At 39.8% G+C, this 72089-nt stretch overlaps 1 protein-coding gene, 1 long non-coding RNA gene and 2 other non-coding genes across 14 annotated transcripts; 1 reads left to right on the forward strand and 3 right to left on the reverse strand.

The window, feature by feature from the left end:
• Positions 1–16174: 16174 nt before the first annotated feature.
• LOC142165286 (small nucleolar RNA Z105) lies at positions 16175–16247 on the reverse strand. The gene has a single exon (XR_012696141.1). It is a non-coding gene; the product is annotated as a small nucleolar RNA Z105 (small nucleolar RNA).
• Positions 16248–16338: 91 nt separating this feature from the next.
• On the reverse strand, positions 16339–16437 carry LOC142165303 (small nucleolar RNA Z161/Z228). The gene has a single exon (XR_012696147.1). It is a non-coding gene; the product is annotated as a small nucleolar RNA Z161/Z228 (small nucleolar RNA).
• A 9266-nt stretch (positions 16438–25703) lies between these two features.
• LOC142162488 (uncharacterized) lies at positions 25704–30371 on the reverse strand. Its single transcript, XM_075218835.1, has 8 exons — positions 29874–30371; positions 29691–29780; positions 29228–29588; positions 29040–29140; positions 28782–28882; positions 26965–27965; positions 26710–26801; positions 25704–26615 (listed from the first exon to the last, which is right to left on the reverse strand). Exons 1-8 carry the CDS (start codon positions 30369–30371, stop codon positions 25704–25706), a joined length of 3156 nt encoding a protein of 1051 aa, XP_075074936.1.
• A 3905-nt stretch (positions 30372–34276) lies between these two features.
• Positions 34277–38350, forward strand: LOC107768144 (uncharacterized). Of its 11 annotated transcripts, none has more exons than XR_012707749.1 (6): positions 34277–34323; positions 35284–35892; positions 36001–36226; positions 36486–36560; positions 36638–36870; positions 38009–38350. It is a non-coding gene; the product is annotated as an uncharacterized LOC107768144 (long non-coding RNA). The 11 variants fall into 11 exon arrangements; XR_012707750.1 differs by having other exon boundaries at positions 35284–35617; positions 35812–35892; positions 36638–38350; XR_012707748.1 differs by having other exon boundaries at positions 35284–36226; positions 36638–37522; positions 37890–38350.
• Positions 38351–72089: the final 33739 nt, after the last annotated feature.

A 72089-nucleotide genomic window follows, 5' to 3' on the forward strand; every position in this document is an offset into this window, starting at 1 on the left:
CGCTGATGTTTGGTCACGACCCTAGTTCACCAACCGTGAACATGTCATGACGGCACCTAGTCTTCGTGACCAGGTAAGCCTAACACTTGCGAAAATATAATAATTGCAGAAAAATGGAATACCATATCTAAATAAATAAATAAAAAAGGAAATTGTACCGAATGCCGCTCGGCATGTACAACTCAATATCCCAAGACTAAAACAATCCCAAACCCGGAAACTCACGAGAAACACAGGCTACAGAAATGTATAGTGAGGCTCCAAACTCCAGAATATCTAACAAACGGAAGGAAAAGAGAACTAAGTAATAAAGATAGAATAAAGAGGGAGACTCGTCGGTCTGCGGACGCAGCAGATCTACCTCGAAGTATCTGTAGTCCTCCTGCCTCACTGATAGAGTTCCTGAGTAGAGGTACCTGGATCTGCACATGAAAAACATGCGCAGAAGAGGCGTGAGTACACCACAGCGATACTCAGTAAGTGACAAGCCTAACCTCGGTTGGATAGTGACGAGGAAGGTCAGGGCCCTACCGAGGTTATATAAAATATAAAGATAGAAGGATAAGATAAGCAGTGCAATTGAGAACCTATAGTAAGAATCTATGCAGGGTAATAAGAGTACAATAATGGAAACAATGATGAAAGCAAACCATAAGGAAAGTAATCGGGGATCTCTAAGTATCCCGAGGATCTCTTAGTATCCTCCACATGTACTAGGGATCTCTTGATATCCCGAGGATCTCTTGGTATCCTCAATATAAGCAAAGGATCTCTTGGTATCCCGAGGATCTCTTGGTATCCTCAATATGTACTACGGATCTCTTGGTATCCCGATGATCTCTCGGTATCCTCAATATATGTGCGGGGGATCTCCCGGGAATCTAACCCGTAGTCCCAAGGTAAATGTGCAGGGAGAATCTCCCGGGAATCTAACCCGTAGTCCCAAAGTAAATGTGCAGGGGGAATCTCCCGGGAATCTAACCCGTAGTTCCAAAGTAAATGTGCAGGGGGAAACACCCGGGAATCTAAGCCGTAGTCCCAATTTACAACACAGAGCAGCAACACAAGAATATTAAATTAAACGCCAATTTTGTACCAAGTAATCATTTACTTCTAGCCTAACATGCTTCACGTAATGCAATTCAGCCAATTTAAGCAAATAGGCCATTAAGTCAACTAAACATGCCTTTCTAGACTAGCAACATGCTAAATTCACAAGTAGAATAAAACAAGGAAAGAACTCAATTGAAATACTTAAGGAAAAACCGGATTTTCAACAATTAGCTCAAGTACGCGCTCGTCACCTCACGTACAGGGCATTTCAATTATCAAATATAGCACATTCTAAGGGGAAAGGTCCCCCACACAAGGTTAGACAAGCCACTTACCTCGAACCGGTTCAAAATCAACTAGAAACCACGCTTTTGCCCTCGAATTCACCACCCAACCGCTCAAATCTAGTCACAAATTACTTGAATGCATTAATAATTACTATTGGAACTAACCCCAATGCATAAAAATAGTTTTTACAAGGTTTTTCCCAAAAAGGTCAAAAATACCCCCGGACCCACGTGGTCGAAACTCGAGGTTCGGGCCAATACCCGGTTACCCATTCTCCCATGAATGCAAATATATGTTTTATTTTGAAATCGGACCCCAAATTGAGGTCCAACTTCTCAATTTGTAGAAAACCTAGGTTCTACCCAAAATACCCAATTTCCCCATGAAAATCTTTGAGGGAAATCATGTTAAAAGATGTTAAGAAGTGAAGAAATTAAGTTAGAAATCACTTACCAATGGTTTTGGAGAAGAAAAGTTGTTTGGAAAATCGCCTCTTAGGTTTTGGTTTTTTGAAAAGTGGGAAAATGACTGAAATTCCCGAATTTCTATACTTTTGCTTGGAGCTGGCGCGGACCGCGCAGAAATGTACTGCGGCCGCGCCGAGGGAGGGAAGAAGTGGGCTTTCTTTGAACCCACCCAGCGCGGACCGCGCGGAAATGACCGCGGCCGCACTGGGGCCTGCAACATCTGAACCTGCATTTTTTTAAGTCTAAGACCTCCCGGGCCCCACTCAAAACTCACCCGAGCTCTCGGGGCTCCAAACCAAACATTCATGTGATCTCGAAAACACTTTACATACTTACTCGCGTGATCAAATCACCAAAATAACATCATATACATAGGATCAAGCCTCAAAACTCATGATTTTCTTTCAACTTTCATAAAACTCAAACTCACCATTTTAAGTCCGAAACACGTCATATGACGTCTGTTTTTAGCCAAACTTTACAGATAGTGCTTAAAACATATTTAAGACTTGTACCGGGCGTCGGAACCAAAATACGAGCCCGATACCACAGTTTTCTGATCAATTTTCTTCTTCATTTTCCTTAATAAATTCCAAGAAACAATTTCACACAAAAATTCATTTCTCGGGCTTGGGACCTCGGAATTTGATTCCGGGCACACGCCCAAGTCCCATATTTTTTTACGGACCCTCCGGGACCGTCGAATTACAGATTCGGGTCTGTTTACCCAAAGTGTTGACCGAAGTCAATATTATGCATATTAATATCAAAATTCATCAAATTTCTCACATAATTCGCATATTTCAACATAAAAGCTTTTCGGCTACGTGCCCAGACTACGCACACAAATCGAGGCAACTAAAGCGAGGTTTTCAAGCCCTCGGAAGCACAGAACAAGGAAGAATTACGGTGATGACCCTTTGGGTCGTCACATTCTCCACCTCTAAAACAACCGTTCGTCCTCGAACGGACAAAAGAAAGAAGTGCCTGAGTCGGGAAATAAATGAGGATAATGGCTCCGCATATCGGACTCGGACTCCCAGGTCGATGCCTCAGGAGGCTGACCTCTCCACTGAACACGCACCGAAGGAAAACTCTTCGACCTCAACTGTCGAACCTGCCGGTCTAGAATAGCCACCGGCTCCTCCTCATATGACAGATCCTTGTCCAATTGGACAGTGCTGAAATCTAACACGTGCGATGGATCTCCGCGATACTTCCGGAGCATAGATACATGAAACACGGGATGCACAGCTGCCAAGCTAGGCGGCAAAACAAGTCTATAGGCCACCTCTCCTACACGCTCAAGGATCTCAAATGGGCCAATGAACCTGGGGCTAAGCTTGCCCTTCTTCCCAAATCGCATCACGCCCTTCATAGGCGATACACAGAGCAATAATCGTTCACCAACCATGAAAGCAATATCTCGGACCTTGCGGTATGCATAACTCTTCTGCCTAGACTGAGTTGTCTGAAGTCTATCCTGAATGATCTTGACCTTATCCAAGGCCTCCTGAACTAGGTCTGTACCCAATAACCGAGCCTCTCCCGGCTCAAACCATCCGACTGGGGACCGACACCGCCTACCATACAACGCCTCATACGGAGCCATCCGAATGCTGGACTGGTAGCTGTTGTTGTAGGCAAACTCTACTAAAGGCAAGAACTGATCCCACGAGCCTCCGAAATCAATGACACAGGCTCTGAGCATATCCTCTAATATCTGAATAGTCCTCTCGGACTGACCGTCCGTCTGGGGATGAAATGTTGTACTCAACTGAACCTGGGTGCCCAACTCTCGCTGAACCGCTCTCCAGAAATGTGAGGTAAATTGCGGACCTCGGTCCGAGATGATAGACATAGGCACCCCATGAAGGCGAACGATCTCCCTAGTATAAATCTCAACTAATCTCTCGGACGAACAGGTGGTGGCAACCGAAACAAAATGCGCTGACTTGGTCAGCCTATCTACAATAACCCAAACCGCATCAAACTTCTTCCGAGTTATCGGAAGTCCAGTAACAAAATCCATAGTAATCCTCTCCCACTTCCACTCGGGAAGATCAATCCTCTGAAATAAACCATCGGGCCTCTGATGCTCGTACTTAACCTGCTGACAGTTCAAACAACAATCCACATATGCAATAATGTCTTTCTTCATCCGCCTCCACCAATAGTTCTGCCTCAAATCCTGATACATCTTCGCGGCACCCGGGTGAATAGAATACCGCGAACTATGAGCCTCCTCCAATATCAACTCCCGAATACTATCAACATTGGGTACACAGACCCGACCCTGCATCCTCAATACCCCATCATCACCAATAGTCACATCTCTGGCATCACCGTGCTGAACCTTATCCTTGAGGACAAGCAAATGAGGGTCATCATACTGTCACTCTCTGATACGATCAAACAAGGAAGACCGAGAAACCACACAAGCTAGGACTCGACTGGGCTTTGAAAGGTCCAATCTCACAAACTGGCTAGCTAAGGCCTGAACATCCATTGCCATAGGCCTCTCTGATGCTGGTAGATATGCCAAACTCCCCAAGCTCTCCACCCGGCGACTCAAAGCATCGGCCACCACATTGGCCTTGCCCGGGTGATACAAGATAGTGATGTCATAGTCCTTCAGCAACTCTAACCACCTCCTCTGGCGCAAATTTAGATCCTTTTGCTTGAACAAGTGCTGCAAGCTCCGATGGTCAGTATAAATCTCACAAGGCACACCGTATAAGTAATGGCACCAAATCTTTAGGGCGTGAACAATGGCAGCTAACTCAATGTCGTGAACACGGTAGTTCTTCTCATGTATCTTCAACTGTCTGGACGCGTAGGCAATCACCCTACCATCCTGCATCAACACCGATCCGAGGCCAACCCTCGAGGCATCACAATAGACTGTATAAGACCCCGAACCTGTAGGCAGTATCAAAATTGGGGTTGTGGTCAAGGCTGTCTTGAGCTTCTGAAAGCTCACCTCACACTCCTCCGTCCACTGAAATGGAGCACCCTTCTGGGTCAACCTGGTCATAGGGGCTGCAATCGATGAAAACCCCTCCACAAAATGACGGTAGTAGCCAGCCAAACTAAGGAAACTGCGGACCTCGGTAGCTGAGGATAGTCTGGGCCAACTCTGCACGGCCTCTACCTTCTTTGGATCCAGCTGAATACCTTCACTCGATATCACGTGGCCTAAGAATGCCACTGAATCCAACCAAAACTCACATTTCGAGAACTTAGCATATAACTTCTTCTCTCTCAGAGTCTGAAGCACAGGTCCCAGGTGCTGCTCATGATCTTCCTGACTCCGGGAATACACCAGAATATAATCAATAAAGACAATTACGAACGAGTCAAGATATTGCCGGAACACACTGTGCATCAAATGCATAAAGGCTGCTGGGGCATTGGTCAGCCCAAATGACATAACAAGTAACTCGTAATGGCCATACCGAGTCCTGAAAGCAGTCTTCAGAATATCTGGTTCTCGAATCTTCAACTGATGGTAACTTGAGCGCAAATCAATCTTAGAAAACACCCGTGCGCCCTGAAGCTGGTCAAACAGATCATCGATACGAGGCAAAGGATAATGGTTCTTAACTGTAACTTTATTCAACTAGAGATAATCAATACACATACGCATAGAACCATCTTTGTTCTTTACAAACAAGACATGAGCACCCCAAGGCGATACACTGGGCCGAATAAAACCCTTATCAAGCAATTCTTGCAATTGATCCTTCAACTCCTTCAACTCAGGAGGAGCCATATGATATGGGGGAATAGAAATGGGCTGAGTGCCCGACAACAGATCAATGCCAAAATCAATATCTCTATCAGGCGGCATGCCTGGAAGATCAGCTGGAAACACATTGGGAAAATCCCGTACTACTGGAACTGAATCAATGGAAGGAGTATCAATACTGACGTCTCTCACATAAGCTAAATACGTGGCACACCCCTTTCCAACCATACGCTGAGCTTTAAGAAAAGAGATAACTCTACTGGGAATGTGATCTAAAGTACCACTCCACTCAACACGCGGAATACCTGGCATAGCCAGCGTCACGGTCATGGCGTGACAATCAAGAGTAGCATAATGGGGAGACAACTAGTCCATGCCCAGAATAATATCAAAATCAACCATGTTGAGCAACAATAGGTCTGCTCTGGTCACAAAACCACAAATAGTTACCAAACACGACCGATAAACGCGGTCCAAAACAAGAGAATCTCCCACAGGAGTAGAAACATAAATAGGAGAACTCAACGAATCTCGGGCTACACCCAAATACGGAGCAAAATAAGAAGACACATAAGAATAAGTGGAGCCTGGATCGAATAGAACCGATGCATCTCTGTGACAAACCAGTATAATACCTGTGATGACGGAATTGGAGGCAACAACCTCGGTACAAGTAGGAATGGCATAATATCTGGCCTGGCCTCCCCCTCTAGGGCGACCTATACCTCCCCGACCTCCACCTCTAGCTGGCTGAGTAGGTGGGGTAGCAACTGGAGCTATAACCATAGCCTGAGAACTCTGCGGGACACGTTGTGGCTGAGAAGTCTGTGGAGGTGTACCCCTCCCAAGTCTAGGGCACTCCCTCACCAAGTGGCGTGTGTCACTACACTCGAAACAAGCTCTGGGAGGACGTGGTGGCTGTGACTGGCTAGGGCCAGGTCTGCTAGACTGACCTCTGAAAGCACCCTGCGCAGGAGGCGCGCTAGAAACCGGAGGTGCATAATATGGCTCCTGAGATCTGGGAGGAGTTGGAGCATTGCTGGCTGCTGGAAGAGCTGAATGAACGGGGCGACTCATATAGCCCCTACCATGACGACCTGCAACTGGGGTACGGGCACCTGAATAATGGCCCGACTCACGAGATCTCTTGGCCTCCCTCTCCTCGCTCTCCCTAGCATGCATACCCTCAATCCTCCTAGCAATGCTCACCACCTGCTGATAAGAAATGTCCATCTCCAACTCACGATCCATGCTAGATATGATGGGAGGAATAAGCCCCTCAATAAACCGGCAAACCCTCTCGCGGACAGTAGCCACCAAGGCTGGTGCATGCCTAGCCAATCTGGTGTAATAGATAGCATACTCTGAAACAGTCATAGCTCCCTAGTGCAAATTCTCAAACTCTACGCGCCATGCGTCCCTGAGGCTCTGAGGAACGAATTCTCTCAAGAACATATCTGAGAACTGGGTCCAAGTCAGTGAAGCAGCCTCGTCTGGACTGTCTAACTCATAGGTGTGCCACCACTCATAGGCGGCTCCCCGAAGTTGGAAAGCAGTGAAGGAAACCCCGCTCGATCCGATAATACCCATAGTGCAAAGAATACGGTGGCAATTCTCCAGAAATCCCAAAGCATCATCTGTCGCTAGTCCACTAAAAACCAGAGGATCATACTTCTTGAACCTCTCGAGTCTCCGCTGCTCATCCTCAGAAGCAGCTGCCCCATCCTCGGGCTGAACTGGTACTGCACTCTGTACAGGAATGATCTCTGGGACCTGCTCAACTTGCACCAGCTGCTCAGGAGTGCGGGCGGCGGGAGTCTGTGCCCCTCCCCCAGCCTGGGATGTGGCTGCAGCAAGGGGAAGCAACCCTGCCTGAGCCAGCGTGGTGTACATACTCATAAACTATGCCAATGTCTCCTGAATTGCTAGAGTAGTAGTGGTTGTAGGCGTGTTGGGTGCCTGAACTCCGACTGGATCTACTGGCGATACCTCACCAGCAGCTCGCGTAGGTGCTCTGGCCGCACCCCGTACGCGTCCACGACCTCTGCCCCGACCCCTGCCTCTGACGGCTGCAGGAGGGGTGCGGATGCCTGATCATCCCGAGTAGCACATGTCCTCACCATCTGTGAGAGAATAGAAGATAGAAGTTTAGAATTGATGTCAAAAATTTCGCACGACAAGGAGATCAATGAAGTGAAGAATTTTTCCTAAACAGTTACATAGCCTCTCGTAGATAAGTACAGACGTCTCTGTACCGATCAGCGAGACTCTAATAAACCGGCCTGTGTTCCGTGACTCCTATGAACCTAGAGCTCTCATACCAACTTGTCACGACCCTAGTTCACCAACCGTGAATATGTCATGACGGCACCTAGTCTCCGTGACCAGGTAAGCCTAACACTTGCGGAAACATAATAATTGTAGAAAAATGGAATACCATATCTAAATAAATAAATAAAAAAAGGAAATTGTACCGAATGCCGCTCGGCATGTACAACTCAATATCCCAAGACTAAAACAATCCCAAAACCCGAAAACTCACGGGAAACACAGGCTACAGAAATGTATAGTAAGGCTCCAAACTCCAGAATATCTAACAAACGGAAGGAAAAGAGAACTAAGTACTAAAGATAGAATAAAGAGGGAGACTCGTCGGTCTGCGGACGCAACAGATCTACCTCGAAGTCTCTGTAGTCCTCCTGCCTCACTGATAGAGTGCCTGAGTAGAGGTACCTGGATCTGCACATGAAAAACATGCGCAGAAGAGGCGTGAGTACACCACAGCGATACTCAGTAAGTGTCAAGCCTAACCTCGGTTGGGTAGTGACGAGGAAGGTCAGGTCCCTACCGAGATTATATAAAATATAAAGATAGAAGGATAAGATAAGCAGTGCAATTGAGAACCTACAGTAAGAATCTATGCAGGGTAATAAGAGTACAATAATGGAAACAATGATGAAAGCAAACCATAAGGAAAATAATCGGGGATCTCTAAGTATTCCGAGGATCTCTTAGTATCCTCCATATGTACTAGGGATCTCTTGGTATCCCGAGGATCTCTTGGTATCCTCAATATAAGCCAGGGATCTCTTGGTATCCCGAGGATCTCTTGGTATCCTCAATATGTACTAGGAATCTCTTGGTATCCCGAGGATCTCTCGGTATCCTCAATATATGTGGGGCGATCTCCCGAGAATCTAACCCGTAGTCCCAAGGTAAATGTGCAGGGTGAATCTCCCGGGAATCTAACCCGTAATCCCAAAGTAAATGTGCAGGGGAATCTCCCGGGAATCTAACTCGTAGTCCCAAAGTAAATGTGCAGGGGGAAATTCCCAGGAATCTAACCCATAGTCCCAATTTAAAACACAGAGCAGCAACACAAGAATATTAAATTAAACGCTAATTTCGTACCAAGTAAACATTTACTTCTAGCCTAACATGCTTCACGTAATGCAATTGAGGCAATTTAAGCAAATAGGCCATTAAGTCAACTAAACATGCCTTTCTAGACTAGCAACATGCTAAATTCACAAGTAGAATAAAACAAGGAAAGAACTCAATTGAAATACTTAAGGAAAAACCGGATTTTTCAACAATTAGCTCAAGTACGTGCTCGTCACCTCACGTACATGGCATTTCAATTATCAAATATAGCACATCCTAAGGGAAAAGGTCCCCCACACAAGGTTAGACAGGTCACTTACCTCGAATGCTCCAAACTCAACTCATGCTTCTAGAATAGCTTTACCCCTCGAATTCACCACCCAACCGCTCGAATCTAGTCACAAATTACTTGAATGCATTAATAATTACTATTGGAACTAACCCCAATGCATAAAAATAGTTTTTACAAGGTTTTTCCTAAAACGGTCAAAAATACGCCGGACCCACGTGGTCGAAACTCGAGGTTCGGCCAAATCCCGGTTACCCATTCTCCCACGAATCCAAATATATGTTTTATTTTGAAATCGGACTCCAAATTGAGGTCCAGCTTCTCAATTTGTAGAAAACCTAGGTTCTACCCAAAACACCCAATTTCCCAATGAAAATCTTTGATTTGAAGTGGAAATCATGTTAAAAGATGTTAAGAAGTAAAGAAATTAAGTTAGAAATCACTTACCAATGGTTTTGGAGAAGAAAAGTTGTTTGAAAAATCGCCTCTTAGGTTTTGGTTTTTTGAAAAGTGGGAAAATGACTGAAAATTCCGAATATATATACTTTTGCTGACGGCTGGCGCGGACCGCGGAGAAATGTACCGCGGCCGCACCGAGGGAGGGAAGAAGTGGGCTTTCTCTGAACCCACCCAGCACGGACCGCACTGATTTAGTGCGCGGCCGCGTTGGTCGACCCTCTGAACCCAACCACGCGGACCGCACCGAAAAGCACCGCGACCACGTGGCTGCCAGCGCGGACCGCACGGAAATGACCACGGCCGCACTGGGGCCTGCAACATCTGAACCTGCATTTTTTAAGTCTAAGACCTCCCGGGCCCCACTCAAAACTCACCCGAGCCCTCGGGGCTCCAAACCAAACATTCATGTGATCACGAAAACACTTTACAAACTTACTCGTGCCATCAAATCGCCAAAATAACATCATATACATAGGATCAAGCCTCAAAACTCATGATTTTCTTTCAACTTTCACAAAACTCAAACTCCCCATTTTAAGTTCGAAACACGTCATATGACGTCCGTTTTTAGCCAAACTTTACAGATAGTGCTTAAAACATATTTAAGACTCGTACCGGGCGTCGGAACCAAAATACGAGCCCGATACCACAGTTTTCTGATCAATTTTCTTCTTCATTTTCCTTAATAAATTTCAGGAAACAATTTCACACAAAATTTCAGAGGCTTGGAACCTCGGAATTTGATTCCGGGCACACGCCCAAGTCCCATATTTTTCTACGGACCCTCCGGGACCGTCGAATCACAGATTCGGGTCCGTTTACCCAAAGTGTTGACCGAAGTCAATATTATGCATATTAATATCAAAATTCATCAAATTTGTCACATAATTCGCATATTTTAACATAAAAGCTTTTTGGCTACGCGCCCGGACTGCGCACGCAAATCGAGGCAACTAAAAGCGAGGTTTTCAAGGCCTCAGAAGAACAGAACACGGAAGAATTACGGTTATGACCCTTTGGGTCGTCACATGTTTGGGGACTTAGCTTCGCCGATTCAGGTAACAAATAGTCCACTCAGTTCTGTGAATGCATTGCCAATTAGCTTCCCATATGAGAATAAGCCGCAAAGCACTGTTCCATTGATGAGTGTGACTGTTCCACCTCAGCTCCCTGCTTCTCTCCTATACCCGAGCTTAACGACTTAGGGAGGTTACCCTACTCCAATTCAAACACTACCTAACCAACCACTATCCAATTGGTATGAACCTTAGGAGCTTTGGTCATTCAAACTTCCAGTTCCCCACTGCATAAAACAGTACAACACAGATACATCCTTATAATCCTATACCATTTAATCACAATTTCAGCATTAGTCATAATACCCCACTTCAAAACCTTCAAGCTCAAATTCCTAGAGTCAACTTTGATCAATCACAACCTGTACTAATTAGGTACTATCAATACCATCCTAATCAGTTCCAAGGAAATTACCCTGAATCTCAAACCCCTTATAATTTGTATGCTCACCACACCCAATTTCCTTTAGCCTATAATATTCCAAACACCCACATTCCACCACCTCTCTACCATCACACACCTTATTTACAAACTACCAGGCTATATCAACCAACACCTATAACTCATCAGAACCAAACATACCCAAATAATCATCATGTACCATTGCCAAATATACCATTCACCAAATATACCAAAGTAGAGTTCCCAAAGTTTAATGGGGAGGACTTAAGAATATGGCTATATAAGGTGGAGTAGTTTTTCTCAGAGGAAGAGGTCACTATTCAACAAAGGATGAAGCTAATTTCTCTACATTTTGAAGGAGATGCACTTCAATGGCACCTAGGGTATATGAGGAGTAGAGGGTCATTGCCTCTTCCATCTTGGGAAGAATACATATGGGCTCTATGTGATACTTTTGGGGCAGAGTATTCTGACCCTATGACAGAGTTAGTAAATGTGAAGTATACTGGGACAGTAAAGGAGTATCAGAAGGCCTTCATTAGTGTGATGACAAGGCTCAATCTCTCAGTGGAGCATGCTATTAGCATATTCCTAAATAACCTCAAGCCTGAGCTTAGCAGTGCAGTGAGAGTGGGGAACCCAACCACCTTGCCCCAGGATTACTACCTAGCCAGACTGCAGGAGTTTAACTTTGCTGACCTAAGCAAAGCCATCAAAGCTACTGGTCCAGGAATCACTTAGAATAGGGAATAATGGGGTAAAACCCTAATACCATGCACAAAGGAGGAGTCAGCAACTTCATAAAACCTCCTATTATAAGGATGGACAACAATAGAAGGAGAAGATTGACTCCAGCAGAGATAGATAAAAAGAGAGCCAATGGAATCTGTTTTTTCTGTGATGAAAAGTTTGTTCCGAGACATAGGTGTAAGGCTAAGAGACAGTTGTTTTCATTAGAATTGGAGGAGAAAGAAGAACATGAGATTGAAGAAGAAGAGGGTGATGAAGTAATGGAAGGGGAAGAGGAAGAACTACTAAAGGAGACTGTGGAGAACTGTGCCATTTCATTACAAGCTTTAAATGGAATCCATGGGGTATAAAACTTTGAGACTCAAAGGTTTCACTGAAAAGAAGCCTTTAGAAGTCTTTATTGACTGTGGATCAACCCACAAATTTATTAATGAAGAAACAGCTAAGAGATTGGGTTGTGTGATCAGTAAAACTAAGTCACAACTAGTCCAAGTAGCAGACGGTAAAGAAATACCAACTGATAGAATGTGTAAAGGGTTCAAGTGGTTCATGCAAGGAGCCATGTTTCAGGACGACTTCCTGATATTTCCTATAGGGAAAAGTGATGTGGTGCTGGGAATTCAGTGGTTATGTCTATTAGAGGATATTAGATTTAACTTCAAGAAATTGATTATGGAGTTTGAATATCAAGGAAAACTGTTGACTTTACAAGGCATTCAACCAAAGTTCAAAACAGTTGATGCTAAATCCTTGAGTAAGATGACAGTGGAAACATCACAGTTCTTTATGGTCAAGGTGATATGTGTAGAAGCTGAACCGATAGAAACACCTGAACATGAGCAGAGGTGTGACTCTGCCCCAGTTGTAGGGTTGTTGGAAGAATATGAGAAGATCTTTGGTGAACCAAAGCAATTACCTTCCTCTAGAGGTGTCTTTGATCACCACATCCATGTGATAGAAGGAAGCATTTCAGTGAACTCCAGACCGTATAGGTACTCACCAGTTCAAAAAGATGTCATTGAAAAGCTGGTTCAAAAAATGACGAATCAGGGACTAATTCAATACAGTTCGAGCCCCTATGCCTCTCCAGTGGTATTAGTTAGGAAGAAGGATGATTCATGGAGGTTGTGTGTGGATTATAGATCCTTGAACAAAGTAACAGTAAAAGATAAATTTCTCATTTCTGTGATAGAAGAGTTACTTGATGAGTTGGGTGGGTCTCAAGTCTATTCCAAAATAGACTTGAGAGCTGGATATCATCAGATAAGAATGGCTCCTGCAGACATACCCAATACTGCCTTCAAGACACACCCTATGCATTATGAGTACCTAGTTATGCCATTTGGCTTAACTAATGCACCCTCCAATTTTCAAGGATTAATGAACCACATATTCCAAGAGCATCTCAAAAGGTTCATTCTAGTGTTTTATGATGACATTTTGGTGTATAGCAAAATATTAGAAGATCATGTGCACTATTTGAGAACTACATTTGACCTACTAGTGCAAAAGTGGCCTAAACCTACTTCTGTGAAGCACTTGATGGGATTTCTAGGCTTGGTGGGATACTATTGAAGATTTATTAAGGGGTATGATGTGCTGAGCAAACCCCTCACTGATTTGCTAAAAAAATATGGTTTCATGTGGAATGAAAAAGCAAGAAAATCTTTTGACAGACTCAAAGAGGCACTAACTTCAGCACCAGTGCTGATCCTTCCAGACTTCTCCTTACCCTTTGTAGTGGAGACTGATGCCTGCAACCTGGGCATAGGTGTTGTTATAATGCAGAAGGGGCAGCCCATAGCATTCCTTAGCAAGGGTCTCTCAACACAACACCAATCTTTATCAATTTATGACAAGGAACTACTAGCATTGGTCATGGATGTGGGCAAATGGTCTCAATATTAACTGGCAGGACATTTATTGTTAAAACAGACCAGAAGGCCCTCAAATTCTTACTTGAACAGATGTTACACACTGGACCCCAACTTAAATGGATCACAAAGTTTATGCAATATGACTTCAACGTTGAATATGAAAAGGGAAAGGAAAACAAGGTTGTTGATGCCTTATCTAGATTACCCTTAGTGGAGTTGGCTGCTATGAACTTATCCACAGTTAAGACGGACCTGCTTAAGCTGATTATGCAAAGTTAGGATTTGGACCCTGAACTACAAGAAATGATCAGAACTCTAGAAGCAAAGGAGATGGAGATTAAGTGCTACACTTATGTACATGAGCAATTGAGAAGGCAAGGGAAACTGGTGATAAGGCCTGATATGCAATTAAGGAAAGACATCATGCAACGCTGGCATGATTCTCCAATTGGATTCAGGGATTGATCACACTTAAGGGAAGATGGCTGCCCTATTCTACTGGAAGGGTTTGAAAGATGATGTTCAACAATATGTCAAAGATTGTGATATCTGCCAGAGACACAAATATGATAACTTACCATACCCAGGCCTTTTGCAGCCTGTAAGAATACCAGTTGTAGCTTGGGGAAGTATAAGCATGGACTTCATAGAAAGTTTACCAAAGTCAAAAGGGAAAACTGTAATTTGGGTTGTGGTAGATAGGCTAAGTATGCTCATTTTGTAGGTCTATCCCATCCATATTCAGATATAGTGAGTGACAAGGATCCAATTTTCACTAGTAAGGTATGATAAGAGATATTTTCTATGTTGGAAGTGACTCTTAACACTTCAACTGCCTATCACCCCCAAACAGATGGGCAGATAGAAGTGATTAATAGGTGTTTGGAGACTAAAGATGTTTTTGCTCAGACTCTCAGACTGATTGGTTCCTCTACTTGGCTACGGCAAAATATGGTCAACCACCACCCATTCACTTACCATATGTAATAGGAGATTCATCCATTGAAGAAGTTGACAGAAGCTTACTCGAGAATTCAAGTTCCAGCTACTGAGGTATCACAATGCAAGGGCACAATAGAGGATGGTGGAACATACCAATAAGCATAGATCAAATAGAGTCGTTGATCATGAAGGTGACTAGGTCTACTTGAAGGTCCAACCATACAAGCAAGTGACCATGTTAGGTCATCATTTCACCAAACTTTCAACCAAATACTATAGACTATACCAGATTCTACAGAAGATAGGTTATGTAGCATACAAACTATCCTTACCTACTCAGCTCTTACTACACCCCACATTCCATGTATCACAGCTTAAACCTTGTCACAAGTTACCCAAAGTCATCTCTCTCCCACCTGTGATTGAACTTTCCAACCCTTATTGCCTTCAACCATTCAAGATTCTTGATAGATCAAGCTAATTGGGAAGAATATAAGCCTTTGAAGATCAGATTTCCTTCTTTTCTTCCTTGAGGACTAGGAAGAACTTAATAGGGGAGGATTGATGTGAATTGAAGCTTAAGAGGAATTGCTGGCAGTTATATTAGTTATTATTAATGAATAAGTATTTAATATAAGGGTTTTGTAGTTAGGCCCCTTTAGAGTTGATATATACACTTGACTATTTGCCAATACCCCTAAATTATCTTATTTTGTCTACACATGAGTTAAGTGGTATACATAGGTCTTGTAAAGATCATTCCAGATTATGAATGAAAAGTCCTTTTCTTTTGCCCTAGATTAGCTCTTAGGGTTAAGTGGTATACATAGGTCATGTAAAGAACATTCCAGATTATGAATGAAAAATCCTTTTCTTTTGCCCTAAATTAGCTCTTAGCATTAGCTTCTATTTTCTCTCCAACTCTCAGCTTTTGCATCAGACCTATTTTCTCTCTAACTCTCGGCTTGCATCAGACCTGTATATTTAAATTGCTAGAATCAAAGTGTTCTCTTTCTAGACATTCAGGCAGGTACATTACTAAACCCGCAAGTGACTCCTCAGACCCGAGTACTATTACTCCCTAAGAAGATTTCAAGTGACTTCTCCCCATACAGATTAAAGCACCAATTGAAAAACTCAAAGAAGGAGCGAAAAGACTTGGAATATGAATTATAAATACTTGATAATCACTCAAAATGAGAAGCATCAATTGAAATATGCATACAAAACATCAGATTTATCAACGTGATGACACGAAATTTCTTACCAAATCAATCAAATCTAAACAATATGTTTCCTTCATATCTAGATCTGTTTTTTTGTAAATGCGCCAAAAAAATAATATAGACATTCATGTTTCACCATTCCAAAAAGAAAAAGGGATTTTTTATAAATTCGAGAGCTTAAAGGGGTCAAAGTAAATAAGAGCAAGCATTCAGAATGAGTAGGAGGTTAGTTATTCCTTTCATGAAATAAATCGGATAATTATAACATCATCATCATCATCATGCTTGCTCCATCAAACCAAAATAATTGAATATCTTTAAAAACTGAATCACCAACTGGTTAAATAAAAAATTTTTCACAAGTAAGAAGAAGAACCAATCAGAAAGTTTGGATCTTTACATCAATTTCGGCACCAAAAGGTGCCTCAGACGACCGTCGTGAGAATTAATCCAAAAAATCATCATTCGGCTTAACAGATTTACCAAGAATACGCTTAACATAAGAAAAACACCTAAATGAAAGTATTGAAGACGTAATGAAACTTTAGAACAGCAAAAATCTAAACTAATTTCCTTTAGAATAAGATTTTAGGGTTTAAGAGAGCCACGAAAGAAACAGAGCATTGGAACATATTTATAAGGGTAGGAACGTCGTGTCAATAGGGTTTAACCTCGATAACGCATGTCTCCTATTGGGCTTTGACCGGTGGTTCTTTATGGATCATGATATAGTAGTCCATGAAGCCCAAAAGACCGAGCCCACCTGCACCTAGGGCGTACAAACCGAACTGAAAAATCACACCAAATCAAAAAGTCAAATTAAACAAATTAAAAAGGAAAACTACCAACTATGTTTAATTTTAAGTAGCTCAAAAATTGACCAATTCATAATGTATTACTAATTTTAGCCAAGTATTACTAATATTAGCCAATTAGCTATTTGTATTACAAAAAGATCAAATTTTTTGTTTCTTTTGAGTTGGTATTATTATAATAGATTGGGTACATCTTAAGGATTTTGAATCTCAGTTTTGGGATGATTTGGTGGAGTTTTGAGGTGGTGTGATTTGAAAATTCAAAGTAGAAGATGAACATGAAAAATGATATGTGTATCACATAAGTATCATATTTGTATCAAATGTGTATCACATGTATACTGCGTGATACATGTGCCGCATAAGAATTTTTGAACTCAATTTTAACTACGAATTTCAATACTAAATCAGTCCAAATTACCTCCAATCTTCCTGAAATTTTGTATATTGACTCATCTATATATTTTCAATGAATCTCAACCATACTCATTGAAAAAAGTCATTTTCTCTTAGATTTTCAGAATCTTGTATATATATATATATATATTTATTGTATTTCGTCACCTTATTTGCTACCTTATCCATGAAATTTTCTTTTTGTCTTGCATTTAATAGTGCTAATCACCCTTAATAAATAGAAGGAGATCTTTGTGCGTGATTCTTGGAGAGAAAGAACCTTATTTTTTGAGTTTTAATTTTTATATGTCTTTGGCTAGTTTTAGTAAGTATATAATTAATGGTTAGAGGTTGATGAGTTGGGACTTTTTGGAATATTTATATAAGATTCCCATTAAAAGCTCTGATTAGATTTGGTTTGGTATTGAGTAAAGAAAATCGAATCCCCTTATGTGTTTAATTTGATTTGGTTTGGCATGGAAGGACAAATGGAAATCCACTTTCTCTTCGAAGCAAAAATACTTAAAAGTAACTTATCATTCATTTAACTCACTCCTGGTACCAAAGCTTAGCCTAACTTACTGTTAAATAATGTAATTGAAAATATTTGATGTTGAATTTTATCGAGTATCTCCTGTAACATGTCTGCTGACAGATGCTTATATTGATACTACAACAATATACACAAATCACATTAATAAGTAGAATAAGGTCGATCTTTAATTTAAGGGTAAAAAGATTTAACATAAAACATAGCTTATTGCAGCACTAAACGATTTTAGTTTCTCTAAACTATTTTCTGTCTTGCTATTCTCTTTAACTGAGTTTCTCTTAATATCAATGCACCAATTTGGACATATTCTACATATATTGCAAACACTTATAATGAACTATTGATAAACCCTATTCGTATAACTATCTTTTTCTGTCCACTCTATACACACTACTGTCGTTTCACTGTTACAAATAGAAAATTCTTAGAGACCATAAAAAAGAAACACAGTTGCCAAAACTTCTTAAATGACAATATCATTGTAGTTTGCTAGTAAAGAATAGTAGTATAGTTTTTACTATAGCAAAAGTTACTACTAGGAATACTAATGAAATGTATGCAAATAGTATTTTTGGTATAAATATGTGAATTCAAATATAGACTTGATAGACAATTGTTGGCTGTAAATAACTTCCTATCTTCTCACTTAAAAACAAAAGCATAAATTTATGTTGCTTTGAAGTTTAGTGTGCAATAGCATGACACTGAAAAATTTTCCTCATTTTTTGTATTTATTTTACAGAATCTAGGTAAGTAAATAAATTTAATTAGTGGAACTCTACTAAAAGAGTTAAGGGTAATATTTTTATTTTACATATGGTAATTCAACTGTAACTTTATTGCACCAAAAGTTGCTAAACTACTTTTTATAGCGAAAAAAAAATTACTCAACTTATTTGATGTTGTAAACATCCAACCGGTAGTTATGAGTTTTAGCGTTCCATTAGGTGGTTTGAGACTTTGAGTAGGTTCTTATTATGTATTATGACTTGTGTGTATGGTTGGTTTCAATTCTCGATCGGTTCAGGACTAATTTGGAAGAATGATTCTCGTTTTAGAAGCTTTAAGTTGGAAGAGTTGACCAATGTTTGACTTTTAGGTAAACGGACTCGGAATCGAGTTTTAATTACTCCAATAAGTTTGTATGGTGATTTTGGACATGTCCACAAAGTGTGGTTAAATTCCGATGAGTTTTGGATAAGTATGGATTGTATGGTGATTGTTTTCGATTTCAACGTCGATTTGAGCATAAAGATTACCATATTGAGCAACCAACTTTTGATTCGTGTTTCGACTAAACTATTATCTGTATCGTAACTTTGGAACCATAGCAACTGAAATCATCAAGTTTCAACATCGTATGAAGAATTTATGGTCATTTTACTAAAAACTGGGTTGCCAGATTTTACAGATTAATTACGAAATTACCATTAAATTCGTATTTAAAAATCTGCACTATTTTTCAAATATTGAAACCAACATTTTATTTTTATTATAAGGTCAAATGGAATGATTCAAAAGCCTAACTTGACTGGAATTTCACGCGAAATCCATTGGAGGCATCAAAAGCGAGTTTCGTGATCGTTTGATACAAGAAACGAGAAAAAAAAGCTAGGCATTTTGGCTATTGACGTTGTTGGAATTTTCTCATCTTGAAAGTTTAGGATTAGGAGAATTCAAGGATGTGCTTCAAATTTTTTCCATGGGGTAATGTCTAAACCATAACCTAAGTATTTTCCTTTGATTTGTTCCCTTGGTTTAAGCTTTAATCCATGATTTTAATTGAAAGACCTTTTAATTTCTTAAATCAAGACTTATGGTTATGTCCTAAATTTTAAAAATTGAAAATGAGTTATAGGAGTTTATTTCTCGATTACTTTTAGGATTTTTTTCTCCTATATTAGGAGAACAACATACTCGAATTTGGCGAGTTTTAGAGGAGTATTTCGGGGGATATGGGACCTAACTAGTGTGGATTGCACCCTTGGGTTATGAACACCCAAGAGCGATGTTTTAGCGAATTGGTTGATCTATCGGACCCCGATTGAGTTGGTTTTTATTCGTATGAGCTTGTATTGGTTCGGGCTTCGCTCGGATAAGCTTGGATTCGGAATCCAAGGCGAGCCTGGTATTGACTTCTGTTAACTTTTTTTGTTGACTTTAGACTTTTGATTAAAGATTCGATCTTTATCGATTGGGTTTGTTTTCTTTGGCATAATTTGATGTTCTTGAGTTTTTTTTTGGCTAGTTTCGAGTAGTTCGGAGGTCAGTACGCGCGGGATGGTGTTTCTAGAGTATTGTTTAGCTTACTCGATATTGGATTCGGCTTGTTCGAGGTAAGTAACACTTCTAAACTTGGTGCTTTGGGTACGAATCCCTGAATATATGTGTTATGTGTTTGGTGTTGAGGTGACTCACTTGCTAGGTGACGGGCTTGTGGGCGTGCACCGTAAGAATTATGACTCGGTTGATTCTATGGTACTGTGTAGTTATCAAATCTTGTTTCTATCTATGAAATATCTACGTGCTAAAGTAATTGAGTTGTGATCCATGTTAGAAACCATGTTTAGGCTATATGTTTATTCTGTTGGGATCCACTAAGGTCATTTCTACTGTTGAGTTATTTGGTTAAATTGTAATTACATATTGAGTTATATTCATTCATTTGCATATCATATCTCAGTCTCTGTTATCATTTATTGTTTCATCATGTATCATTGTTTGGGTTGATTGACATGAGATTTGTGAGCCCGGGAAACTGGAGAGATTAATGATTGAGTTGAGGCCGAGGGCATGATTGTGAGTGATATTTATGGGATCGGGCTGCACGCCGCAAACAGAATTTATTGATTCATGATGGGATCGGGCTGCACGCCGCAGTAGGTTTTATTGATTCATGACTGGATTGAGCTGCACGCCGCAACAAGTCATGTTGGCTTATTAGCGCTTGGGCAGGATCCGCCCCTCCGGAGTCTGACATACTAGCAGTGAGTGCAGGTACCGAGTGTCGAGTGCCAAGTGATTGAGTGTGCCGAGTGATTGAGTGTGAGATAGTGAGATTGAGTACTCTGAGAGTGTGACTACATGAGCTCATCATTGTGATGCATTACATTTGACATGCATACTTGGCATGTAGGCATATAGATGTACTTCCTCATGCTACACGATTTTGTGACACTCATGACTTTACGTGCACATTGACATGTAGGCATAGATCTATATGTACTTTCATCATGCTATCTAAGAATGAAATATCTTATCTGTTGTCAAAAGTTTTTTTTTTTTTGGGGAAAAATCACAGTTTTTTGATTTACTCATATTTTGATGATTTTCGGTGAAATATTTGGATTTTTATATTACACCTGAAAAGCATGCCTATTTTCCGTAATAGTAAATGAGCTGAGCATTATATCTTTGAGTTATTGCTTGTACTGCTTTTATCATATTATTACGAGTTGTTCTTGGCTATTAGTGTTGGACTCTGACCGTTGTCTAACCTCGTCACTGCTTTCAACCTAAGGTCAAGTTTGTTACTTATTGAGTACATAGGGTCGGTTGTACTCATACTACAGTTTTGCACCTTGCATGCAGATTTTGGAGCTAATGTTGTTGTGTATGGCGGGAGATGACATTGAAGATGTACCTGCGTTCCGGTTATTGTTGCCTCTTGTTTTTGGTACCTTTAGATTTATAAATCTATTTATGTACGTTTCAGACAGATGATATATTTATTTCATACCAGCTTTATAAACTCTAAGTCTTAGAAGCTCATGATTTGTACTACCAGTCCTTGAGGAGTTATATAAAATTCAGTTATTTTATTTTTGACTCTTATCATTACCATTATCTTGTGGTTTATTGTTAATTGGCTTATCTAGCAAGTTGGATTAGTTGTCATCACGAATAGTTGAATTTTGGGCCGTGACAGATGTAATATTATGCTCCGTTAGATGTTTCATTCTTGAAAAAGGGGAAGTGTATTTATCTTCGGGGGGTTATCCTTCAGGTCTTAACATTTAATTTTTACTGATTACAATATTTTATCGGAGCCATTTGAAATTATGAGAAACAGAGTTATTCAATTAATTATTATGTGAGCTCATAAATAAAGATCTTCCTTCCATGAGTTTTAGCTGTTGACTATGAAATTTTTATATATAATAATAAGGGTGTGAGAGTTAAATATTCGCAATTTATTTATCTATCTCGAATTTAATTAAGATATGCGAATATTTTCGTATTGTCTATTCAGTTTTCCAATTGATTTCTAATAATAATGAGTTTTTTTTCATGATGAATGACAACTGTGAATGCTAATATTATACCAGTACTAAGTTTAACAGGGTCCTCAATCCAAAAAGATAATTAGATTTCATTTTGATCAACTTCTGTAGCGTCAATTAGGAGTGGCAATTTGAGCCTAAATTCATCCGATCCGTCCAACCCGTTCAGAGATTAATGGGTTGAACTACAAATATTTTAGCTCACGAGTCTATTTGGGCTGAGCCCAAGTTAACCCATTATTTTTTATAGCTCATTCTGACCCATAAAGTAGCCCAAATACAACACATTAAGCTCATCCAAAACATAGGGATCTCAACTCAACTTATCTAGAAATTTACTTAGTTGCCCCATCATTAGTTTTTGGGTGCGAAAAAATAGAAAACAGAAAATTAAAAATACAAAAAAAGTTTAAAAAAAATGCGCTGGGGTGGAGTGGGGTAGGTGGTGCAGAAAAATGAAAAAATAGAAAATTGAAGTTGGAGGGGTTGGGGTTAGATGTGAGAGTAGGTAGAGCTTTTGGAAAATGTTTTCCTAACTTTTTCTTTTAATTTCAGAAAAATGTAATATCTAGGAAAACATTTTCCAAACTATTTTACCTTTTATGCATAGGTGTATAAAAGGTAAAAGGTTTTGTTTAGGCAACATAAACATGATTTTAAAACATGTGTCAAGTTTGACGGGTTGGACTATGACCCATTGTTTAACCCATTTTAACTCAAGTACACTTTAAGCTAGGTTGAGAAATGACTCATTTATTGACCTAACCCATCTTGACTCGACCAAATTCAGCCCAACGAAAAAAAGATTCTTTCTTTTCGAAATTCTTTTTCACATTTTTTTAATTAGTGTTTGGACAGAGATTTTTTGATTTTCACTTAAAGATGAATTTTAGAATTTTTTGAAAATTTGAAAAGCTCCAAAAAATTATTTTTTAAAATTTTCACTTCAGATCACACAAAAATTTAAAAACAACCCAAAATTATATTCATGTCCAAATACCGCTCTAATTTTCAAAAATTATTTTCACTTAATTTTTTTTTGGAAATTTTACCTCTTATGGCAAAGTTATACGCCCTATTTATTATAAATCAAAATCATTTTAAAATATTATTTTCTACAGCTACCTTTTATATTTTATAGTAAAATAAGTATTTATGGTATATATTACCATTGAGGCATGAAATAAGGCATGTGATACGCTATTTATGTTTTTCCTCTCTCTTAGACAGCTGGACATACCTATTTTTAAGGTGATTGATGTTACTGTATTTATGAATACATGGCGCGAATACATGTGAATACATGCGCATACAGCTGGACTGCCCTGATTTTAAGCGCCTTTTATTGCTGAATTCATGAATACAATAGTACAAATACATGTGAATACATGCGCGTATAGCTGGACTGCCCCGATTTTAGGCGCTTTTTGCTGCTGTATTCATGAATACAGCGGTGCGAATACATGCGCATATAGTTGAACTGCCCTGATTTTAGACACTTTTTGTTGTTGTATTCATGAATACATAGCGCGAATATATATGAATACATGAGCGTACAGTTAGATTACCCTACTTTTTAGGCGTTTTTTGCTTATGTATTCATGGATACAACAATGCGAGTACAACGAATACACTACCTTAATAAGTGAACAATAGTTATAAGAAGTAATTATGAATATGATAGCTATAGAAAGTTAATAACCACTAAACAATGTTGATTTCTAGATATTCCTCCATTTTTTTCCAGCTAAATTTTACAATTCTTATGTCGAAAGGCCGACTAAGTAGTGTATTACTTTTTTCAAAGCTTAGAGTTGATTGCGGTCCAACAGTTTGAGGAACATTCTACACACGACTGCGAAAGCCTAGATATTTCCATGCCTTCCAAAAGAACTCGTGAAACTTCTGGAACATTCAATTTAGTTTCTCTATCAAACACATAAATAGCAGAAAACCTCACCGCTTCTCTCATTGTAAAGCACTCTAATGTCTTTAGCTATCGAACGAATATCAACAAATGGAAAGCCCATTCTACGGAAGCTATTGGTCCCAGCCGACTCGCCCTCGCTATTCCTCAAACATGAGAGGAATACCCGTGCGGCCGATACACCAAAATGCTATCGGTATTAAGCCGGTTGTTGAGATTCCGGTCCACTTCGTCGGTTCGGATCCAGAGCGGTCCGTTTCCTCATTGAAGACTCAGAAACCTAAGCCGAATCAGTCCGTATTCGCCATAAGGATTCAGAAGGTTTTCAGAGGGTTTTTAGTGAGAAAAAACGTGAAGAAAATTATATCAATACGAAAAGAGGTGGACGAAATTGAGCGCAAGATTTTGTGCGGCGAAATGGCGGAGTTGATTCGGAGAGACGAAAGGGAGAGGTTGCGGGTGAATGAGACGCTGATGTCTCTGCTTTTGAAATTGGATTCCGTTCGTGGAGTTGATTCCGGTGTTAGGGACTGCAGAAAGTCTGTGATTAAAAAGGTAATCTCTTTGCAAGAGAAAATTGACTTTATTGTTTCCGCAGGTAATCAAATTGCAGTCGAAGAGGAGAATAAATACAGCGATTCCGATGAAGTCCCTAGACTGGTCAATCAGACAGAAGACATCCCCCATTCCACAGGAAATCAGGACAAAAATGAAAAATCGACATGTCAGAGTGAAGTTTCTGATCTATTGGAGCAGAGTGTGGAAGCAGAAAATCAAGCAGCATTGAATTGTGCGAAGAAAGAAGAGAAAACACAAGTAGAGGGCGAATGCGATGCAGCGCCGGCATCAATTGAGAAGCCTGATGAGTTGCCGGAGGTAAGTGTGGAGAGAGGCGAAGTAGGAGATGTGATTGAAGGGATTGATGAGGAGGAGAATAAAGCAGGTTTACATGGGGAAAATGAGAGTAGAAAAAACAGAGAGTTGATGGAGAAAATGGTGGAAGAAAACGAGAAGATGATGAGAATGATGAATGAGCTGTGCCAAAGAAACGAAATGCAAACGCAGATGCTGAATTCGCTGGCGCAGAGGGTGGCGCAATTAGAGAAAGCTTTCCTATGTGATAAGTTGAAGGCAAAGACAAAGAAAAAGAGGCATACTTCTTAAAACCTGCTCTGGCAGAAGCCGAGCAATCTTGTTTGAGAGTGTTTCTAATGACTTTGTATTTCTAATGAGCAATTCGTTGATTTTGTCTTTTTCTTTTTGTCTTCTTCTAATATTCTGCTCTTTCGTATCTACCTATCTCTGTAGTGCGATGTGTTTCTTGCTGAAATAGAGAAATTGATAGATTGACAAATTCTTTGGTTGGGTTCTTCTTCACTACCGACAACTCTGAGTATCAGAATTTAAGAAAATTCCCTTTTTCATTTCATCATTGGAATTTGTATAGCGTTCCTTTTATATACAAATATGTGTAGAAAAAAATAAAAGGTAAAATATAGTTATGTATTTTCACTTGTCTTATTCTAAAAGGTTATGTCCTAATCACCTTTTGTCCTGTGTAAAAATGTCATATATGTATAATACTAGATAATGTTGAGTAAACTTGCTTTATTCTCCTCCTCATCAATCCCTTCAATTTAGTATTGAGTAAAGTTGTCAAGAATCTTGTATTGAAGTGGGACGAATAATCTTCTTGCATTAGGCAGCCCATTCTTCCTTCTACATTGCGCCTGAATATCAAACTTTGTATATTGGCCCATTAATTTATTTGACCCGGCAGAATTTATCATAAAACACTTGGGTCTTGTACTGTACTTTCATTTGTTTCTTCGTCTTCAATTTCTCTTTGTCTAGAGTAGGGTTTTCGATTCCAACAACCTCCCTCAAGTTGGAAGGGGGAGAAACCACTCTCAACTTGCTAATGATTGAGTGATGAGTCGATCCATGCGGAGATTTTGTGAAAACATCGACAAGTTGAGACTGAGAAGGAACGAAATTGAGGGAGATGAGGCCAGCCTGAAATTGCTGGCGAACAAAATGAGAGTCGAGCTCGACATGTTTTGTGCGTTCGTGAAAGACGAGATTTCTGGCGATATGGATCGCAGCTTGGCTGTCTGAATGAATAGCAACTGGAAGAGATGGACCAACGGAAAGATCCTTGAGAAGACGAACAAGCCAAGTGACTTCGGAAACCACATGTCTCATGGAACGGTATTCTGCCTCAGCAGAAGAAAGGGAAATGAGGGGTTGTTTCTTAGATTTCCACGAAATTGGGGATCCCCCAAGGCTAACAAAATATCCGCTTGCCGATCGCCTTGTGTTGGGACAAGAAGCCCAATCAGAATCACAAAAAGTTAGAAGCTTGAATGATGGTTCTGCATTAAAAAGAAGCCCAAGACCAGGATTTGATAGGAGATATCGAAGGCAGTGCATAGCAGCATCGAAATGAGATTGTCGTGGAGTTTGCATAAATTGACTAAGTCGTTGTACATCAAAAGAGATATCTGATCGGGTGTTAGTTAAAAAATTTAACTTTCCAACGAGTTGTCGATAAATAGTGGGATCAGGAAGGAGAGCACCAGAAGCTGCTTGTAATTTGAAATAGGGATCCAGCGGAGAAGAAGCAGGCCTCAAATCAAGAAAATCAAACTCTGTCAAGAGGTCCAAGGTAAATTTCTGTTGACAAAGAATTATACCTTGTTTTTCTCTAATAATTTCCATTCCAAAAAAAATGTGCATCACCTAGGTCTTTTATTTTGAATTTTGTAACCAAAAAATGCTTCTGAACACTCAATTCATTAGGGTCATCCCGTGTTAGAAGAATATCATCAACATATACTGCAACTAAGGTGACTTTCGAATCTGCCATTTTTGAAAAATAAAGAATAGTCGTTGAGGGAATTAGTGTATCCTTTAAAATTGAGAGTTGCTGCAAGTTTGGCATACCATTGCCGGGAAGCCTGTTTCAATCCATATAGAGATATTCTTAACCTGCACACAAGGTTAGAACTAGGACTAGACATACCGGCTGGAAGTTTCATATAAACTTTCTCTTGTAAATCACCGTGAAGGAAAACATTATTTACATCTAATTGAAATAAAGGCCATCCCTTTTTAACTGCAATAGCCATGAGAAATCTGACTGTAGTCATCTTAACTACAGGGGAAAAAGTCTCTGTAAAATCAATTCCCTCTCTTTGTATGTCACCCCTTATCACTAGTCTAGCTTTGAATCTCTCGACACTTCCATCAGACTTATATTTTACCTTATAAACCCATTTGGAAGGCAAAGCCTTCATTCCCTTTGGTAACTCCACAAGCTTCCAGGTTTTGTTAGCCTCTAAGGCTTCAAATTCTTTAGCCATTGCTTCATGCCATGCAGGATGTAAAACTGCCTGGGAATAAGTTATAGGTTCTGAAATATGGGAGACTGATTTTAAAAGATGTTGATTTGTGGAAGATAGTGCTGAAAAAGACCAAACACAAGGTTCTAGAGATGCTGCAAAACAACTAGAGGTTATGTTAGTCAAATAAACTGAATTGCACCCATAATCTGCCAAATAAGTTGGTGTTTTATGTTCTCTAAGTGATTTTCTGACTGCTGGATGATTTGACAATGAACAAGGAATGGGAGACAGTGTAGAGTATCTTGCTGAAGAAGAATCTGGAATAAATGTGTGTTTAGAAAGGGAAGAAGAAATGGTAGATGTAGGGCAAGTAGTAGGTGAACCAAGACTACTAGATGAATGTAAAACAGGTGACTGACCGTGTGAAGAAGAACTAGTAGAGTAGATTAAATTATCTGTAGGATTGGAGGAAAAAGAAGGTAAAGCAGACATTTGATCAGGAACTGGAAAAGTTGTCTGAATAAGTGAGGATTTTGAGAAAGGAAAAACACTTTCATAAAATTTGACATCCCTTGAAACAAAGAACTTCATAGAAGATAGATCTAAAAGCTTGTAACCCTTCTTTCCAAAGGGATATCCCATAAAAATGCATTTTACAGCTCTTGGACGAAATTTGGATCTGTGTGAAGACAAAATGGAAGCATAACAAAGGCAATCAAAAGATCTTAAAAATTCTAATGAAGGTTTATTTCCAAAAAAAAGTTCAAAAGACGATTTAGAATTCAAAACTTTGGATGGAAATCTATTTATAAGAAAAGTGGTAGTGAGCAAACACTCACCCTAATAGGTGATAGGAACACGTGACTGAAAAAGTAAAGCTCTACTTGTTTTCAATAAGTGTTTTTGTTTGCACTCTACAACACCATTTTGTTGGGGTGTGGCAATGCAAGTGGTTTGATGTAAAATCCCTTTGGAAGAAAAATATTCTGATGTAGAGTTACTTCTACCTAACTCCATGGCATTGTCTGATCTCACAATTTTTACTTTTCTGTTGAATTGTCTCTCAATCATGGAAAGAAAAGATTTCAAAACTGAAAAGGCATTACTTTTTGTTTTAAGTAGGTAAGTCCAGGTCCCTCTACTAAAATCATCAACTATGGTAAGAAAATATTTGTAACCATCATGAGTTGGAACCTTATAATGTCCCCATGTATCAATGTGAATAAGATAAAAAATGGAAGTAGTAGAAATAGTACTAGAATGAAATGACAATTTGGTCTGCCTTGCTTTAGATCACACATCACATGGTAGATCAAATTTGGCTAAGGAATGAGACTGAAACTTAGATAAATGTTGCATACTAGAAAGTGGTATATGCCCCAAACATTTGTGCCATAGGCTTACATTGCTAAGTAATTGAACTGAATATGAAATTAAACTAGAAACATTCTTTTGATTAAAACTATTACAAGCTGAGACAAAATAATAAACAGACCGGTGATTAATCTTGAAACTAATAGAGACAGACTTTGGATTGAGTAGATAAAGACCTTCAAGAATTTCACTAATTACCATTGGCCTCTTCATTGAAGGGCCCTGCAAAATAGCACCAAAAGAAGTGAATAACAGGAGACAATTTAGGTGTTTTGTGAGTTTATGAACAGAGATTAAATTGAAATTGAAATCAGGCACATAAAGAACAATTTTTAATATTTAAATCTGGCAGAATGTGTACACTTCCTATTTGACTAACCTTTACTTTATGAGAATTTGGAAGTTTAACATATAATGGAAAATGTAGGATAGTAACATTGATTAGAGCTGAGAAATTAGAGGTCATATGTTCAGAAGCCCCTGAATCAATGATCCAGCTCTTAGGATGAATGAAAGAGAAACAAGAGAGTGCATAAAGTGAAGGGTTTGAAGAGGGCAGTAGTATACCTGCACAATTAGCAGAAGCAATAGCCTCAGTCATTTGCTTACCTTGTTGTCCAACTTTTACCTGTTGGAGCAAATGATTGAGCTGAGAAAATTGTTCCTGTGTTATGGTATTTCCTGCTGAATTTCCCTCTCCCCCATGGACTGTTTGAACTGCACTTCCTTCTCCAATTGCAGCATTAGTATGAGCAACTCCCTGATATTTTTTAGACTTAGTGAATTTAAAATCTGGGGGGAAGCCAACAATTCTGTAGCACTTATCAATTGTATGTCCTGATTTTTTGCAATAGTTGCAAAACATATTAGACTTCATTGCATTGAGAGTTCCTTTGAATTTTCCTTCTCTATTTTTCTGACTGTGAAACTGCTATTGTGATGCCATAAAAACAGATTCTGCAGGATGTACTCCAACATGGATCTCCCTTTATTTTTCATCTTGAATCAAAAGGGAGTAGGCCTGATTCACAGTTGGAAGGGGAGATAACATCAGAATGCTGCTTCTTACTGCACCATATGTCTCATTGAGCCCCATCAAGAATTGGATAAGCCTACCATCCTAAAGAGATTTCAAAGTTTTTGCCTTACCACCACAAATGCAATCACAAAAGTAGTGTACACAGGTATTGATTGTGTCCAGCTCATCCCAGACCTTTTTCATCTTTGTGTAGTAGCTAGCTATATCAGAACTTCCTTGAATCATCTCACTTAACTCTTTCTGCAGCTGATACAATTGTGCACCATTACATTGACCAAACTTTGCTTCCAGCTCAGTCCAGATATCCTTAGCAGTCTTTGAGTATAACACAATGTCTGCTATGTCTTTTGAAAGAGATTTAAGGAGCCAGGAAATGACCATGTCATTACACTTGTTCCATGACTTGAAAGAAGGAGAGTTTGAATTTGGTTCTTTGATGCTTCCATAAATGAAACCTATTTTGTTTTTAGCTGAAAGAGCAATCACTATGGCTCTTCTCCAATCTCCATAGCTTTTTTCATAAAAAATGGAGTTCACAAGAACCATTCCAGGAGAATTTAAGGGATGAAGGTAAAAAGGATGTGAAGAATCAGTGAGAACTGTGTTACCAGTTCGAGTAGAAGTGTTTCCTTTGTCAACAGTAGTGCTTCCATCATCTGATGAAGGTGCCATTGGATGTAGCTCAAAGAAAACAGTGAAGAAAGAAAGATTGAAGAAGAAGAAAATTTGAAAGAGAAGAAAATTCAATAAGTTGTTCCTTGCTCTGATACCGTATCAGAATTTAAGAAAATTCCCTTTTTCATTTCATCATTAGAATCTGTACAGTGTTCCTTTTATATACAAGTATGTGTAGAAAAGAATATAAGTTTAAATACAGCTATGTATTGATACTTGTCTTATTTTAAGAGGCTATGTCCTAACCACCTTTTGTCTTATGTAAAAATGTCAATATGTTTAATACTAAATAATATCTACAGCTGGATTATTGAACATTCTGGAAGGATTGAGTAAAGTTCCAGGTATGTCAAGAATCCTATATTGAAGTGGGTCGAATAATTTTCTTGTATTAGGCAGCCCATTCTTCTTTCTACATTGGGCCTGAATATCAAACTTTGTATATTGGCCCATTAATTTATTTGACCCGGCAGAATTTATCATAAAACACTTGGGTCTTGTACTCTTCGATATATCCAATACACTCTATACTAGGGGTGTTAAACGGGCCGGGTCAACCCAGTTCTGGACCGACCCAGCCTGGTTAAAATCGAAACCGGCCCGGACCGGTTAAAGAGGGATGGGTTGGGCTGGGTTAGGGGGGACAGGCGGGTTGGTCCGTTTACCATTAAAATATCGATTACCCAGACCGGTCCAACCCGTTAGGTGAACAGTACCCGTAAACTGGTTAACCGGCCCGGTTTAACGGTAAAAAAAAATTAATTTTTTTTTAATTTGGGCCAGATCTGACCGTTGGCAACGGTCCATTTCAAAAAATGGCCGTTGCCCAACGGGTGAATTGCACAAATAGCCCAATTTTGGGTTTTTAAAAAAAAAATTAACCCCCCTTTCAAAATTTATAAATACCCCTCCCTCTTCTTCATTTTTTCACTCAATTCTCAATCTCAATTCTCATATTCTCTCATTCTTCAATCTTCATTCTTCACCTATTAAAGTGCAATCAACTATTTGGCTATTTTTATTGGAATTTAATTTATCGTAGTACTTATTTTTTGAAGTTTGAACAATTGAACTTCAAAATTGGAAGAATTGACGTTTCTTCGTGGTAACATTTGAGTTGCGGAATCATCAAGTGCTCAATTTATTGCCGAATTCGGTGCACTCCCTCCAACTCTTTCTCTTATTTACTATTTTACTTGCATATTTATTTGTTTTGTTGCTAGTAGTTAAATTTTTACAATATGTTTAATGCTGCAAAAAGAGTTTGTAACAAAGTTACTAATCGGGGAAATAAAAAAAGAGGTAGTACTTCAGGTTCAGCATCTGGTAGTAATTTAAATACCTCTCCAGATATTCCTGAAACATTACCTGATAATAATATAGACTATGAACAATTGCAGGAAGATTTTGGTATAGATGATAATGAATTAGAAATGGAAGATGAGATACCACTTACACCTAGTAGTGTTGGAGCTGCTAGCAGGGGTGGTGGTCGTGTTGCTAGTAGTAGATCACCTGTGGCCCCGACTAGTAATCGTAGAAAAAGAAGTAAGGTTTGGAAATTCTTTGAGGAAATAGAAGGTACTGATAGAGTTAAATGTAAACTTTGTAATGATACTTTTAAACATAAGACTGGGGGTCAATTAGGGGGGACTAGGACACTTAGTAGACATGAGAATTGAGCATCCTATAGAATGGGGATCTGTTGGAGATGGAAATCAATCAACTCTAAACCCTACTACTGGTGGTATTGTGAAATATGATAAAATGAAGGATCGTGAGGAGTTAGCAAAAATGATTACTTTGGGTTGTCTACCTTTTTCTTTTGCTTCTTCATCATATCTTATTATGTATATTCAAAGGATTTACAATCCTTTATTTAAAGGTATCCCTAGAAGTACTTGTAGAGCTGATATCTTTAGACTTCATGGACATATCAAACATACATACGTTATTTGTTTAGCCACATTCCTTGTAGAGTTTCTCTAACTTCTGATATTGGCCATGCTGTTAATGGAAATAATTATTTGACAATTACATGTCATTGGATAGATGATAGTACTTGTATGCAAAAACGTATTATCGCTTTTAGATATGATGAAGACCAGAGTCATACTGCTACGTTTATAAGTAGTACTATTTGTAAAGTTGTTGAATTTTATAATCTCAAGCAAAAAGTATTGTGTATGTGTTTTGATAATGCTTCTAACAATAATGCCGCAATTTCAATATTAAAACTGCATTTGCCACCACCTCTTGATGAAATTTTTCATGTTAGGTGTGCATGTCATGCTTATAATTTAATTGTTAAAAGTGACCTTGATTTATTTTCAACTGAGATTACTCATGTTAGAAAAGCAGTTGGTGTTATTCAAGGAAATAATAGACAATCTAGAATAAAGGAATTTAAGAATAAGTGTGTCCAGTATAACCTTAAACCCAGATTCATGCCAGACGAAATTGTTACTAGATGGAATTATACATATATATTTTTAAAATGTTGCTACAAATATAGATTCCCAATAACTGAAGTTGCTAATGCGCATTGTACTAATCCAAACCGTATGTTAACAACTACTACTTGGGAGATCATTAATGATGTTGTTAAATTTTTACATAAATTTTATACAGCTACTGTTGAGTTTTCTGGAGCATATTACCCTACTGTTACTATGGCTTTAGTACATATAACTGAAATTTCTTTTCTACTCTTTGAATTTAAGAAGAAAGAAAAATATAGGGATGTTGTTGAAAAAATGCAAGCAAAATTCAAAAAATATTTCTTTCCAATTCCTCCGATTTACTTAATTGGTTCCGTTTTAAATCCTTCTATTAAGATGTCTGATTGTCACCAATTAATGAATGCTTTATATACTTATATGGAGATTGGACCAACTGAAACCCCAGATTTATATACTTGTATGAACAAACTAAATGAATATTTACAACAATTATACAATTATTATGCAAATGTAATTGATGATGCTGCTCTTAATGTAAGCAATGTTAATCCCACTATGCATTGTACCACTTCTGCTACTGTGGATGATGAAGAAGGCCTTGATAGTTTTAATATTTTTTCTACATTTTCTAACACTCAAACCAGTAGCAGGAACATTGATGAACTTCAATTCTACTTGCAAAAGCAAAAAGAGCCTCGCACAAAGGAATTTTCACCGTTGGGATGGTGGCATGAGAATGGAAAGCAATTTCCTGTTCTTTTCGCTATGGCTCGGGACGTGCTGAATGTGCCAATTTCAACTGTTGCATCAGAGAGTGCATTTAGCCAAGCAAGACAACAACTTGGAGACACCCGTCACTCATTGGGAAGCATTGCTTTGGAAGTTTTAGTATGTTTCAGAGATTGGATTAGATCGGAACGAAGAAATCAAGGACGTGAAGATGTTGATAGCCAAGAAGACGAGGAACTTGGAGATATATTAACACATGGTAACCCATCCGAATTTAACACTCCAGAAGAAGGTCACTCAGTTCATATTGATTATGAAGAACTTACTAAGGCAATGCAAAACCTTTGAATTTATTCTTTTTTGGTTAATTTACTTGTTAAATGTAAACCTTTCAATTTGAAAGTTTGAAATAAATGTAGCACTTGAAATTTATAAGTGCAATTTTTTTCCATCTTACTTGTATTCTTTATATTAATATACCTTACAATAGTTGTACAAAATACAAAAAAAATTTAAAAAATACACTAAACCCGGCCCGGCCCCCTCAACCCGTAACCCGTACGGTTCAATTTTTACCCGAATAAACTCGAACCCGTTAAGAATCAACCCGGCCCGGCCCGTAACTCGTACGGGTCAAAAAAAAAAAGCGACCCGGCCCGGCCCACCCGTTTAACACCTATACTCTATACTTTCATCTGTTTCTTCGTCTTCAGTTCCTCTTTGTCTAGAGTAGGCTTTTCGATTCCAACAGTGAACTGGTTAGTTTGCACTATGCATTGGCCTTTCTGTTTGTTTTATTTTGTTTTTTCGGTTATTTATTCAGGAAAGGTCTAAATTTGTAATCTAAATTGCTGTTATTTGCTTTCTCCGGTAATAGTTTGGTTGACTTTACTTGCTCTGTGATTAAGAGTGGAAACTCCAAAAGTTACATTTCCCCCATAGTTTAGTTTTGTTTCATCAAGTTTATCGATTAAAATGAGTGATTCTTATACCATATTCGCTTCCAATCTGCGAGCTCGATGGAACGGTGTTTTCTTCAATTTTGTCACTTCTTATATGCTGCAATTTATGCATGTAGTTGTGTATTCCTGTTTTTATTTGGGGTTTTTAGTTCCATGCCTTTCAACTACGATTTACCTGATTATTTTGCAGAAAGTGAAAGATCAGGACATCAGGTATCTACTTGTTTGATTTGAAAAAAGGGCGTTTATAGGCAAACATGCTGCATTTACGTGTTCGTTCTGTTATGCCGTTGACCACTCAATTGTATTTAATCTTTATACTCCCGTAAAACTCCATCTTGCCATGAGTTTCTCCTCCGCGCAATAAATGAGTAAGTTTTTCTATAGAGTGGGGGCAATTGCCATCCAACCAGTTGTTGATTAGACAATTTTGATTCTCTTGGAATTCTTCAGAATAGACACTTTGCATGACGATGAATTTAAGTGTGGCTATACATGATGTAATTACTGGCTTTATTTTGCCGAGGCAAACTGTGTATGTAGCATAGGATATGTTTGAGAATCTGATAAGTCACTAAAAGTTACAATCCATCTTTTAACCATGTATCTGATACATGGACCAATAGTGCCTCTGTAGCTTGTAATTTGTATCTTTGTTTTGGTTATGTTTTTGTCCCACGGTGATTTGAGTTCTTGAACTTAAATTTGTATTTAGCTTCATCAAGTGTTTTCTGTTCACTGAATTAATTATTGCAGGTCATTAAAATAACTGATTTGCTTTATCGAGAGCAAAGAGTTCAAACTCCGTGAAAGTGCCAATTCGTCCATCCACACTAGCCAACTAGCCAACCAGCCAACCACGATATCCATTCGACATATAATATTGTTTATGATGAAATTATCCAAAGACGTCCATGTAAGTCTTTCACTATCTCCAATTTGGATGAATTTCTGCTCTATTTCGTCCTTTTACTCATGTTTATTTTGCTTAATCTCTTACAAATATTCACATTTGTTTCTTTTTTGTCAAATTGTCAACGAGGTTGAGAATGGACTTTTACTTACCTCAATTTCGGAAAGAAGTTCAGTAGTAAGGGGTTTCCATCATATTACTATATCTTAATGCTTATATGATCTTATTCGATATCATAGATTTGACCATCTACTTATTCTTCCACTTCCTTTTACATTGCTATCTCAATGTATTTAATAATCAGTTGCTCAATTCTTTAACTTTGTGTAAAAGTTATTTGTCTTGATTACTTGCGAACAACATGATTGCAGAGAAATAGAACACCCAGCCAACCATACAACTGGTGCCAGTAAGAACTTCTTAAATGACTGAATGAGTATTTTTGAAATACAGTTATTACTTCATCCTTTTTTCTTGAATTTTTTTGAACTGACAGTTTTACCATATTGGATAATAGAAAATTAAATACCATCCAACATGTGATGGCTTGTTGCCTGTAGGTCGTGATGTGCCTTGAGATATGGGGTCTCTCAGAAAAAAGGACATTATCTCTATTTGTCTCTCTTACTCGAACTAGCCACCCCTTGGGAACCGTCTCCCCTTTTACCCTGCAATGAAGGGCGGAGTCATGACACCAAAGTGCTCCTTCTACGGACATCAATATCTTTTTCTCTTTCTCTTTGTCTTCCTTGAACGGTCCTTTGCTGGGAGATGCCTTTATACAAGGCAAGAACTTCTGATACTTCTGAAACATTTTGTTTTTCCCTGTTTTCTAGATTTCTAAGCTTCTGTTACTGTCTACACTTTAGAGTAGATGTCAATTTTAATGCAAGATAGTGCCGACTCTGTATTACATGTTATCAAGGTAGTGCACACACTATGTTCCATAGAGGTCAAGTTTTTAAAAGGTCATAGGTTTTAGGTTGCTAGATGAAATATTGAAACACGTTTGAGGAGCTGATAATGTATTTGCCCTAAAAAACAGGGGATTACAAGTATATCCTAGATTGCATATGCTGGTAACACTGTTGGAAGTATTTTCCTGCCAACTTTTGTAATTGTGAGTTCAAAATTTGATATATGCTCATAGTTTACTAATTTACCACATATATTCATGCTCTATGTTGAAATTACTAGGTGTAGGGACTAGGGCGCATATGGCTCGACGGTGCAGTCTTATGGAAAATTGAAAGGACCGCCTGAAGATTAGCTTCAAAGCTTGAACTTTCAATATAGTCAAAAGAAATGCGGATGGCCTCATTCCAGAATCTGCATTGACTGTTTTGAATTGAAGGGACTTTGCCTACTAACTAGGAGCTTCAGTCACATGAAGAAGTGTTAGTTCTTTGATATTAGTTGACTTGAAAAAGGTATTGCAGATCTGATGCTCCTGTTGATATTTTTTCCCCTGCTCTGTGGAACTTGAATTTCATGCGTCTTTGTTTCTGCATTTGAACAGCTTAGGCAATAGACAATTGTTATCTCATGGTTGATTTTCTACTATTGTTGTAGAAGGTTGTAAAGTTTTTATAATTAAGTGATTTTTAGCTAGCCGGTAGATTTACATTGGTCCCATTTTCAACATCGAAAATGGTAGAAACTAATCTAAAATTTTGGTGTTAGGCGATGCCCATGTTCTGAAGAAATCTTTAACCGGAGTAAAAGAAGGGGTATATTGCACATAGTTGTTGAACTAAGTGATCTTGAGAATGAAGTTATAGTGATAGGATAAAAAGATGTGGATGAAAATATTCTACTACAGATTATAGGTAGACCAAGAAGAACCAGAAGTGTCAAAGTCCACTGGGTTACCTATAAACTCAACCATACAAAATGCTTCTTTATTATGTGAGGTTAAGAAACAACACTGGAAGACTGGTAGCATAGGAAAGACAACAAAAGAACAAGAGATATGGTAGAAGAAAATGGGAGATATAGTTCAATCCCAAGAAGAAACTATTCTAGCTGCTCATTTTTCTGAGTTATTAAGACGAGTCTACACATAAGACTATGGTAGTCAAGGTATTTAGTGGCTTATTCTGATATTGAATTCACTTTGTAGAGTTTTTCATTATACTTGGAGCATTTTTTGCTTAATTTCTACCCCAATAAATTTTAAACTTTAAAAAGGACTTTCATATTACCTATTGTTTAAGGTATTGATAATATTTTTTATTGTGCCTTACCTCTTCAGATTTTATTAACATTGAGATACAGTTTTCGCTTGTGCATTTCAACATTAGTCACATCAAAGTACTAGATACACCACAGCTTATTTTAACATTAACTTATCTTAATTACATGAAGCCCAATCTGTTGGGGTTGTTGGTAAGTTGTTGAACATTTCTACGTGAGATTTTGTTGTATATTCAAACTGGGACTTTGTCAGGATAAAAGGAATCAGTTGGGGGTGGGCATAATCATTTATGTGGAGGCTCGTCACTTATTTGCCTCTTGATATTCTTAAATTTATCATCTCTTATTTGGGCTGCCTTCACGACTAACAAGGATTTGAGAGGTATAAAGAAGCAATTTGGGTGATGATCAAGGTCTTCTTGCTGCTGAAATTCAGTCTCCACTTCACCTCGGCAAAGGATGATAGCAATATTGAGTCAAACCTTGTGTTGTGTTGAAGGACGAGCACTGAAAGAAGAAAATATTATTGGAGTACCAGTAGTTGTATATACAGTTAAAATAATTGTGATTTTTTGGTTGATACATAGTTTCTGTTATATAATATTATATGTTTACACTTTGGTTAAGATTTCTGAATAATTTGGGAGCAACAGTTACATAAAACAAAGATATTGGAATGTAAAGCTTATTAGTTAGTACCGTGGAGCTTTTCATTATGTTGGACTTTAGCCTTGTGATTCTTTGCTTTAGCCTTCAGATGACTATTCATTTCTTCCCTTGGGCAACACTAGGCGTAGTATCCTATTTTGAGCGAATTTCTGTCAGAAAAATAATTTAATCCAATAAAAAACTTTAAAAGGTTATTTAATATTGTTTACCCTAAAGGATAATAATTGAATTTATACGTGGTTTTGAGGATATGTGGATTGATACAGTAGAAATAATCGAGAATGTTAGATAAACGAGTTAAATATGGAATGAATAACCAAACCAATTATGATGTTACGCCCGGGCTTGGATTTGGGCTGAATAGTAATTTTATTCTTGATCGGACCCTTGATTCGGAGCCAAATATATATGAAGAACAACAATAAAATAAGAATATTTCAATAGCTAGAAAGCAGAAAAAACAAATTTGTATTGCCATGGTTTGCGTGTTACAATGTGGGTTATCAAAGAAAAAACTTCCCTTTTATATAGTAGGAGAGTTTCACCGCTAGTACAAGTCTAAAAAGGGGTAAAAATCCTCTTCTCTCGTTAATTATTGATCCGTAATCGCCATCGAGCGAGATCCGCGCCGTGATATCCGGCTAGTTCTAGATGTCACGGCCCTCTATCTGTCGCCTACAATCGTTCATTTGCTTCCCCGAAGTCTCAGAACTCATCCCAGGTTCGGGGTGCGTCGTTTTATCAAGTCCGATGGCGAGCACTCCGTTCGGGCCTCTGTACAAGAAGTTCTCAGCTTCGATTTCGATCCCATGTATTCATACTCTTGCTTCGTTTGACCCGCCGGAAAATCGGGGTATGTGTTAGCCCCGGTTTCACAAATATACAGATAGTCCCCTCGTTTCCAAAGAGTAGGTTTTCCGAAATGATAGATGAACCACGGTTCTTTCCTTCGTACGTTACAACCGAAATGACGGATAAGCTGAAACGTCCCATCAGTCGCGTCGTTCTGACTTCGGACAAGTGTCGATCATCGCCTGGTTGCCTTCGAATGTGAAACGTCGTGTATTGATTACATTTTCCCTATAAAAGCTTCGGCCTTTTATACTTCTTTCACTTTCTGATCCTAGCTTTTACCTTCGAATTTTCTAGCGGCTTTCAACTTTTTCAAATCTTCATTTCTTCATCTCTAATCTTCAAGTCTTCATATTTTTTCTTAGATTTCTAACTCAGATCTTCATCCCACTTTCAAACCTTCATACTCTTTTCTTCAAACCTTCATACTTGTTTCATAAAACCTTCATACTCTTCCTTCAAATCTTCATAGCTTCCCAAATCATGGTGGCTAAAACTTTCAAATCAGTTCCTCAACAGGCTGCCCCTTCATCTTCCCACCCGGCCGCAGATGCCAAAGTGGCTGCTCCCGAGGTGGCCCTAGAGCCCCCCATGAAAAGCTTTATACCGGGGGCTGTTCAATTAAGGATGACTTCAAGGTCGAGAAGTTCTCTAGCCAACACGACTGGGGTGAAGGAGCATCGAGATACATATGCTCTGTCACTGAAGAAACCTTACCCATAGTCCGAGCGGATTGTAAGTAGGAGGGTAAAGAAATGGTTGTCCCTGGGCCCGACAATGATATAACCACTCACGTGAAGGGGTATCTGAGTGTTTACACTTACCCTTTTACGCTTGCACATGTGGATCCCGTAGTTTTTGCTTTTTGCAAGAGATACGGGGTGTGTCTCGGGAAAATCCACGCATCCTTCTGGAGGATCGTGATCCTCTTGCGCCACTTCGTAAACAACACTGAGTCTCGCTAGTTCACCCTCGACCACCTACTCTGTTTATATAGTCCCCGAATCTTTTGAGGGGAACTGACCAAGCTCGTCCGCTGAGCATACAAGGCTCCTTTCTTGAGCATTGATGAGGATTGAGACCGAGGTTGGCAGGGGCAGTTTGTTCAGGTGAAGACCGAAGACCTGATTCCCCTTGAGTTTCTACCATTCCCTGAGGAGTGGAACGCATCACGTAAGTACTGTCGTTCTTGGGCAGTCCTCCCTTCTATTTCTTTTCTCATCGCTTGTGTTTGTGGTCGTGCAGCCGTTGCCCGAATTCCAAATGCAATCCCCCGATTCAAGGAGTGGATCGAGGGGATTTGTAAGCAGATGCCTTACCTTGAGCGCACATGGAGCAATCTCTCAAAGGGCAGATAGGAGGCCCGTTGTCATGGTGAGGTTCCTTCCCGAAATTGTTATCATCACGCTTTTAACTTATATAGTGTTAACTTCTCCCTTTTTCTTGCATGTCTACCTAAGACCACTGAACTTAGGCTGTTCGATGAGGATGAAGATCCGTCTGTTCACTGAGCCCTCCGTCTAGGGACAGCCCGGAGCTGCCGCAAAGGAGGAGAAGAAGAAAAAGAGAAAGTCCTCGGGTTCTCCGAACCCAAGGGAAAGAGGAAGAAAAGGGCGGCCACTCGGGCCCGGAAGCCCAAGAAGAATAACAAGTCCAGAGCACCGAACCCTGACTATCTCTATCGGCTCAGGACTGAGTCGGAAGAACACGACATCTTCATCTCCCACAGATCAACCCCCACATGGGAGTAGGCGACGACCAATAAAAGGGTCCACGAGGTCAATTCTCTTTAGGTTCGGGAACCTAAAGGGGAGATGGAGGTTGTGACCTCTCAGGAAGCCACTCCCGCTCCTAAGGAGGCGTCTAGTGTCATAGAAATCATAGAAATGCCCTCCTATACCGAGTCCATGCTCGAGGAGACCTAAGTGGGCAAAGAACAAGTGAAGGAGTGCGGGGTTCAGATGACCCCTAAACTCCCTTTTCAATGGTATGGACATGTCAACATTGGAGGACTTTTCTGGGCTGGGTGACCTGGAGATCCCGAAGAAGGATGTGCCCTTGGGAGCTGGCGGGCCGAATTCGACCTAAAACTAGTAAAGCAGTTTCTCGCACCGAGCATGGACCTCGGCCGCAAGAGAACAGTCATTCTTACAGTCCCGAAGTATGCTCGGGTCTTATCCGCTCCGGTGGGCGTATCCAGCTACCTTCGATGCCTGGTGACCGAGGAGGACCAGGAAAAGATGAACTAGGGCGCATCAAGTCTTTTTAATGAGGCGCAACAGGCGCTGAACCGGGTAAGACATCAACACTATTACACCACCTTGTGAATTCCGCTTAAGTTTTGATGTCTCTTACTGTTTTCGTTGTTTTATAGGCCTCAGTACTTCACCATGAGAGCTTCCTCCGGTACCGCTTGGAAATCAACCAGCTCGATTTCGAGCTCAAACAGCAGGTCTGGAAGAAGGACATGTACAGGCTTCTCAGTGAGTGACAGGACGGGGCTTTCAAAGGCCTCCAGGCCGAGCTAGAAAAGGCTTAGAAGGAAGTTTAGACTCTGAAGCGGGAACATGTCAACCTGGTTGAAAAGGTAAAGGTCTTTGAAGCTAAAAACGAGGAGCTAGTCGTGGTGACTAACAACACAACCTCGCTGGTCCAACAGAAAATCAACCTGATCTACCAGCTCTGAGCCGATATGAACGAGGTCAAGGCCATGGCCGAAGGGTGGAAAGGAAGAATGGACATGCTGGCTTCAGAGAAGGAAACCGCGAAGGTGGAGCTGGCATCTGTTGAGAACCAACTTCAGGCGGTGAAGGACAAAACTGACAAATGGTCTCAGTTGAATGATGGTCTCCGAGTACAGTTGAGCTCGGCCGTCGCAGAGCGGGATTCCCTCGGTAGACGATATGAGGCACTGAAGTCCAAATTGGACATAACCTCCGCTGATGCCAAAGAAATGGTGTCCCAATACAAGGCCAATGTGGAGGTAGTCGAGACCCGCCTAAAGACAAAGGCTGAATATGTGAAGCGGCTGTCCCGAAGAGAGACCGTTGAAGAGATCCACACCCGAGGTTTCGACCCGTCTGGCGAGATCGAGGAAGCCAAATAGCTCAAGGCCGAGGAAAAGGAGCTCTATCCGAAGGCTCCGATGGTTCCGAGCGATCCGAGGGCTCCGATGGTTCTGGCGATGAGTCAGGCCCCGGTGAAGGCCAGGCGTAGATGCCTTAGTACTTTTTTAGTTTTTCCCTTATGTATATTTTTTTCTATTTATTTTGAGGCCATTTTTATTGGGCCTTTGTAAATATATTTCAGAATATATATGAAATTTCCCCTTTTTGGCAATATCGTGTCTTTACTTTTCCAGCATTTTTTTATAATTTCTATTCATGTAATGTTTTTAATGTCGTAGCATAGAATCAAATGTAGTGATGGGGCGCTCGTTTTTCAGAGGTCCGAATGGATCCCGACTTCAATACAACTTTGTTTGCTCGAGGCTTTGAAACCTTGGTGTGATTGGAAGTTTTCAAGATGCTTAAGTGATTTTAGACGATACTTTGGCCGAGGGTAACCTTTTAGCAAATTTAGAGTTTTTATAAAGGCCTTACTTTTTGATTACGAGCTTCGGACGTCTCCGAACCATTTTTAGGGTGGCCATAGACTTTTGTATTTGGGCACCGCCTAATAGGTTTGGTGCCTCCAGGATTTGATAGCCGGGTTGTACGGATTTTCTTCAGGTGACAGTCCCCGAGTAGGGGTAGCCCTTGGAATCGTTACTCCCCAAGTAGGGGCAGGTCATGGGCTCGATAGTCCATGGGCTCTTAGGATCCGGAATTAAAGAAGCAAGAAAATGCTTAATAGGAAGGCGAAACTTTCTTTCATTTCTCAGTGTGTAAAGTACATGATCGAAAGAGCATAAAAACTTGTATCATGGCTTGAGTGGACTATGTGAGCACAGTTCATACGGCCGTTTGGCCCTTACAATGAATCCTGACCACCAAGCCTTAGCTTCTAGCATACAAGGTTTTTCTTTTTTCTTTGCTATACTTAATTCGAGGGTAATGGCCCCCAGTATTCGAGGTCGAGCTTGAGATGTCTCAGATACTATTGATATGAAGTGAATGATCATTGACTCCGGTTTAAGACCGGTCTTCGAATCTAAGTTAGCATGTTTTATTCTTGCCTCATTTTAAACCTTGTTGAAAAACCCATTTTGGGACAAATGTTTTATTCTTGCCTCATTTTAAACCTTGTTGAAAAACCCATTTTGGGACAAAACCGGTTCAAGGGAAAAGAAGTGCAACGCGTGCTTTCAGACCTAATAGCCACATCCATCCTTGGCCATTTGCCTGCAAATGTTATTCCGTCTCATAACATGATTAAAGAGTAATTTAGTTCGTACCTTAGGAGTAGTACTGCTTTAAGTGTCTCATGTTCTAGTTGTTCGGTAGTTGCACACCATTTCCTGCTTTGAGTCTGTATGAGCCTTTGCCGGTAATTCCGACGACTCGATATGGTCCTTCCCAATTTGGTCCCAGCTTTCCCTTGTTCGGGTTCCGGGTATGTAATGTTACTTTCCTCAACACCAAGTCCTCGATCTTAGAGTGTCAGAGGTTGGCTCTTCGGTTGTAGTATCTTTCTATTCGTTGTTTTTGGCGGCCAACCATACTAGGGAAGCCTCCCGCCTTTCATCCAATAGTTTCCAGGCTTGTGATCATGTCCTCGCAGTTTGACTCTTCTATCACAAATTGGAACTTGAGGCTAGGTTCTCCCACTTCAACTGGTATTAAGGCTTCAGCCCCATAGACCAACAAAAATCGGGTGGCCCCGGTACTAGACTTGGAGGTCGTACGGTATGCCCACAGGACTTCGGGCAGGATTTCCTTCCATTTCCCTTTGGCATCAGCCAACCACTTTTTCAGCTTTTGAAATATGGTCTTATTTGTTGATTCTGCCTGTCCATTCCCACTAGGGTGGTAAGGTGTTGATAGTATCTTCTTAATCTTGTGATCTTCAAAGAATTTATTTACCTTGTTGCCGATGAATTATTTCCCATTATCGAAAACGACCTCGACCGATATCGCAAATCGACATATTATGTGGTCCTAGATGAGGTCAATGCCTTCTTTCTCCCCGACTTTTTCGAACTCTTGAGCTTTAACCCATTTGGAAAAATAATCGGTCATGAATAGTATGAATTGAGCCTTATCGGGTGTCCACGGTAGGGGACCGACGATGTCCATTGCCCACTTCTTAAATGGCCATGGGGACAAGACCGAGTGGAGTAGTTCTCCCGGTTGATGGATCGTTGGTGTGTCTCTGGCAATCGTCGCATTTTCATACAAAGTCCTTCGCTTCTTTCTCCATTTCAGTCTAGTAATAGCCAGCCTTATTAATTTTCGAACCAGAGATTTTGCCCCCTAATGGTTCCCGCAAGTGCCTTCGTGAACTTCTTTCAAGGTGTATTTGATATCTCCCGGCCCCAAGCATTTGGCTAGCGGGCTATCGAAAACTTGTCGCCCCCTTTTTTCCCTCTTTGCATCGGAAAATCAGGTTTATGACATTTTTTGGGACAACACATTCCTTTTGGGAACTGGGTTTTTACATTTGAAGAGTCGCCACCTAATGATTTAAGGTGCATTAGGACACCTATAAGGTTCACTTTTAAGTTTGTTTGATAACCAGAGATAGGATAAGGACTTGAAATTATCCTAAAGGGAAGGTGTTAGGCACCCCTCAGGATCCTCTAGTGTGGTTCCCGGCTAGACAGGTTTTTGTGAATTTGTGCAATTTAGCAAATAGACGAGTATAGGCTCAAATAGTAGGGGATTTAAGTTTAAACACATAAGAGTTTGAAAAAATAATTATTAAAAGACGAGTTTTGAAAAGAAGTTGCAAATGAAAAGGAAAGGGGTCCTAGGTTTATTTATAATATGGATCACATCAATGCGATACCCGATATGACACTCCTTAGAAGAGGGGATACACGTGGTATTAGCGCACCGGTCATCATATCCATATCTACCCTTCCCACCCCGTTGGGATATTAAAGCGCGGATTGGTCTCGATCAATATTGCATGCTATTACCCGTCCCATTCCTATCTATCTCGGAGGAACTTAGGATTACTATTCCTAACAGGGAGGGATATTAGGCTGACTTTTAGGTTTTAAAAGGTGAAAAAGCTAATGTGACATACAAAAACACATAGAACTGCACATTAGGGGAAACATATAAATAACTAAGAGGCTCATGTATACCTCCTCAAGAAAAGCACATAAATAGCATGACTTAAACACAATCAGGGTCTGAATTTAAAGTACTAAGGCAAGGGGAGTTTTAATTGTTGAGGCAGACCAGTTTATTACATAACTCAGATCTCAGGCCTGCCTGCTGGTTGTAGCAGTTACTAACTAACAAAGGCGGATTCAATTTTTATTATTGTCACCTAAGGCTTGCCTAAGTGTGTTTGGTGAGATCCTATAAACATTGATGCCTATTACTGATTAGGGGTATAGCAAAACAATGACAGTTTTAAAACGAGCGATTTGAGATTCTATAGGCATGCTTTCTAGACCGTGTTAATAAAAGGATAGAGTTGTTTAAAAACTAGTTCAGAACAGTACGAATTAAACTAATTTTTTAACTAGACTGGTTTCAGATCCTATAGGCGTGATATCTATTATTGCTAATTTCTAATTCCTATAGACATGATATCTAGTTGAACGTGAAATGAAGCAGGCATGATTTACTTGAAATTCCTATAGGCATGATTTCTATAAAAATACTGATTTTAACCTTATGGACATGATGTTTGATTATAGCCGTTTAGATCCTATAACATGGTGTCTAAGTGTGGTAATAAAACATGCAGAATTTAAAATAAGTCCTATAAACAAGTTATCTAAATACAGAGTTAAATAAGCAAAATTTTAAACAGGTCCTATAGACATGTTATCTAAATGCAGAGTTAAACATGCAGAATTTAAAACAGTTCCTATAGGCATGTTTTCTACTCTTCTAATATCTAAACATGCATAATTACCCATCCCTTTTTCACTAGCCAACCCTGATGTTTATTACAAATTATTACAGACCAAACAATGAATTGCATTAGAAAAGTGTAAAAGAAGAAGTTACAACCAGAGGAAGCCTAATTCTTGATTTCTCTCTGAGTTATGGAATAAACCACCACAAATGCCATTTGTTTCAAAGCCTTTCTCAGACCTGGGTGTGTTAAAGTTCCCTAAGGGTCTCAAGGGACCCCGGGCAGTGCTTACACCCAGGTTTGCATAACCAGGTAGAGATGAGTGCAGTGTGGAAGGGCTAGCCCTTATGTGTCGAAGTTCAGAGGGAGCTCATGGGTCCCTAGGAAAGGCACACACAAGAGGGGCAGAACCTAAGTCTAAGAGTATAGTGGAAGTGCAGAAACAGAGATTTATTTAAAACTGGGTTGAGAATAGTAAGGGATAAGAGAAATTTGAAAACAGTAGTAGTAAAACTTTTAAAGTACACATGATCAACAGTTTCACAAAGGGGTCAGGAGTTTGGGAATACATTACATGGAGCATATGACCCTAGGAGGGGTCAGGTTTGGGCATGCACATTAATAGATGATGCTGGCATGCCCCCAAACCAGCCAACAAACACAAATACATAAGGGGATATAGGGTTTGGGATTCATAAGTCAGCAAATCACATAATCGAGTGACTGACAGAGTATATATACATAAGGGAACACATTAATTTACAACATGCTTAGTAACAAAACTTGATTAAACATAAGCAGGAAACATGCAAGAGTGAAGGAAATAGTAAAGAAACATGTTGTTGTTGATGCTGGAAGATTAACTAGGACATACCAGTAAGAAGAAAATGCAGAAAGTAAAAGTAAACAAGTTTCTATAGCCTAGCCTTGGCTTTCAGCCGGCTAGACAAAGCAGTAACACAAGTAGTAATAGAGAAAAAAGAGTTTTTTTGAGTGAAGCGTGTGTTCTGAACTCAGATGGTTCGTATGTTTGAAAAAGGATGCAGGGTATTTATAGCTTCTGAAAACGAGTGAAAAATAAGGTAATAAGTAAAGTTTAATACAAATATAGAAACAATCAACAGTCAAAATCAATTATACAAGTGATTCCCTTTAATTAAGGAATCACTGTTTAACGGGTAGTAACAGGTTCAAATAAGGAAAGAAATTAGTTTGGGAGTAGATTGATTATTGCCATATAGGGGTAGTAAAAGCATGCAATGAACAATCAAGTCTGAGTACGAAAATATGCTTATTTTTGGAAAGGATTCAACAAGGTAAATATTACAGTAAAGGGAAAAGAATCAATCAATTATAAACAAGCGAGTGAAATTAGGGTTCATAAAAGAAAAGCTTTTAAATCAGTCACAAGATCAAGATCAATCAAGGAAGAATGATGCTTCTGCACTTCAGTATATACACAGAGTGAACAGAGACATCAGACATGCGAGGCCAAGCCCATTGGCAAAAGAAACAACATACAATAGTAGCAGAAATAAGCATAAGGTTTAGTAAATAGTCAGGACTCACATATATAGCCAAAGTGAAGAAGAGGGTCAAACAAGTAAAGGTCTCACAGTAACATGTAAGGAAACCTTTTGAAAAGTTAGGGTTTCAAGTCGAGTTTAAAAGTAAAACTCGGAATCAGATAAGTCACATAAAGAAGAGGGAGTTAGAAACAAAGAACTTTAATCGAATCAAGTGCATACTCAAACAAACAGTTTCAGACCAAGAAGACCTAGGGTTTTCAACAATAATTGAGTTTTAAAAAGATGATATACAAATAAGTCAAACAAAAACTTAACCAAACAAGTACTCATCTAATAAACAGGTTCAGAACTCGAATGAGACCCAAAAGAAATTAGGGTTTTCAACATGCTTACTCAGATAGAAGAACAACATGAGCAAAACATAGCAAAATCACAAACACGTTAAAATCAGAGAAGGTATTCTTTGAAATAACTTAAAGGAAAACCCTAATCGAAAAAATGAAGAGTCGTTTTGAAAGCAAATTTAAAGAACCTTCGAGAAACTCTTAAGAAAGTCATAGTAAGTACATATCGAAAGCAGATCTGAGAGAAAGTTGAAAGATCTTAAAGATTAGGGTTTCGAAAACCCCCAAAAAGGTGAGAAAGGCCCTGAAAGTTACCGATCTAATCATGAGAGTCAAGGATCTGACTCAAACGGCCATGACTTGCCGGAGAAAGTCAAGGATGACCGGAGAAAAGTCGCGAACTGAAATCGAACAAGGACTAGACCAGATTCCCTCAAGTTCTGGCCATGAAACCACATGAACAAACACCCAAGAGCGATAGGAGGCCACTGCACGTCTCCAATGGCCATGGGAGGCCATGGATTAGGCAGGGTTTAGGGTGGATTAGGGTGTAGTTTGATGGCGGTGGCTAGGGTTTGTAAGAGTTTCAGAGAGAGTTGAGAGAGAAGAGGGATTCAAAGGCGGCGGTAGGTGAATAATGAAGTAGGGTAAGGGGTCGTTTGGAGTTAAAAAATTAAAGGGAAGCCGGTGGCCATTTATCTAAATGATCAATGAATGGGATTAAATGGTAGGTGGGGATCCGGGTTGGGTCATGTAAATGGGCCTGGAAAAATTGGGTTCAGATTGGGGCCAAATTAGGCTATAATTGAAATGAAATCGGGCTATCATTTAAATAGCCATTTTCCCTTTTTAAAATTATAAAAAAAAAGTAAATTAATTTTTGGAAATAAAATAAAAGTACTAAATAATTTATGACATATAATTATCAATTTAAAAATACTGCACTTAATTTTCATGAATATAAACGCAATTAAATCCTAAAAGAGGCTAATACTGCACTTATATGCAATTTAGTTTGCAAAAATTTCCTTAGCTATATTTTAGCATAAATATAAAAGTCCAACAAGTGAATCCAAAAATGATAATTTTGGAAATAATTATTGGGTTTTATAGAGAAATAAACTGATTTAAAACCATTAAAAAATTGAGGAAAAATAATGAAACACTTGGACATACTTAGATATGTATACATATGCTATTTTGAAGGTATTTTGCATATTGAAAAACAAATAGGAGAAAAATTGGTTATCAGCAGCTGTCCCTCTTTACCCGGGAAGGATGAAAGAGTTGTCGGGTAAAGATATGATGGCCAATTTTGACCGAACGAAATGGTTCGAAGAAGTTAGGCCATACCCTGGCTTCTGAGCTGCCTACATATCCCTGGTTTTACAGGAATTAGGCCATATGTAGTTCAGGATCTGTCGGCAGAGTATGCCGATGGAGACTTTCCAAGAACGGACGTAATATCCAGGACGGGGCGAGTGGGCGGCTTGTGAGAATGGTTAAGGCTTGATATGGCTGCGGGAACTGGAGTGGGCTTGATCCTATCGGGATGGCCATTGCTCGTCGGTTTACCTGCAATGAAACAATACAAGCGTATTTTGTGCATAAATTTAGACATGATGCAAATTTCCGTCGGACCATGAATGTTGTCTTTGGACGGTTAGGGTGACGTCCTTAGACCATGATGTCCTGGGCCATGAAGCATATGATAAAGGATTCATAGTCCATGAAATGATGCTCTCGGGCTATGAGGATGGTGCCTCTGAACCATGATGCCTTTGAATAATGATATGTAAAAGATTGAAAGGGATCCTCAGGCCATGACATGGTGTTCTCGGGCTATGAAGATGGTGCATCCGAACGATGATGCCTTTGGATAATTTGGCAATCTTTCAGCCCATGTGGTGCAGTATGAGGCGATCTTTCAGCCCATGAAATGCAGTATGAGGAGATCTTTCAGCCCATGGGATGCAGTATGAGGCGATCTTTCAGCCATGCAGATGCAGATTGAGGTAGAGCTTAACCTCGAAAGGCAAAATGGTAGACTTATGACATGCAGAAATACAGATAGAGACAACGTTTAGTCTCGGAAGGTAGAATGGTAGCCTTATGCAATGCAGAAATGCAGATGGAGACAACTTTTAGTCTCTGAGGGCAGAATGGTAGCCTTATGCAATGCAGAAATGTAGATGGAGACATCGTTTAGTATCGGAAGGCAGAATGATAGTCTTATGAAATGTAGAAATGTAGATGGAGACATCGTTTAATCTCGGAAGGCAGAATCGCAGCCTTATGCAATGCAAAAATGCAGGTGGAGATAGCATTTAGTCTCGGAAGGCAGAATGGTAGCCTTATGCAATGCTGAAATGCAGATGGAGACAACATTTAGTGTCGGAAGGCAGAACGGTAGCCTTATGCAATGCATAAATATAGATAGAGACAAGGTTTAGTCTCGGAAGGCAGAATGGTAGTCTTATGCAAGAAATAAAATTGCAGATGGTTGTAGAGCTTTTTTAGCTGATAGTAGATTGCGACATTGTGATTGCCGGGGACATTGTGACATACGGAATATCACCGGTATGTGTGGATAGCAAATGTTGGTAAGTAGAAACGGTTCCGAGAGTTGTATTCCTGAATAATGTTTGTCCCACGGGTGTATAGTATGTTTGATGATTTCGCAATCCAAGTGCCTGCATCCAAAGAAAAAATCATGCATTTTGTAAAGGGGAGGTTAGTTCGTATCCCCGCTGGCTTTGCTTAACCTGCTCGGCTTTGATCTGGTGATATTGTACGTATCATTGGGGTAGCATTGCTAAACAAAGTAATTTTAGTAATATACATGATTTTGTAAAAAATATGACATAATAATAATTTTATTTTAGATGAACCGACGATTGTGACGTGGTTTGGGACATTGCAACCTCTCTTGCTACGGAATTTTGAGGGTTCTCCTCAAAATTTTGCCCCAGTTTAATGGGTTGATGCTTCTGGCTATTGCTTACGACGATTGGGTGAAATTACTTCTGCCCCAGTTTCCAAATACGGGGGGAAATGAAATTTTATTGAATTGTGACCGAACCCATAGGGCTGCCTGCGTATCCCCTCTTAAACGAGAATCAGGTCAGGCATAGTTCAAATTACATCATATAAAGGAAGCATGAAAATTACACATAGTAACGCTTGACTGCATCAGAATTAATCGGCTTTGTCCATACTTCTCCCTCCATTTCCGCAAGTATGAGGGCTCCTCCTGTCAGAACCCAGTGAACCATGTATGGACCCTGCCAGTTGGGAGAGAATTTCCCTTTGGCTTCATCCTGATGCGGAAATTTTTTCTTTAACACCAGCTACCCCGGTGTGAACTATCTCGGCTTGACTCTTTTGTTGAAGGCTCTGGACATTCTGTTCTGATAGAGTTGACCATGGCAGACTGCATTCATTCTCTTTCCGTTGATAAGGGCTAGTTGCTCATAACAACTTTTTACCCACTCTGCGTCATCGAGCTTAGTTTCTTGTAAGATCCTTAGGGAAGGAATTTCTACCTCAGCAGGAATGACAACCTTTATACCGTAGACCAGCATATAGGGGGTTGCCCCGGTTGATGTGCGGACTATGGTGTGGTACCCCAATAGAGCAAATGATAACTTTTCATGCCACTGTTTATGCTTTTCTATCATTTTCCTTAATATCTTCTTGATATTCTTGTTGGCGGCGTCTACAGCTCCATTAATTTGAGGCCAGTAGGCTGTGGAATTCTTGTGTCTGATCTTGAAATTTTCACACATAGCTCCCATCAAGTCACTATTTAGGTTGGAGCCATTATCAGTAATGATCAACTCGGGAATCCTGAATCGACAAATAATGCGGTCGCGGACAAAGTCTGCCACGACATTCTTAGTTACTGCTCTATAAGATGCTGCTTCGACCCATTTGGTGAAACTTGCTACTAGGATAAACGTGTGCCCGTTGGAAGCGGCAGGCTCGATTGGTCCAATAACATCTATTCCCCAGGTGACGAACGACCATGGTGAGCTTGTTGCATTAAGATCATTTGAAGGTACCTTTATCATGTCTGCATATATCTGACAGTGGTGGCATTTTTGGACATACTGGATGCAGTCCGTTTTCATGGTCATCCAAAAGTAACCTGCTCGGAGTATCTTTTTTGCCAAGACAAAACCGTTCATATGTGGGCGGCAGGTCCCATCATGAATTTCCTCTAGTAGCCTGGATGCTTCCTTTACGTTGACACACCTTAATAGTCCCAAATCAGGAGTCCTCCTATACAAGATTCCTCCGCTATGAAAGAAATTGTTGGACAATCTCCGAAGTGTGCGTTTCTAAGTAGGACTTGCAAGCTCTGGGTACTCTCTTTTTGCCAAATACTCCTGGATATCCTGAAACCAAGGCTTTCCGTCTACTTCTTCTTCAACATGGGCACAATAAGCTGGATGATCATGGATCTTTACTGGAATGGGATCAATGAAATTCTTGTCTGGATGCTGTATTATAGATGACAGGGTAGCCAATGCATCGACGAACTCATTCTGGACCCTGAAAACATGCTGGAACTCCATCCTCGTGAACCTCTTTCTCAATTCCTGTACATGATGCAAATACGGGAGTATCTTGGAGTTCTTGGTTGCCATACTTCATGCACCTGATGTATGAGTAGGTCTGAGTTTCCAATCACTAGCAACTCTTGAACGTTCATGTCAATGGCCATCTTAAGCCCTAAGATGCAGGCTTCATACTCGGCCATATTGTTGGTGCATAGGAACCTGAGTTTGGCGGACACCGGATAATGCTGACCCATTTATGATACTAGGACTGCTCCTATGCCAACTCCTTTGAAGTTTGCCGCTCCATCAAAAAACATTCTCCAGCCATCATAGGATTCTGCAATGTCTTCCCCTATGAATGATACCTCTTCGTCAGGAAAATACGTTCTCAGAGGTTCGTATTCTCCATCCACGGGATTTTCAGCAAGGTGATCTGCTAGTGCATGTCCCTTGATTGCTTTCTGAGTCACGTACACAATGTCAAACTCACTCAACAGGATTTACCATTTGGATAGCTTGCTAGTGGGCATGGGCTTCTGAAAGATGTACGTCAAAGGATCCATCCTTGATATAAGATATGTAGTATAGGCACAAAAATAATGCCTCAGCTTCTGAGCTACCCAAGTCAAAGCACAACAAGTGTGCTCTAACAGAGAATACCGGGCCTCGTACAGGGTGAACTTCTTACTGAGATAATAGATGGCCTGCTCTTTCCTCTCCGCTTCATCATGCTGCCCTAGGACAAAACCAAAAGCCCCATCCAATACTGCAAGGTAGAGTAATAAGGGTCTACTTGGCTCGGGCGGGACCAAGACTGGTGGAGTTGACAAGTACTCCTTGATTCTATTGAAGGCTTTTTGGTAGTCATCAGTCCATTTGGTGGCGGCATCCTTCTTCAACATCTTAAAGATTGGCTCACAGATAACTGTAGACTATGCTATGAACCGGCTGATGTAGTTAAGTCTTCCTAAAAAACTCATCACGTCCTTCTTGTTCCTTGGCGGTGGCAATTCTTGAATAGCTTTAACTTTCGATGGATCCAATTCTATTCCTCGGCGACTCACAATAAACCCCAGCAATTTTCCAGCAGGAACCCCATATGCGCACTTCACAGAATTCAGTTTCAGGTTGTACCTTCACAATCTGTTGAAGAACTTCCTCAAATCTTCCATGTGATCAGTGGCATTCTTGGACTTGACGATAACATCATCCACATATACCTCTATCTCCTTGTGTATCATATCATGGAAAATGGTGGTCATAGCCCTTATGTAGGTGGCCCCTGCATTCTTTAGTTTGAACGACATCATCTTGTAACAGTACATTCCTCATGACGTAATGAAAGCCGTTTTCTCAGCATCTTCTTCATCCATCCAAATCTGGTGATAACCAGCGAAACAATCTATAAATGACTGTAGTTCATGCTTGACACAATTGTCAATCAGGATATGTATGTTCGGCAAAGGGAAGTCATCTTTTGGACTAGCCCGGTTGAGATCCCGGTAGTCGACACAGACTCGGACCTTCCCGTCCTTCTTTGGTACCGACACGATGTTGGCTAACCATGTCGGGTATTCTACTACCCTGAGAACCTTAGCTTTGGCTTGCTTAGTGACTTCTTCCTTGATTTTCAAACTCATATCAGGCTTGAACTTTCTGAGCTTTTGCTTTACCGGCGGGCATGTTGGATCGGTTGGTAGTTTGTGAGCCACAATAGACGTACTCAGACCAGTCATGTCATCATATGACCAGGCGAATATGTCCTCATATTCCCTTAGAAATTCTGTGTATTCCTTCTTTTCTGATGGCGATAAGTGAACGCTGATTCGTGTTTCTTTGACATTTTCTGTATCTCCCAGGCTAACAATTTCTGTCTCGTCCAGGTTGGACTTAGGTCTGTTCTCAAAGTTTTCAACTTCTTTGACAATCTCATCTGGTATGTCATCTTCCTCTGAATCAATGTCCGTTTGTTGTGTTGTCTCGTTGCATGTCACAGTCATTGGTTCATCAAGATAAGTAATAATAATGCTGTATAAGTAAATTAATGAGAGAAAAATAATAATGGTTGATTCATAAGAAAGTCAAAATGCTTTGATAAATGGCATAACTGTTTTGAATACTGAAGATCTTATTGCGGGAATTAAAATGCGAGAAGAAAATCATTTAGTAAATAAAATAGTGCATGATGCTTGTTTTAGCATTGCTACCCCGAGGCTCGCCGGGCTCTGGTTGTCCTGATGGTCCAGTTATTGAGGCGTGGCCCCTGCTTATAACCTGTATGGAAGGTCCTTCCTCCCCCTCCTCCTCGAGAACAACACAACAGTCTATGTCATTATCTTCTAGGAACAAGTTCTTCACCGCTGCCAGTGCTTCTTCTTCGTCTGACCCATAAACAATGTTGGCCTATTGGAAAGTCTGCTCCAAATGCAGTATTGGCTGCTCCAGTGGAGAGTAAGGACCGCGCCATAGTGGTGACCAGTTATTGAACTCCTTCCAGGTGTAATCATATCCCAGACCGAAAGTAGTGCTATGCTTCTTGAGTTTTATGGGCTTAGAGATTCCTTGGAGGTTCTTGCCGAGCCCCTTGCCAGGTTTGTGCCCACTCCAATTCAGTATACTCTCGATTTTGTTATCCCACCATTTGTCCTTGTCAATAACATTTACCCGTTCGATGTGATAGTAAGTCTCTCCACCTAGCTTCCTTCTTCCTTCGATTGCCGGAATGGTCTAGCGACTGTATATAGGGTTGCTACTGTCGCCGTGAATGACACCTCTTGGTGATTCCATTTGAATTTTACTGCCTGATGTCATGTTGATGCTAAGGCCCCAACAGCATGAATCCATGGCCGTCCCAGCAGCAATTTGTAAGATGCTGGCACGTCTATCACCTGGAAATCGATGTCGAACCATGTTGGTCCCATTTGTAAGCATAGAATGATCTCACTAATGGTGGACCTTTGAGAACCATCGATAGCTTTCACATTGATAGCTCCGTCCTTTATCTCGTATAGTCCTTTACCCAACTTCTTGAGTGTCACCAGTGGATAGATGTTGAGGCTGGACCCTCCATCGATCAGGATTCTGGTGATAAAGTAGTCCTCACGTTGCACGGTGATGTGCAGTGCCTTGTTGTGCCCCAGCCCCTCAAGTGGCAGCTCGTCCTCATGAAAAGTGATCGTATGGCTCTCCAACACTTGTCCTACCATGTTAGCCATTTCTTTGCCAATGATGTTGCTTGGTACGTATGCTTCACTCAGCACCTTCAGCAGAGCGTTCTTGTGTGCCTCGGAATTTTATAGCAAAGCAAGAATGGAGATTTGCGCCGGTGTTTTGTTAAACTAGTCAATGATCGAGTATTCCTTGGCATGTATATTTCTCCAAAGATCATCTGGACCTGTCTCAATAATGGGTGGCCGATTGGAGGCCTGCTTGCTTGACTCAGCTAGATGTTCCGGGGTATAAACTCTACCAGTTCTCATCATACCCTGTGCGGCAACAGTTTCTTCAAACCTAACCTTGCCCTTCCTTCTTGTATAGTCCCAGGGTACAGCCTTTGTATGGAATGGTTTCATGGTCGACATTGCAACTGGGATCGGCGTGGCTATCCTTACTCCGAATGGAGCATGTGCCTTGGGTGGCAAAACTGCAACTTCATATGGTATGGATGTATTTACGAATTCGACCTCAATTGGTGCTGGTATCTTTGTAGACGATGTCGCTTCAAATTCAAGTGGCACAGACATATTTACTTCAGCGTCCCCAGATGGTTGAATCTGGATATGATTGGATTAAGAGTAACTATTGGCTTCTTTGGGTCATCACCTTCTGCAATCAACCCGATTGACCCCTCGGGATCCTAATCGTCTTCTATTTCAATCATGTGGATGCCTCCACCCTTATGGTATGGTAGAGGGTTGTTGCGGACATTTGGGGCAGATTCCTTTGCTAAAATAATCTTGTTATCAATTAAAGTCTGGATCTTATCTTTCAAGGAACGACATTCATCGATGGTGTGCCCTTTCATGCCAGAGTGGTATGCATAGGATTTATTTGGGTTAACCTACTGAGAAGGGTTCTCAGGGGTTGCAGCAGGGATGGGGGTGACACAACTAGCAGCTTTCAGTCTCTCGTACAACTGGTCAATAGGTTCGGCGATGGCTGTATATTGTTTTGGATGTATGCGATGGAAATTAGGTCGGGGTCTAGGGAAGTTTTGACAGGCGGGAGGTGAATGATAGTGGGATGGTTGAGCATTGTAAGTTTGGTAGACATGTGCGAGTTGGGAATATCTGGGCGAAGTAGGCTGATATGTAAGAGGTGGAGGTGATTGATAAGGTGTGGTGGAGCTTGGTAAGAGGGTAAGGGTGCTTGGTAGTTCGGAGTTGGCTGATATATGAGTGGAGGTGTTGGGTAAGTTTGGTATTTGAAGGGGGATTTAGTCCTTTGTGCAGCCATTACGACCCCTACGTCCCTTTTCTTGGACACACCACCAGACTGCAAGGCCTTATTTGTAGCCTGCAAGGCCTCGAAGTTTGTAACCATACCGCTTTTGATACCCTCTTCAATTCTTTCACCCAGTTTGATAATGTCAGAAAATTTATGATTCTCAATCATCATCAGTCTTTCATAATACTGCGGGTCCTGAGCCCAGACAAAGAATTTGTTCATCTGTTCCTCCTCTAAGGCAGGTTTGACCTTAGCAGCTTCAGACCTCCAGCGAGTAGCATACTCACAAAACGTTTCTATAGGCTTCTTCTTTAGATTCTGAATATAGAACACATCCGGCGCATTCTCTGTGTTAAACCTGAACCTGTCCATAAAGTCGGACGCCATGCCTACCCAGCTTGACCATTTTTTTGGATCTTGGCTGATGTACCAGGACATCGCATCTCCTTTTAGACTCCTCATGAACAGCTTCATGCGGATTCTCTCGTCTTTTCCTACTCCAACCAACTTGTCATAATACGTCCTTAACTGGACCCTTGGATCGTTTGTACCATCAATCATTTCGAACTTCGGAGGTTTGTACCCCTCGGGTAGTTCGACATCGGGTTGTATGCAAAGATCTTCATAGTTCAGCCTCTCAATTCCCTTACTTCCTTCAACGCCTTGAATTCGGCTAGTTAATTTCTTAAGTTCCTCCGCCAGGTTCCTTATGAGCAAGTCTTTATCATCGTACTCGGGTGTGCTTGAGATAGGTTGGGTGGAGTGTGGCATGGTTTCCACGTAGATGGGGGTGTCATGGTGGGTGTGAAAGTGGTCATTTGTGGAGTTGTGGAATTATGGGATGAGTAGCGGAGTGTTATTTAGGGTATGACAGGTGTTGCATTAGGTCTTTGGTTGAATAGTGTGAGGAGCGGGATGATTCTGTTGCTTCGGGATGTTTTGAGGTGGTGTGGGGTTTTGAGTATTGGGAAAGGTGATATCTGGGGTGCTGAGGGAAAATGACAGGCTTGCCAGATTCTGAACCTGATCGAGCTCTTCTTGAAATTTCAACAGCTTTTGTTCAAGTTGGGATACATTCTCCTTAGGAACCTGAGTACCATGGCCATTGGCGGCCTCTACCCGTTCAGTTGAATTCTCCTTTCTGGCGTTGTTCAAATTTTCCATTTTGCCTTTGTTCTTGTTTTTGACGGGACTAAGAGGAGGAGTGGGTGGAGGGCCCCTGGATCTCGTTGAATAGGATAATGTTGCCAGAGTGCACGAACTAACCTTTGAGGAGGGTAATAATAAAAACAAAAATAAAAACAAAAGATAATCAAGTTAGTGAGGATTATAGGAAGTATTGCAATATTTAAACACATAGTGCAGGAATGTAAATCGTGTCCTAATTTGGGGACCTCTTGTGCTCGAGGTAGGCCTAGCGACAAATTGATTTGGAGACCTTAGGATGCTAAATGCCTTATTTTATTGATAAAAATAGACGAATCCCAAATTGACACTAAATAAACAGGAAATGAAAATCACTAATGGCTATTGGCCTTATTACATTTTATAAAGCGAAAAGAAAAACTCCTATCTATTTGGTCCTAGAAGGACCTTCCCCAGATTTGGCATCCTTAGCTCCGTCAAACAACTTTCCCAACTCGCAAAGTCCCAGCAATAGGTAGGCCCTGGTGAGATGTCCGCCTTCGGTTCCTTCAACATTTTGGCAGTCTTCGACCCTCTTGAGAAACTTTCTCTCCAACTCCACTATGCCTCGCTCCAAGTATCCTAGTCGCTTGTTGGCACTGACAACCATGTCCTTCCATTCCTCAATTAGCTTATGGTTGGACTCTTGTATCTTGAGGTGTTCTCTTTCGTACTCCCGGATCCTTTTGCACAGCTGGTTGTATTTGACTTGTGCCTCCGCCCTTTTGTCTATAATCCTGTGGCCTCGAGCAAACCCTGGCTGGCCCAGACCATCATGATTGTCTTCCAACCAACCTGAGTAGAAAGGAGCGCAACCAGCATGATACCTGTCTGGCTCGATGGTATCTCTCCCTATTATGATCTTGCAATGCCACATATGCTGAGCTTGACACTTGTAAGGACTATCGTCATTCTGGAAGTCAGCCCGGAAATGACTTATCTTGTCGACCCTGGGTATAATTTGCTTCCTACCAGCTTGTCTCATGACTTGGAGAGGGACGTAAGGATATGTTCCCCTCAGACCAATCAGTATCAGAAAAGATGCATCTCTGGATCGGGCGATGAATTCCTCGGTCGGAAACTACTCAAACATCCATTGAACCTGTTCTTCGATTAGATTATCGAATAGCTCTACCCATCCTTTGGCATCTTCTGGCTGAGCGAACATATTGGGCATGTAATTTATTTGCTTCAGGTGATGGAAAGCGATGTGATCATCCCAGTCCCTTCGCTGAATCTCTTGTCAGTATTCACCCCTTTGTAGATGCTCCATGAGCCAGAGTTGAAGTAATAAATTGCAGCCTTCAAAGTGTTTTGCTCCTTGTTGACACTTCTCCAAGGTTCGATATATATCTGCAATGATCATGGGCACGATTCTGAATGGTTGCCCACCAATCCCCTCCATTAGGGTCTTAGTTACCATAACCAGTCTGGTGTGGATTCTTGCTTTCTTCATTAGAAACATGATCAACCCCAGAAAATAAAACATGAATACGAAGACCCTTCGATGGATGTGCCCCAAGGATGTGATGGCAAACTCGTTAGGGTAGGTACGGTAGGATTTACTGTGACCGTACCTTTCATACAAATAGTCAAAAGGGATGTAGGTTTCCTTCAGACATGTCAATTCTGGATTCTTCTTTAAACCCATCATTTTGAGGAAACCCGTGCCTTTGCGGTTCTCAGGTATCAATAGACCCGGAGTTTCCCATACTAGATCGGCCAATCCTCCCATCTCCTCTAGCAAGGGTGTCATTTCAATGTCCCCAAAGCGGAACACAACCCTTTCACAATCCCAAAACAGTGTAGCAGCTTCTATGATCTTGTTATTGGGTTGGATTTCCAGGAGGGAAGGTAGATTTCCCAAATATTTTCGGACAAGAGTTTGATCACTAGAGTGAAGATCTTTTCACCAGCTTAGCAGTCTTGGGTGGATGTTGGTGACTATGCTGAATCTAGGGACTTCGTACCTCATATTTATGCAAGACAAATAAGGTTAGCCCCTTACCCTCACCAGACTCGACTATTTAATACCAACAATTAACATGAAGCATTTAGTTCTCCAAATAAATGCACAGAACGTGATGATGTCCATTTGGGTTTAGGGAAACCCAGTGAACTTTTGGACAAGGCTATCTTAAAGGATCATTATGTGGACAACATAACTGACCCGGCTAGGTTTGACCATGATGCATGCACAATTTAAACAGAGTAAGGTTTCTATGGGGTTTTAGACTGGTACCCTTGAGCGGACAACTCAAGGGGGAAGGCACGGAACCGTCGACTGCACCGCTGATCGACTAGTTTTACCGCAAATATGCCTTTCCGAATTTAGGGGGTAATGATATAGGAAGAGCGCAACCACTCATTATAAGCGTTGCTAAGGTATTTGTTTGGCACGAGTGGAATATGATGTTGAAGATGCAGTTAAGCAATAATTAAAAGCATGTTGGTACGTATTGCACGTTAAGAAAGCGATAAATACAACAGTTTCATAATTTAAAGCAGTAATAAATGAAAGAAACGAAGAAGATAAGTCAGTTTTACTTTGAAAAGAAATTAAACTCTTAAAGGAATTTAAACAAGTAATTGCAAATAAGGGAGGTACAAATTCACAAGAACAATCTAAAATGGTAAAAACCTAAAGATCCCCAACAGAGTCGACATGCTGTCGCGCCCCCTTTTTTCCTCTTCGCATCGGAAAATTGTGTATATGACATTATGGGTGTAAGACAACTCATTCCTGTTGGGAACTGGGTTTTGCATTTGAAGAGTCACCACCTAATGATTTAAGGTGCATTAGGACACCTATAAGGTTCACTTCTAAGTTTGTTTGATAACCAGAGATAGGGTAAGGGCTTGAAATTATCCCAAGGGGAAGGTGTTAGGCACCTGTCGGGATCCACTAGTGTGGTTCCCGGCCAGACAGTTTTTAGTGAATTTGTGCAATTTAGCAAATAGACGAGTATAGACTTAAATAGTAGGGGATTTCAGTTTAAACACATAAGAGTTTGAAAGAACAATTATTAAAAGACGAGTTTTGAAAAGAAGTTGCAAATGAAAAGAAAAGGGGTCCTAGGTTTATTTATAATATGGATCACATCAATGCGATACCCGGTATGACACTCCTCAGAAGAGGTGATACACGTGGTATTAGTGCACAGGTCATCATATCCATATCTACCCTTCCCACCCTATTGAGGTATTAAAGCACGGATTAGTCTCGACCACTATTGCATGCTATTACCCGTCCCATTCCTATCAGTCCTGGAGGAACTTAGGATTACTATTCCTAACGAGGAGGGATATTAGGCTGACTTTTAGGTTTCAAAAAGTGAAAAAGCTAAGGCAACATACAAAAACACATAGGACTGCACATTAGGGGAAACATGTACATAACTAAGAGGCTCATGTATACCTCCTCAAGCAAAGCACATAAATAACATGACTTAAACACAATCAAGGTCTGAATTTAAAGTACTAAGGCAAGGAGAGTTCTAATTGTTGAGGCAGACCAGTTTATTACATAACTCATATAAGAAGTCCGAATCAGGCATGCCTGCTGGTTGTAGCGGTTACTAATTAACAAAGGTGGATTCAATTTTTATTGTTGTCACCTAAGGCTTGCCTAAGTGTGTTTGGTGAGATCCTATAAACATTTATGCCTATTACTGATTAGGGGTATAGCAAAACAGTGACAGTTTTAAAACGAGTGATTTGAGATTCTATAGGCATGCTTTCTAGACCGTTTTAATAAAAGGAGAGAGTTGTTTAAAAACTAGGTCAGAACAATACGAAATAAACTGATTTTTTAACTAGACTGGTTTCAGATCCTATAGGCATGATATCTATTATTGCTAATTTCTAATTCCTATAGACATGATATCTAGTTGAACGTGAAATGAAACAGGCAGGATTTACTTGAAATTCCTATAGGCATGATTTTCATGAAAATACTGATTTTAACCTTATTGACATGATATTTGATTATAGCCGTTTAGATCCTAAAACATGGTGTCTAAATGTGGTAATAAAACATGCAGAATTTAAAACAGGTCCTATAGGCATGTTATCTGAATGCAGAGTTAAACAAGCAAAATTTAAAACAGGTCCTATAGACATGTTATCTAAATGCAGAGTTAAACATGCAGAATTTAAAACAGTTCCTATAGGCGTGTTTTCTACCCTTCTAATAGCTAAACATGCATAATTACCCATCCCATTTTAACTAGCCAACCCCGATGTTTATTACAAATTATTACAGACCAAACAATAAATTACATAAGAAAAGTGTAAAAGAAGAAGTTACAACCAGAGGAAGCCTAATTCTTGACTTCCTCTATAAGTTATGGAATAAACCACCTCAAATGCCATTTGTTTCAAAGCCTTTATCAGACCTGGGTGTGTCAAAGTTCCCTAAGGGTCTCAAGGGACCCCAGGCAGTGCTTACACCCAGGTTTTCATAACCAGGTAGAAATGAGTGCAGTGTGGAAGGGCTAGCCCTTATGTGTCGAAGTTCAGAGGGAGCTCATGGGTCCCTAGGAAAGGCACACACAAGAGGGGCAGAACCTAAGTCTAAGAGTATAGTGGAAGTGCAGAAACAGAGATTTATTTAAAACTGGGTTGAGAATAGTAAGGGATAAGAGAAATTTGAAAACAGTAGTAGTAAAACTTTTAAAGTACACATGATCAACAGTTTCACAAAGGGGTCAGGAGTTTGGGAATACATTACATGGAGCATATGACCCTAGGAGGGGTCAGGTTTGGGCATGCACATTAATAGATGATGCTGGCATGCCCCCAAACCAGCCAACAAACACAAATACATAAGGGGATATAGGGTTTGGGATTCATAAGTCAGCAAATCACATAATCGAGTGACTGACAGAGTATATATACATAAGGGAACACATTAATTTACAACATGCTTAGTAACGAAACTTGATTAAACATAAGCAGGAAACATGCAAGAGTGAAGGAAATAGTAAAGAAACATGTTGTTGTTGATGTTGGAAGATTAACTAGGACATACCAGTAAGAAGCAAATGCAGAAAGGAAAAGTAAACAAGTTTCCACAGCCTAGCCTTGGCTTTCAGCCGGCTAGACAAAGCAGTAACACAAGTAGTAATAGAGAAAAGAGAGTTTTTTAGTGAAGCGTGTGTTCTGAACTCAGATGGTTCGTGTGTTTGAAAAAGGATGCAGGGTATTTATAGCTTCTAAAAACGAGTGAAAAATAAGGTAATAAGTAAAGTTTTAATACAAATATAGAAACGATCAACAGTCAGAATCAATTATACAAGTGATTCCCTTTAACTAAGGAATCACTGTTTAACGGGTAGTAACAAGTTCATATAAGGAAAGAAATCAGTTTGGGAGTAGATTGATTATTGCCATATAGTGGTAGTAAAAGCATGAACAATCAAGTCTGAGTACGAAAATATGCTATTTTTAGAAAGGATTCAGCAAGAAAAATATTACAGTAAAGGGAAAAGAATCAATCAATTTTAAATAGGCGAGTGAAATTAGGGTTCATAAAAGAAAAGCTTTGAAATCAGTCAAAAGATCAAGATCAATCAAGGAAGAAACATGCTTCTGCACTTCAGTATATAAACAGAGTGAACAGAGACATCAGACATTCGAGGCCAAGCCCATTGGCAAAAGAAACAACATACAATAGTAGCAGAAATAAGCATAAGGTTTAGTAAGTAATTAGGGCTCACACATATAGCCAAAGTGAAGAAGAGGGTCAAATAAGTAAAGGTCTCACATTAACAGGTGAGGAAAACTTTTGAAAAGTTAAGGTTTCAAGTCGAGTTTAAAAGTAAAACTCGGAATCAGATAAGTCACATAAAGAAGAGAGAGTCAGAAACAAAGAACTTTAATCGAATCAAGTGCATACTCAAACAAACAGTTTCAGACCAAGAAGACCTAGGGTTTTCAACAATAATCGAGTTTTAAAAAGATGATAAACAAATAAGTCAAACAAGAACTTAACCGGTGCTATTGTAAGGTAAGGTTTAGCCCGGTTAGTGTTGCCTTGGTCATATGCCTTTGGAAAATACCCTCAATGCTATGAGATTATATGCCCTCGTGAGACTTTGCCGGCAGCTACCCCATGAGTCCTCTACATGAGGCTGCCATCATAAGGCAATGTGAGGCGCAGAGGAGTGATTATATAGCCAAGGCATATAGGTAACAATACCGGTGCTATTGTCCCCCTTATTTGTACTCTTCCTAATTGTTGTATTTTTCTTTTCTCTTGTTAATAAAAAACTAGCCCTAGGCGCTTGCCTAGCGGATTGCCAAAAAAAAACAAGAACTTAACCAAACAAGTACTCATCTAACAAACAGCTTCAGAACTCGAATGAGACCCAAAAGAAATTAGGGTTTTCAACATGCTAACTCAGATAGAAGAACAACATGAGCAAAACATACCAAAATCACAAACACGTTAAAATCAGAGAAGGGATTCTTTGAAATAACTTAAAGGAAAACCCTAATCGAAAAAATGAAGAGTCATTTTGAAAGAAAAGTTAAAGAATCTTTGAGAAACACTTAAGAAAGTCATAGTAAGTACAGATCTAAAGCAGATCCAAGAGAACGTTGATCTTAAAGATTAGAGTTTCGAAAAACCCAGAAAAGGTGAGAAAGGCCCTAAAAGTTACCGATCTAACCAGGAGAGTCAATGATCTGACTCGAACGGCCATGGTTGGCTGGAGAAACGTCAAGGATGATCGGAGAAAAGCCATGAACTGAAATCGAACAAGGACTGGACCAGATTCCCTCAAGGTTTGGCCATGAAACCACAGGAACAAACACCCAGGAGCCATAAGAGGCCACTACACATCTCTAATGGCCATGAGAGGCCATGGATTAGGCAGGGTTTAAGGTGGATTAGGGTATAGTTTGATGGCGGTGGCTAGGGTTTGTAAGAGTTTCAGAGAGAGTTGAGAGAGAAGAGGGATTCAAAGGCGGCGGTAGGTGAATACTGAAGTAGGGTAAGGGGTCGTTTGGAGTTAAAAAAGGAAAGGGAAGCCGGTGGCCGTTGATCTAAATGATCAACGACTGGGATTAAAGGGGTTAGGTGGGGATACCAGGTTGTTTAAATGGGCCGGGAAAATTGGGTTCAGATTGGGGCCAAATTAGGCTATAATTGAAATGGAATTGGGCTATCATTTAAATAGCCATTTTCCCCTTTTAAAATTATAAAAAATAGTAAATTAATTTCTGAAAATAAATTGAAAGTACTAAATTGATTTATAACATATAATTATCAATTTAAAAATATTGTACTTAATTTTCATGAATATAAACGCAATTAAATCCTAAAAGAGGCTAATATTACAATTATGCAATTTAGCTTTAAAAAAAATACTAAATAAGTTTGTAAAAAATATGCAAAAATTCCCTTAGCTATATTTTAGCATCAATATAAAATTCCAACAAGTGAATCCAAAAATGATAATTTTGGAAATAATTATTGGGGTTTTATAGAGAAATAAACTGATTTAAAACCTTTACAAATTGAGGAAAAATAATGAAACATTTGGACATACTTAGATATGCATACATATGCTATTTTGAAGGTATTTTGCATATTGAAAAACATATAAGGGAAAAATTGGGTATCAACAACGCTCTCCTAAACAATGTCCCCTCGTTCAGTTTACTTCCGCGTGGCCTTCTTCTATCACTAACTTCATGAGATGTACTACTGTTCCCGAACCGAATCTACTGATGACCCCAAGTTAGCCAGAGCATCAGCCTCGCTATTCTGATCTCAGGGCACGTGCTGCAGGGTCCATTCCTTGAATTGATGCAGCATTACCTGTAATTTGTCTAAATACCTTCGCATCCGTTCCTCTTTTACTTCGAACGTCCCATTGACTTAATTTACCACGAGAAGGGAGTCACATTTAGCTTTGATTACCTCAACACTAAGGCTTTTAGCCAATTCGAGACCTACAATTGTGGCCTCATATTCGGCCTCATTGTTAGTCAATTTCATAGTTCTAATTGATTGCCTAACTATATTCCCCGTAGGTGGTTTTAACACGATGCCGAGCCCAGACACCTTTGCATTCGAGGCACCATCTGTAAAAAGGGTCTAAATTCCTGAGTTAGTCCCCGAGGTTAGCAATAATTCCTTTTTGACATTGGGTGTTAAGGTTGACGTAAAGTCGGCCAAGAAGTCTACCGAAATTTGAGATTTTATGGCGGTTCGGGGTCAATACTTGATATCGTACCCGCTGATTTTGACGGTCCATTTGGCCAACCATCCTGAGAGCTCGGGTTTGTGTATGATATTCCTTAGTGAGTATGAGGTTATGACATATATGAGGGTTGCATTAAATATGCGGTTTTAACTTTCTAGAGGTGCTTAGGAAAGCGAGCGTCATTTTTTCCATGTGAGGATGCCTTGTTTCGCCCTCGCCTAAAGTTCTACTGACATAGTAAATAGGAAATTACGTACCTTCCTCTTTCCAGACTAAGACTCCACTTACCGCCACCTCAAAAACTGCCAAGTAACCGTTTGTTCGCCTTTGGAGTGTGGAGTAGAGGCAGACTCGATAAGTACTATTTGAGTTCTTCCAAAGCTTGTTGGCATTCCGGGGTCCAGGAAAAGTTATTTTTCTTCTTCAATAGTGGAAGAACTGATGGCTTTTGTCTTAGGACCTCGATATGAACTGGCCTAAGGCAGTTATGTGCCTGGTCAGCCTCTGAATGGCCTTGACGTTGTCCACTATGGTGATGTCTTCTATGGCTTTGATATTGTCGGGATTGATCTCGATCCCTAGATTGGATACCATGAACCCAAGGAATTTTCCCGATATGACCCCGAATGCGCACTTCTCCGGGTTCAGCTTCATATTATATTTCTTTAATATGTCGAAGGTTTCCAGCAAATGTTTCAAATGGCCCTCTGCTCACAGGGACTTGATTAATATTTCATCAATATAGACTTAAATTGATTTTCCTATCTGTTGTTTGAACATCTGGTTTACTAGGCGTTGATAGGTAGTATCGACGTTCTTTAATCCAAATGGCATTACGTTATAATAATAGGTGCCAAATTTTGTGATAAAAGAAGTCTTTTCTTGCTCACACGGGTCCATCTGAATTTGGTTGTAACCAGAATAGGCATCGAAAAAGCTGAATATCTCGTGCTCGACCGTCGAGTCGATCATCTGATCGATGTTAGGCAAAGGAAAAGAATTCTTAGGGCATTCCTTGTTTAGATCTTTGTAATCTACACACATTATTAGCTTATTAGTTGTGTTAGAACTTTGGGTCCAAACACAACTTATGAGTGGTCACTTCTGGGGGGAACCCTGTCATGTCAAGGTGGGACCAAGCAAAATAGTCTATGTCAGCTTTAATAAATTCAATGAGTTTTTTCCTGAGCTCGGGAGTTAACCCCGTGCCCAGGTATATCTTTCAATCTGGTAGGTGTTCGATCAATATGACTTGATCCAACTCCTCGACCGCCAATTTGGTGGCGTTGGTATCATCATGAGCTATGAACCACCTCGGATCGTAATCATCCTCCTCGTCTACTCCTCGCTCCTCCAGTTTGGTCGGGGTTGGCAACTGTGATTTCTATTTAATGTCTTCCTTTCTAGTATGCTCCAGGTTCCTTAATGTCAAAATCGCAGGCACTGGGATTACCTCATCAACTGTAAACATTTTCATTGCGGTCGGCTGCTCTCCATAGACTGTCTTGACTCCTTCGGCGTAGGGAACTTTAGTGCTTGGTGTAAGGTTGAAGGTACCTCCCTCAAGTTATGAACCAATGGCCTTCCGAATAAGGCGTTACACCTTATATCCCCTTTAATCACGTAGAACTTTGTCTTTTGGATCGTCTCAGTGGTGTTCACTGGTAGGGTTATCTCCCCTTTTTGTAGTTTCGCATACCATGCTAAATCAGTTCAACACCTTGACCACCAGCAATATTTAGTCTTGTAACCCGAACTGCTCTACGACCCTCGATCTGATTGTCACACCCCATATTTTCGTACGTAAGAGTACATCTTATGTCAACTGATGTAAGCTCATAAATGAGATCATCTTTGAAAAGTTTATAAAGTAAGTTAATAATGTTACCATAGAGTTACAAATATTTAAGATCATGAATAACAAGTACTAAGAGGGTTGGAAGGCTTAGAAGCTAAACGAATAGAAGAAAATAAGTTTTGTTGAAAGTCGACAAGTTGGGAATGTTATAACATGTACTTTTGGAGTGAGAATAGGGTGCATAAAATTATAAGGAGATTATGTTATGAGTTATTTTAGTTGTATGATAGACGTGTGTTATGTTTTGCAGTCAAGCGAGTTATGGAACAAAAGTTGGAAAAGGTCATCACAAGTTATATTCATAAATGTGTTGAAACTTAGGTCAAATATAGTCGATCTTTTCTCCCAATAAACTTGGAATTAGGGGATGATATAACTACCAAATTGAATATATATGAGTCTAGTTTCTAATGCATTAAGACGTTCATCGATACGACATAAGAGTAGAGAGATATTTGCAGTTTCGCGAGACTGCGTAGACTGTATAGGTGACAAGTAGGTGTGTCACTAAAGCTTTTTGAGCAATATATTTCGTGTTCTATATGAGGTATTTTTGGGACATATTATATACCAAATCTAAGGTCTTGTAATATAGTTTCTAACACTCTTAATCGTTTGTTCATACGCCATTTGAATAAAAAGATATAAGTGTCGGAAGAAGGGCCAATGTTAGGGTGCCAAGCTAGCACCTCTTGGACTTTTCAAAAGTTGATATATACAGGGTTATAAATCGTCTTTCTCTTTTCATAGAACATGACCATAGAACCCCCAAAAACATATCCTTAAGATCTCTACAAGGGTTCCAAAGAAGATTAACATCACGGGCACGAAATCAAGAAGCAATCGCCTCTCTTTTTCTTTATAGTTTGAGTTTTGGAAGGTACTTTATAGTTAAGAAAAGGCCTAATTTCTGTATTTAAGCTTTTAAATATCAAGGAAGGTTGATAAATTCGTTTCCTAATAGTTATAACTCACGGGATGGTGATCGGAAGCCTTGAGTTCGATTTATTTCACTTTTAGTGGACTGTTTCTTAGTCCACTCGTGTTGGCTTCTTGTGCTGAGGCCAACGTAAATTTGGGCAGCATCTCCCTTATAACAAAGCCCTCCTCCAATACAATATACCAAAAATAACAAGAAAACAACAATAATAACATCTATACATCATTTTCCAACCTTATCTCCATCATAATATACCACAAAACAGCCTACACACCCTAATCGCTTCATACATAAAACAACAATCAAAGTAGTGCCAAACAACCTAAAAAATGTAACCACGAACAACCAGCCCACCATTCCATCATTATGTGGTATTTCTCCACATCGTTTCTCCTCCAAAACTCCATAAAACATCAACACAAGAGGCCAACACGAGTGGACTACAAAATAGTCCACTAAAAGTGAAGTAAATCGAATTCATGGCTTCCGATCACCGTCCTGTGAGTTTTAACTATTAGGAAACGAATTTATCAACCTTCCTTAACATTTAAAAATCTTAAATATAGAGACTAGGCATTTTCTTAACTATGAAGTACCTTCCAAATATCAAACTATAAAGAAAAAGAGAGGCGATATAGCGATACTTATGTTGTACGGATCGTTCTAATGTTATCACTTCTTAATTTTATATCCGAGATGTTAATCTTCTTTGGAACCCTTGTATAGAGCTTAAGGGTAAGTTCTTGGGAGTTCTCTGGTCGTGTTCTATGAAAAATGAAGAGAAAGATGATTTAAAACCATGCATATATCAACTTTTGAAAAGTCAAAGAGGTGCTAGCTTGACACCCTAGCATCGTCCCTTCTTCCGACGCTTATATCTTTTTATCCGGATGGAGTATGAATGAAAAGTTAAGAGTTTTAGAAACTAAATTCCAAGACTTTCAATTTGGTATATAATATGCCCCAAAAAGACCTCATATTCTACATGAAATATATTGCTCAAAAAGCTTTAGTGACACATCTACTTATTACCTATGCAGTCTGCGCAGTCTTGCGAAACTGCAAATATCTCTCTACTCCTATGTTATATAGATGAACGGTTTAATGTCTTATAAACCAGACTCTTAGGTCTTCAATTTGGTACATATATCATCCCCTAATTCCAAGTATATTAGGAGAAAAGCTTAGATACATTTGACCTAAGTTTCAACACATTTATAAATGTAACTTGTGATGACCTTTTCCAACTTTTGTTCCACAACTCGCTTGACTTCAAAACATAAAACACATCTATAATATGCCTAATATAACTCATAACATAATCTCCTTCTAATTTTAAGCACCCTATCCTCACCCAAAAGTACATGTTATAGCATTCCCATTACCCTTCTTTCAAATCCAAATCGTGTTATAGAGCTGAGCCATAAGAGTTCAAGCAACTTATGTTTGCTAACGATATAGAGATGTTAGCCAAAGGGCTTATACAACAATAGGTAAGGCACTAATAAAGAGAGAGTTCTTGACGACATGGCCCTATTTGAGGCCCTATCATATTGTGCATACCAAATTTGCAAATTTCCAGCTTAAGACCCTAAGATAGGAATACCAAACATAACTTGTAAATAGGAGGCAATGAGAGTATTAGAAGGTAAAAATAGAAGTTTCAACAAGTAATATAAGCAAGGTGAAGGAGGGTACGAGGTACCCAATTAGTGAAGATTATCAGTATTTAAAATTTAGGTAGAGAAATATAAGTTTTTGAGTTACCGTCAACAGTAACAGACGTATGTATAATTGGCCACACCCATCTTAGTTATGCCCTGTGGGAGCTAACTGATATTGTTTAAGAGAAGGACGAGATATAATGATCTAGCTGGGCTTTGAGTAACCCAAAATGGTGGATGGATTTTAGCATTAACTGACATTTCCAAAGGATATTGCAAATGTGGTAATAGTTCTCTTTGTGAGACACCCCGATGGTGCACTCTAGAATAGTACATTTAGATATGAATACTAGAATGTCGAGAAAAATTTCAGAAGACAGGTAGTGGAATCCAAGAAGGGATAAGTATTTACCTTTGTATGGCTCCCGAACCTAGTAAAGAGAGAATGCTAGGCGATCCAAAGAGCTAGTGGATAGAGCAAGGGGAGTTAAAAGCGAAAGAATGTTTTGTTGAAGTTTTCAGAATAAGGTAATAGACGAAAATATTAGCAGGAAAATAAGAAGAGAGTAAATAAAATATTATGAGTAAGATGTGATAAATGGGTGATAAAGGTAAATCAAAATATGATATGATGACAAAATCTATAGTCAAGTGAAAGAAAAGACAAGAGGTGACATGCCTTGAGACAATAAAAGAGTATAGGCCAAAAGTCATATCCTCATTTCGAGAAATGAGTTGGTGAGTCCAACGTGATTACTAGAACAAATATTTTGACCCCTGGAGTAAGAGAAATCAGCATGGGCTAGTGAACAAGATAAACTGAACATAAATTAGGGATCGAATGATGTGATAATAGTCGACATCAAGAAAATTTCAAAGATCGCATTCCAGCAATAATAAAATGGACAATAGAAAAATAACCTTTAAAGGTCATTCAGGAAGACGCTCTGCCAAAGCAAAAACTTTTAGCAAAGTTAAGATTAAGGGACTAAATGTGCCAGTTACACTAGGTGTCACCCACATACGTAAGGAATTCAGTTATCCCTGGTAGAGAAGGGTTACCTCAAGGTGAGTAAAAGTCAGTGAAAACGTGAAAAGACGCCAAAGATGAAGAGATAAACCATATAAAGGTAAATCTTCATAGCATTAAATGTTAGTACTCCCATAAAGGGGGAAGACGATGTGATATGGTAGTAAGTCGGAG

The sequence above is a fragment of the Nicotiana tabacum genome, chromosome 1 (assembly GCF_000715075.1).
Source record: "Nicotiana tabacum cultivar K326 chromosome 1, ASM71507v2, whole genome shotgun sequence".
Classification (NCBI taxonomy): domain Eukaryota; kingdom Viridiplantae; phylum Streptophyta; class Magnoliopsida; order Solanales; family Solanaceae; genus Nicotiana; species Nicotiana tabacum.

What these genes read in the sequence shown, in the direction of transcription:
- LOC142162488 (XM_075218835.1), bottom strand. Translation starts at nt 30,371, where the DNA reads ATGGCACCTTCATCAGATGATGGAAGCACTACTGTTGACAAAGGAAAC. An exon ending in TGTTATCTCCCCTTCCAACT is followed by an intron (nt 29,589 to 29,690) that starts GTGAATCAGGCC and finishes TCACAATAGCAG; the next exon opens with TTTCACAGTCAGAAAAATAG. An exon ending in AGTTTCAAGATTAATCACCG is followed by an intron (nt 27,966 to 28,781) that starts GTCTGTTTATTA and finishes GTCTTCACACAG; the next exon opens with ATCCAAATTTCGTCCAAGAG.